The 72,089-nt window shown below is 43.7% G+C and overlaps 1 protein-coding gene across 1 annotated transcript; it reads left to right on the forward strand.

Annotated features, from left to right (window-relative positions):
* Positions 1 to 9,291: 9,291 nt before the first annotated feature.
* On the forward strand, positions 9,292 to 18,342 carry LOC138568734 (olfactory receptor 1468-like). The gene is made up of 2 exons (XM_069646518.1): positions 9,292 to 10,216; positions 18,320 to 18,342. Exons 1-2 carry the CDS (start codon positions 9,292 to 9,294, stop codon positions 18,340 to 18,342), a joined length of 948 nt encoding a protein of 315 aa, XP_069502619.1.
* Positions 18,343 to 72,089: the final 53,747 nt, after the last annotated feature.

Genomic DNA, 72,089 nt, shown 5'->3' on the forward strand with positions numbered 1-72,089 from the left:
CTGATGTTGTGTTCAACATTGGGAAGCCAATGTGAGATACAGTCACATTTGCGGTCACCTGTAATTAGGTGGGTTGCAGAATTGTGTGCTGCTTTCAGGGGGAAAGGTGTGCAGCTTCAGGCACAATAAGAATTACATGTTCCCCTCGATTTGTGTGTGAGATTACATGGGCTTAAATAACTTTGTGGAAGACATGCAAGGGAATCAAGGTTTTGATTTTGTGGTATGTGGCGTTCTGTAGGAGCTTCGGTTGAGCCTTCTTGGATATGTGCTTTTAGCAGGAAAAGGTGATGTCAACAATGAAGCCCAGGGATTTGGATGAGTTTGGTTACTGCAGGGTGACTCCTTCCAATGCATGTTGTACGGCCATTTTTGCAAGACTTGTTGTTTGGTGGGAGATCAATGAGAACAAATATGGGCTTGGTGGTGTCACATTTGAGGTATTAGTTTGACATCCTTGTTTTGAAGGTATCCAGGCATTTGAGGATGCAAGTGACATCCTGAGATCCACTGACTTCAAGGTACACCTTGGTATTTTCAGCATACTGGTGGATGGCTATTCTGGGGTTATGTTGTAGAGTTCCTGCAGGTTCCACATATAGCTTGAAGATGATTGGTGAGAGGATGGAACTTTGGGGGATGCCAAACTTGACTACTAGGATTTGATAGGATACAATTAAATCAATCTGTACGGCCTGGCGTCTGCTGGTAAGGTAGGATACAAACTATTTTCGGATGGTCCCAGAGAAGCCTATCCTGTCAGTGAGGTCAGGAGGAATGTTAGGTGAACCAATGTTTTGAAATCAGCTGAGAGTCCTACAAAGATTAGGAGACAGTCCCCTTTGTCAGTGCTTTGCAGCTCATTTGCCTTCCTGTTTTTCCACTCTTTTGTCCCTACTTCAGCAGGCTCCAGCCTCTTTTATTTTGCAGTTGGTTAGCTGGTGCAAGTGGATATAGGTCAATTATCCTCTGCCACATTCACCTGCTGATCACTGATAATCTGCTGATGCCTTCTTGTTTTGTAATCTGTTTCCCCCTAGTCAGGAAGCTAAAGCCTCTTTTCCTTTACGGATGGTCAACTGGTGCAAGTTTATCTACGTCATATGACCTCTTCCCCACCCACCTTTCAATCACTTGTAATGTTTTGGTGCCTTCTTTTGTTCCACTCGTTGGTCCCTACTTAAGCAGTCTTCCAGGCTGTTTTCCTTTGCAGTTGGTAAGCTGTTGAAAGTAGACCTAGGTCATGTGTTCCCTTCTCCACTCACCAATCAATCATTGCTAATATGTCAGTGCTCTCTTTCTTGCTGGTCTTCCAGCTTCTATCCTTTTGTGGTTGCTCTGCTGGTGCAAAATAATTTAGGTCATGTGTTTTCTGCCCCACACAACCTCTTAGCCCCACCCCTTCCTTTCCTTTCTTAACTAACATATGAAGAAAATGGCAACTCCTGTTTGGTCCTGTAAGGGCCTGGTAAGTGCAAAGGGCAAGTAATTCTGACCTTCGTACACCAGATAGAAATCACCACTTGTCTCCTCTTGCCACAATCCATTCCCTCCTCTCCAGGGATTTCATAGCCAAGCACCCAGGGTAGTTCCAGGCAATTGTTCAGGAAAGCCTCAACAATATCTTCTGTACATAACTATAGAATATGCATCCCCTATGTTGTTATGGTAAATACCCACTCAGCGGTGATACATGCCTCTGGCTTCACCAGTCTTATTACCAATCATGATCCTTAATGCCCATTTCATTACCAAAAGGTAGTGTACACCCTTCTACATCTTCAACGTCCTCCTCCTCCACTGCTAGAGTATCCAACATACTGACCACATGGTAAAAACTGGAAGTGGGGTGGCAGTCATCTGTAAGATTGACTATTCTTGCACTGTAATCCTGACCTTTCATATTCCTCCCATGTTGGTTCTGTTGGTATAATGCAGTGCACATATTTTAATTGTGCACTAATTTCAACAAAGACAGTGTGCACTAGTTTAAAATTACAACATGTGTTATGTGTGAGTTAGGATACAAATACTGATATGTGGCATTGAGGGTAAACTAAAGTTGATTTGGGGGCTTTGCATAGCATAGTGTAGTGTATCTTAACATGACTAACTACTAACCCTGCTAACAATACTAATATTCAACAATACAGACATTAGTAATCATACTGGAGTCAGAGTGGGTTTGAGTGGGCCACAGGCCATATTGAAGGATGAATGTGCATGAGCATTCACACTGCAATGTCAGTTTAAATGCAAAATTGAAAAATTGAACAGCAGTGTGGATCGCAAATGCTGGCATCATCACAATGAAAGAGCAGAATGTGTGCTGGAAAGAACAATGTCATTGTTCAAGCTGAAGAAAGCCAGGAAACAGAGAGAAAATATGTTTCACATTTCATCAGGGTTTGATGGCATGCTGAACAAGAGTGCTGCACAAAGGTCATTGTAGAAAAAAAACGAGAAGGCTGGAAAGATACCGGGAGGTTGTACAAAAACTGGGTGGTGATTGAGCAGAGTCATCATCAATGCCATCATGAAAGAATGCATGAGGATGGTTGGAGAAACATAAAGAATCAATAAGTATAATGTAAGTTGATGGGAGGGAGGTGAAGGAAAGAGAGCTAAAAAGATGAGGAAATGGTGGGTGAAAGAGGCTAGATACACAAAGAGCGAGAGCAGAGAAAGGGAAAAAAGAAGAAAAATGAATATTAAAGAGGTCTGATTGGGTGCTTGCTGGCTGTGCTGTGAGCTGTGAGGCAGCCGTCTGGACAGAGCATGGGCTCGCTGCAGAGGAGTGAGATGGGTGCTAGATGAGAACTCACTGTACTCCTGGAGGCAGACCGTGGGAGTGAGAGAGAACAGCCAAAAAGAAAAGGAGAGTGTTCGCCAGTGCAGGCAGAATTATCAGACACCAAGTTCTTGGTGAGCATAGGTGTAAAAAAAGTGAAGACATAATTAATACGGGCAACCTCATAGTGTAATAAGTGAAGTGTCAAATTAGAAATGAAAACTCATCAAAAAAAAAAATCTCTTCTGGTACCGGAGAACAAATGGGTATGCAAGTGCACAAGTAGTAAAATATATTGGAAAAGGGGCATTTGCAGCAGTGATTAATGTCTGTTAGTTTACTTGCAAGGCTCTGGACAAGAATGCATGTAGTTTGCCAAGTTTGTTAAGGAGTAGCTAGTTTCGAAGAAGGTGAAAGTGAAATCATGGTCTTGGGTGGGGGATGTTAAGGTGTTTATGCTAATACACAGTGAATATAGATGCACTGACAAATTATGAAAGCTGTGGTTGTTTTTTGAAAGCTGTGGTTATGTCTTTCATCCTGTTTCCGGTTCAGGTCGAAATTACTGAAAAAAAATGGTCGCATTGACCAAAAGTTCTAAAAATGCTACCACCAAAGATTAGAACACCAAAAGTTCGAACCTTTGGTGATAGCATTGTAAAACAAAAAAAACAGGGGCTGCGGGGGTGTCCCCCGCATTGCCCCGCTCACTATACTTCCTGGTATAATGAGCAGGGGTTGCGGAGGATACCCCTGCAGCCTTCTGTTTAAAAAAAAAAGAAAAGGAAAGGACCCTGCAGCGCCGGTTCGTGATCACGGAAGTGAAAGGGAACTGGCGCTGCAGGAACACAGCGTGATGATGAAGGTAAGTTGGGTTTGTTTATATTGGGGGTATGGGTGGGGGTGTGCTGAGGGTGTGGTTGGGGATGTGTAATGGGTGTGCTGTGTGTGTGTGTGTGTGTGAGAATGTATGTGTGTTCACATGAGAAAAGTGCAAACGTTTGGTAGTTCACACCTTTCTCATGCAAACGATTTGCCCGCATTACTTTCAGCTGCACGCAAATCACTTGGATTCCTGTTTCCCGCATGTGTTCAATGAAAATGCAATGCTCATATCTTTCCCTGCATGTTTGTCATTTTGGTTACCTGCATGAATATAAAGTGCCTGATGGCATAATTGCGGAAGCTGTGTGTGGTTTATTATTGTGTGACCTGGATATTTGACGATATTCAGAGTGGAAGTGTGGTGCATCCAGTATAGTCGATGTGAAAACTTAGCATGCCTAGCGTAGTGTAAATCTTGACATTTTGCTAGCCTATATCCCAAATAAACGCAAAGCAGTAAACAGCAGCCAATTAACTACTTCTTACACTGTAGCATTAAAACCTTAACAGGTTCCCAATTCAAACGACGACTTATTAACACACACCTTTTTTAGAGGCAACCTTAGGGTAGTGCTAGCTTCACTGAAGATCTTGCTAACCTCCTCAGCAACAGCCTCCTACTCTAATGGCACTCCTACTCCTACTCCTTTGAGACTTCAAATTCCCTGAGTCCCAACCAGAAAAACACCTATGTGACTTTCTCGTCTCCTGGACCGACTCTATAACCGTTAAACAGATTGCCCTTTTCTCTGTTCATGCCACCCACTTTACTCATATCCACTTCCACCCCACTCCTCTCATGCTCAAACAGGATCATCTATGCCACAATACCCTTCCTCATATACCAAACAAAGCTGTCCCAAAAAGAGCAGGCTTAACACCCTATGGTTGAGCAACGCTCCTTTAAGGCTTTCCTGCTGTACACACCAGAGGCCAATCTTTGCCCACCCAAGGGAATACCTCAACCCATCTGGATGCATACAACCACTTTCCCAAAGAACTAGTGGACACCCCACATGCTCATGAAGTCTAGTTGTGCCAAAATCAAATGATCCACACCCTGGTACAGATCAGAGCTTGCACCAACACACGGTGATTCAGACCCATTGAAAAGCGATGGCCTAACCACTGCAGCCCACAGGATCTCTCATCCCTTAAATCCATGCACAACCAACGCAGATGATCTCCAAGGCTATGTCGGCTTACTAAACTCCATCATTGAGGCACCTCTAACAGGAGCAAAGCCTTATCCAAAGTAGTCAAAAAATGCATTGCGCGCACCTGTACCTGGGATACAAGCTTCACAAGAGAAATGCAACATAATCATTAACTTCTTCATTAACAAAACTGATAAGATCAGAGGTCTCATCAAATCCTCAAAACCAGATAGAGCATCAATATGCAGCTCCACAACCCGGGCCCTGCCCTCCTGGACTAACTTTATCCTTCTCTCTCCTCAGGATCTCTCTGACACACCCATTTCCCTTCAGCCTACCCCTCACATGAATAATTTACACTGGGCCATGCACATTACTAACACAGTGCTTAATGCACTCCTCATTATTGTAAAGTCCTCCATCAGCGAAGGTGCATTCTCATATACTTTGAAGACAGGTCTCACATGGCCACTTCTCAAAACAATCTTGTGTGATCCGGAGGAGCTAGCCAACCACAGACCCGTCACACGCCTCCCGTTCATTGGGAATCTTATTGAGAAAGTAGTTGCCAAAATTAACCAGCTTGGATTACTTTATGATTACCTGTCCAGCTTCTACCAGAAATGCAGCACTGACACAACAACCATCCAGGTAGGAACCAACAAATTAGCAGTGATTGAGAGGTTGGTGGTGCACAGACAGGGGACCTGGAATCTCTTATACCAACTGACCAACTTAACATACACGTTCCTGGAAGACAGCTTACATAGGGGACATTTAGGGGCAAAGACAAAGGCATTGTCAGATTAGCTGTCATTGAAAAGGGGAGCACAGGTCACGTGATCTAGAGCCACCTCCACCATCTGAAAAACTGAATATCCAACTCCACAACCTGTGGCAGGATCATGTGCACTTGTTAAGATGTACGGCCAGGCCTCCTACTTAGCTCATTAGCATTCCTATTGTTTGCAGACTTCCTGGGCTTTCAGCAACCTGTCCAGCTCTTCTAAACCGCCTCCTATAGCGCGGATTGCCAGAAGCTATTAAAACCTAGATTGTGCACAGCATAGCAACAGTATTAACTATGGAATCAGCTGGGAGTTGGTACACACATAGTGCAGTGGCAGTAGTATAGTAGCTTGTGTTACAGTTACACATAAGCCTTGATAGTGCAGTTGTCATGAGAGGCCAGAGTGAATGATGAAACTAATTGGTGTTGAAAATGTTGTTGTATCATGTTAACATAGTTGTAGAGCTCATGTAAAATAGCAGTCATAAGGTGTGTAAGGTTGGTACATTGAGAGATAATATTTAAGAAAAGCAAAACATATAAATAGTATATAATGGTAGGAATCAATCTGTCTATAACCTCTAAGGCTAATATGTCTTCCTTTTGCCGATGGACCTCAAGTGGGTAGGTGAAATTGAATAGTGTGCAGAGTTTTGGGAATTTTGTTTTTCACTTTTCATCATAGGTTTATAGTTACCAATAAGTATGTGAACTCTCAAACATACATTTTTGCTATAACTGTGAAATAGCCAAATGTTTCCCTTTACACAGATGACCTTGAGGAAGGTGGTCCTAACTTCAGACTCACATTTATTATTTTGCCAATTAGTATCCCTTGTTGTGTTAGGATTGGGTGTGAGCCTATTTCAAAGAGTAGTGTGCTTGACTAATCAATTGAAGTGAGACCTGCTAGCATGAGGATGGATGTATATCGTTGGTGGCTAGAGTGTACATGACACCTGCTGAGTAAGGTAATGGTACCTTTGATCGTGTGTTTGTGTTTCTTCCCTATTTAGAAAGAGTGTAATATCCCTGGTGATTAGTGGTATTCAATACTTATTGAGGATGCTTGGATATCCTTGCTGTTGAATGTAAATATGTTTACTGTTGAGGATTGGAGTGGTATTATCCTCAGTAGCAAGTGGTGTTTGATGGAAGTTGAGGATGGTGCGGTTTATTAGGTGGCAAGCGTGTGTTTGATGCTCGTTGATTATGGTTGCATCCTCGGTGGCTAGCAGTGTTTGATTCCTCTTAAGGAAAATTCTTGTGTCCTGAGTTTGTGCTAGATACAGGATTTTCTTTATACTCTTTGTCACTCCATCTGTACCCGAAGAGCCTCAGGGATGGTTATTGCTGGATTCGTTCAGTATTATCTGGGCTTTCACTATGGCACATTACTTTTGTGGGCTATAAACCAGTCCAATCACACTAGTCCAGTGTACTGTGCGTCTCTGGGTTTGAGCTGTCAGTTTTTCGATATCCTCCTGCCAAGTTGTGGGTAGTTATGTGTGTGCATTTTGCATGCTTGGTTGGTTGTGTTTGAATACAATGCAATCCTGGTGAGCTAGCATTTGAAGGCATACACTAGTAGCACATCAGCCATTTTAGTTTGCCCAGGCACATTTTGAGTGTGAGGTGCATGGTTGTATAAACTGTGTGTGGGTATGAGTGCAGGGAGAGGTGTGACAACCTGCACAGTCTTCAATGCATGGTTGACTGGTGTGGGTGTGTGTGTGTGTGGTTGTGTGTGTATGTGAGTGTGATGAGAGAGCTACAGATTAGTCTCCTCCTTGCATGTCTGGAAAGCCTGTGTGTGCATATGTCTGTGAGGTAGGCATGAGTTTGTCATGCCATTAAAGCAGCCTGTGTGCTGTCAAGATTCCAGGTTTTTCAGTTTGAGCCAAATTAACTTGGGGCTGGGAGTTGTTGGGTGCTGGTCCTTCTTAGTTGTGTTCACATAATTCCATTCATTCCTCCACTTATTTAATTATCCATGACTGTATCATTCAATACTAAATCTGACATATAAGAGGTACTAGACTCCTCCCTCCTCAAATAGAATACAGGTGACATGATAGGCTGATCAATGGTTCCAGTATTGCAAACATCAGAAGGAAATTAGTACATATGGGGTGACATATATTTTTGGGGTCAGAAAGACTCAGGAAGTGAAGGGTGCCTAAAGTATTACACGCACATCATGAATATGTAAAAACGTAGTTCGGGAGCTGGAAAGAAAATGAGTTATGCTCAAAAGTAAATTGGTTTGCCGTTTGATAGCGAGGTTGAACAGATTGAGATATTTTCTAAGATGGATGCCAAATGCAAACTGGTGTCTTAAAAGCAGGTGTGCAAAGCCCTGAATCATTCTGATGTTGATTATTCTTTGGCAGCATTTCAATGTGACATAAGTACATCTGGTAGGGTATATTTTGAATTTCTTGCCAAGAAAAGCAGACATGATTGATAGCTAATCAGATAAGAGCATGGGAAAGCTACCAATTAGACAGAACAGCTGCTTACTTAGCAACAAATGAGATGAACTCATGAAGTTTCCCACAGTATGAGCTGCCATGTAAATCTGGCAGGATGTCGAGGGGCAGATAAAAACTGTTTCTTGGCAGGAGTTTAAAGATGTGTAATTATGTTTAGCTGAGAATGGAATGAGCTTATCAGTCTATTTGTCAGTCAGACAGAACTTGCCAGTAATGAACTAATGTGGCTTGGTGAGCAACAGGAAAGCCACCCAATCAAAAGGACAGGGAGGGCTTTTCTCTGACTATATCAGAGGGGAAGCCAGAATGTTGGGTTGCCCTGCTTCCACTGTCTTTTGAACCTGTATTAAAGATGACTGCGAACCTGTGCCTGGGTATCCGTTCCTTTGTTCTGGTTCCAATGCCAGAGTCCACAGATGTCCAAGCTGATGAAGTGCAGAAAGTCCCCCTTTACACTGAAATAACACTTCTCCTGGTACTGAGTGTGTACTTGTCCTTGCCCTACTTATTTGTGTAAATTAGGGTATCCCAGATTTACTTAATTTGTAAACTGATTAGATTATGGTCCCTTTCCACTCTTTGTTCTTTAGCCATGACATCCCCTAAAGGCAAATAATGGTTTCCTATTACGCAATAGACAATTTGTAGATTAAACAATTTGCCAAACAAATATAGGTTTTACCAGTGAATTACTGACTATCCTAAGTGTCCAACTACTCTTATTGTTGGACAAATGTTTGCCCATCTTGTATGGATTTTTTGTTGTGATTTTAGTGATCAGGATATTCCTAATTACATAGGCAATGATATAGATAATTTAGATAATGATCGTACATCCTTGCTACTGACTGGGGATGTTCTTTGGCCACTTTAGCATTAAAGAAGCCATAATTATCAACAAAGGGAGATCAGTTGACAATCATCTAAAGCATTACTAGACTCATCCAAAACTACATTATTCGGTGAGGCGTCCTGCTTTTTCACTATTCTGATTCTTCCCACCAGCAGAATACACGTGCAAGTGCACTTGACACAAGCATGCAGTGAAAATATTTGTGAATCACCCAATTTGTTTCTAACATGAGGGATATACTGTATGCATCAGTAGTGATTGAATATTTATTATGAGTCATATATATTTTTTTCTCTTATCTTCAGATTCAAATTACCCAAATGGACAAAGAGAATCAGACCACAGTGAGCGAATTCATCCTTTTAGGGCTCTCAGACCAGCCAGGGCACCAGCCATGGCTCTTCTCAGTCTTCTTCACTGCGTACATTACAACTCTCTTAGGAAATGCAACCATCATCTTCATTATCAGGGTAGAAAGTCGGTTGCACACCCCTATGTATTTTTTCCTTTGCAATTTGTCCTTTGTTGATATCTGTTTCACATCTGTCACTGTCCCAAAACTTCTGATCAACATGTTTTCGCAGAAGAAGAGTATCCAATTTATTGGTTGTGTGACTCAATTTTTTTTCTTTCTTTTAATTGGCAACATGGAGAGTTTCCTACTGAGTGTGATGGCCTATGATAGATATGTAGCCATCTGTAACCCTCTGCACTACACCACAGTGATGAGCTGGAACTTCTGCACTGGAATAGTTCTATTGGTGTGGCTGATATCTGCACTCCATTCGCTGATCCACAGCGTTATCGTTTCCAGCTTGTTGTACTGCAGATCCAACATCATACACCAATTTTTCTGTAACCTCCCATCGTTGCTACAGCTCTCCTGCTCAGACATCACCAAGTATCAGATTTTGATTTCAACAGAGGGGTCACTTGTAGTCATCGGTCCGTTCATTTTGATTGTAGTCTCTTACGCACTCATAGCCTTCACTTTGCTGAAGTTGCCGTCAGAGCAGGGAAGATGGAAAGCCTTCTCTACGTGTTTCTCCCATTTAGCTGTTGTGACCCTCTTCTACGGGACAGTCATCTTCCTAAACTTTCGGCCATCCTCAATAAACTCTGTGGATTACGATCGCGTTGTTAGTGTGCTGTTCACCATTGTGGCTCCCATGTTGAACCCTTTCATCTACAGCTTGAGGAATAAGGATGTGAAGGATGCCTTCAAGAAAGAACTCTGCAAGAAGACAAGGGGGTAAATGCTTAACCAATTAGCAAACTAAATGAATGTCTCAGAATTTAATAATATGCTATATGAAATATAGTAATAATTAATACAATCTCACCAACCTTCAGCTTCATTATTCATACATTTATCTTCAAAATCTTCTCACAGGTTCTGTGTGTGGTTCCACAAATTTGGGGTATGTAGACTATTTGAAAAGCAACATTACTGTGATGAAAGAGGTGGGTGTGTTGGAGAAAACACTACACAAACTATACCTGCCTCGTGTGTTGCAACATGCAATGGGTTGTACAAGTATAGCAGGGCTAGGTGTGGTTGCCAAACTTCGCTCTGTCCTGTCCACCCTGTGTGAATTCGAATGATTGAGCCTTAAACAATGAGACTACATATGTGAGGACTGCATATCACATGGCCATGTCAGCAATCACTACTATTGATTAATTACTAATAGATGCATACATGCACAAGATATACAGAAAGCACACCTTAAACCAATGTTAATACTTCTGAAAGCATTAGCATATGAATGATGCATTATATTTTTTCAAATGGCATTTAGCTATCAATAGCTTATTCAGAAAGATGTTTCCAAATGACAAAGACCATTGTTTGAAATATATGGAACAGTTTTGCCAACGTGCTGTAAAGGTTTACAAACATTAGTAAGAGTATAGTATTGTTTGTACTAAAGGACCAAAGATATATTGAATGTGTATTTGTTTTTAAAGTCGCCTCTCTAACCCTGTACCCGAACCTTCAGAAATCAGATATCTGCTATTTAGTTGCTGACGCTGTTTGGCCTCCTTTGTAGCTTTCCTTCTTCGTAAGAATGGTGCTAATTCAGACTTACAACGTATATCAGCTATTTCTGACACATTTTGTACAACCTAGCTATTGTTAGGGTCAAACCTGATGGGTATAACAGACACTTGTTTTATTCTGAATTCGATGCCATGACTTATAAGGTGTGTGTGTGTGACATGTGTCTATCTATTGACGAAAAGGCTACTACCCAAAAACACAAAACATAACAACCTAGATATTTTACTGTGTAACTGCAATCCCTGCAAAGCCAATGCTTTTTACTTTTAACTTGACATTAGATATGCAACCTTCAATGATGTTATGAGCGGTGTAACTGATGGCATCACTGATCGCTGAGGCCATCGCGTTTGACATTGATAATCATACATAAGACATTGCTATTGACAGTGAAGGAGTTATTACTGTACGTGTAAGGTTACTATGTTGAAAAGTGTTTCTATTATTTAATGCTGGGCTGCAGGTAGGTGTAGCATACGTGAGGTGCTTGAACTCAGCATGCACAATGTTTTGCCTGTTTAATGAGCAATGCATGGACACACACTTAATTTTGACTTATTTGGGTGGTGCTTGAAGTGATACCCAGAGAAAGGCAAAGTTATTGGTGTAGAGAGATGTGGTCTGAGGCATGCATTTGGAAGGTGTAGTTGTAGCAAGTCTTATGCGCTTGAACTCAGCATACAAAGCCATTTTTGTTTTTAATGCGCATGCATGTACACACACACACTTCTTTTTTGTTCTGGCTTTTTTAGGTGTTGGTTGAAGCGATACTCAAAAGAAAGGCAAAGTTATTGGTGTAGAGAGGAATGGCTTGAGGCATACATCTGAGTGGGCACATAAAGCGTCCTAAGTATCAGGCCCATGGACTACATCAGAATGTATCTACTAGATGTCTGGAATTTCAAAACTGGAGGATTCCAAGGACTTGTTCACAATAAGAGATGCAGAAGAGGCAAAGGAAAGGTGTGATTGGCCAAAAAACCTTGGAATTACCTTACAGAAACTTTCACAAACCTTGAACACTTCTGGAAAGATTTGAAGACGCATTTGTTCTTGAAAGGAAACACCACCTTTGTTGTTGTTGCTCTGTGCAAGCTGTTCCCGAACTTCTCCTGCAGGGAACTGAAAAAGTAGAGGGCTCAAAACTATGTTTGGAGGAAGGAAAGGGGTGGATTCACATCAGGGAAAGGACTGTGAAGTGGCCACGAAGACTAAATAGTTAGATGTTTTGTGGATGGCTGGGCAGAACATTTTGGTCTAACTGCAGGAATCACCCAGGATTACCTCTGGATTCCCATGGGAGAATCACAAGGCGAGATCGGAAAAAAGTGCAGCATGGGAAACAGTGGTGGAAAGGGGATAATATGGGGGGATCATGCGATTTACAAAGTTGGGAGACTCTGGGGGAAAACAAAAAGAAGGAGGGGTGCACATGGAGAAAGAATGGCAGCAGGTTTGGGGAAGTCTTTTTATTTTTTCACTATTTACCTATTACAGTGAGAATGAGCAAACGCTGCATTACCACAAGCGCAATAACTATGTCAATATAAGGTACATGGTGGTTGTTGATGTATTTCTGTGGTGAATGTGTGGGGTAAACTACCATGGGAATTAAAGAAGAGGGAAATAGTGGGAGCATGGGCCACTGGCCATGGATGCCATGACAGTGAAATCCGATTATTTACTAAGGAGGGGGCTATGACCAAAGATCCAGACCAGTGTGATTCCTTTATTCACTCATGGGGGGGAAGGGGTCATGACCTTATGCTAAATGTAGCAGAGTTGGTACGGGACATGGCCGAATGACTATGCCAGTGGTTCATGGAGAAGATATAGCATAACAAAACCCTTGAAGATCAGTGAAAACACCTTAGTTGACAGACAGGTAACATGACCCAATTTATCACAGCAAAAACCCTGACAATTCAACAGGTGAGGCCAGTGTTTACAGTCTGAACACAGAGTTAACCCCTTTGCTCTGCCCCTGAGCAAATACATGAACTCACAGAAGGGATTAACAATGAGATCAACAAGGACACATATGGATTTTGTTGTGATAAGTTGGATCATCTTAACCCATTCTCAACTAATGTATTTTCACTGAATACATATTTATTGTGTGTTTGTGTGTGTGTGTGTGTGTGTGTTATGTAATTCGTAGAAAAGGGACATATGGTATGGTTGCATTATAAAAACACATTTTAAATGATTTTTAAAAATGCATCACTGTCATTTCAAGACATGCATAACTCGTCTGCTGCCATCCCCTGCTCGTTGTGCTGATCCCTTTGGGAAATCTGGTCTTCAATGTATGTTTTACAGTTGTTATAACGTTTTTGTGTTTCCCATCACTGTCAAAGCACGGCATCATGGTCACCATTAGGTGATTGGCTGGTGGTGGCATTGAGGTGCCTTGGGCATCATGCACCATTGCAGGAGAGTTCTGGTGTCGTTGTTGTTTCAGATCCTGGATCACTCAGTAGAACAGTCCAAGTGAGATGTGTGCCATGCTGACAGAGGATCCTTTATAAGATGGTGGACAGTGCTCGCCTGCATTTGTTCCCAGATCAGTGGAGGGTCATTAACAGCCTCATAACTATATGTGAGTTGTCACAATGCTCCTGATACATTGTATCCATGTGTGTCGTTGCTCCACAGATTTCTTAAGTTCTGATACTTCAGCAACCTCGCTTCTCTATCCTCTTTGTTTGCTGCCACTGTCCCCCGCTACCTTCATATGTTTCTCCAGTCCATTCTCTTATTGTGTCTTTGTTCTTTCTTGCACAGCAGTTGTTTTGGTTGCCCTACCCTTCACTCCAGAGCCGCTCTGTCATCACCCTTTGCTCACCAGGCAGCCTGCCATTGTTCTTCACCTCAGTGTTGACATGACATCCTAATTTCTACCTTTTCTCCTGAAGGCGAAGGTGAGGCAGATCGGTGAACGTATCAGAAAGTACTTTCCCTGATGCTTGTACTGATCCACTTAATGTTTCTGCATTTGTAAGTCAGAGTTCGGGAGTGAGGCAGAAATAAAGTGCCTGCTTCACTTTCCTGATGAGCTTTACAAATGCGGGATTAATACAGGCATAGCTTTTCATGCTGGTGTTAAAGCAATGGATTCCGATGGTGTCAGCTTATAATTAACACCAGGAGAAAGAAAGCGGATGTGAACCCATTATAAAAGCTGCCTCCAAAGTACATTTTACAGGCAGCATTTACACTTCTCCACTATCGTGTTGTAAAAGTCAAGAGAAGAAGGGTTTGCCTCTATTTTACTCCTCAATTTTTGACCACCTAGTAGAAAGTAGGAAAATTACACAGAGAAGTCATTTTGCGCAAACGTGCTCATGGAGAGTATCACTTCTCTGCAATAAATGTGGAGTTTAACATGACTACAAAAACCTCAGACTCTATGGGCTTTCCCCACCGCTGAGGGGTTTTTCTCAGAGTGCACTACTCTTGTCTTGAAGAAGTGAGGATGCTTTGGCGAATGGTAGAACAATCTTTCTCAATAAAAAGGACTACCCCGATTCCCAGGAAAGGCATGGCCTTGATAATCATCGCATTCAATGTAAAATTGCCTCAACAAGTTTAGGTTAGTACTCTTTTGCAAGCTATCTGTGTTGTGTTATACGGGTAATCATGAGCAGTCAGCTTGGAATGGCCTTCGACGATGCCCAGAGCTCTCCAAATGCACCCACTGGAGGCCATGGCTAGTGGTGTTAGGCAGAATTACATGCAGTAGCCTCTGGGAACACTACACACAATTAGGAGTAACAGTGTAAGCACAATCTCACCTTTGGTATAAGTCAGTACTACACAGTTTTGTGGTAGCAGGGCTGAGCAGCCAGGCCTATCTCAAGAGGGATGTGAGCAGTACCAGATGTTAGACAAAGGACGTGCTTTCACAGTGGTTCAAACAAACACTTACTCAAGGTTTCTTGGTAAAAACAATATTAATTTATTTACACAGTTAGAAAACATTCCACTAGCAATAAGCAGCTCAATATCACACTATAACACACAACAGTACTAAACCAATATGTTTCTGAACAAGTTAGGCTCCCCAGAAGTGGGAGCAAAATGGAACTTCAGTAACTTTAAAAGGGAGTAATAAGACAAAGATTATAAGAATCCAACACAAATACTTTCTTAGGCAGGGCAAATAGTTACAGTTCACTACAAGAGGCAGTTCAATTCAATAGGCCTGGGCCAAAGTCAATCGATCAGTGTCTTGGATCGGATAGCACAGATCTGGTAGTAAAGCTAATGGCAAAACATTGGTTAAGGTGTGAGTGCCTTAAAGTCCACAAGCTGGTATCCTTCTCACTGGCTATCCGGTTTTCAACAGCACTCTGAAGAAAATTCGACCAGTATAGACATTGTTTCCAGGTGGCTTGCGAGTTGGTTGTTCCCACCAGCTCAAGGGAAGAAGTCGTCCTTGAAGGGGTTTCTCTGTCGATGGAGTTTCAGGTAATTCGGACTTGCAGCAGGGCTTCATCGGGCAAACCAACGGTCCAGGAGTTGCAGCAGTCGTCTTCCTTCGTCTTCGGTTCTTTCGTTCCAGTGGTCGACTCTGCCTTCCAAGTCCCAGAGACCTACTTTTAAACAGTTTGCTCCCAGTCATTCCAGCCTAGCTGCCACTCACCCAGCAGGGTGGCTGTCTTTACTGGATAGTCAGCCAGCCAATCATGCCATAGTGCATTCAGGGGTCCTAGGAGACTAAGCACAGTGAGTTTTGGGCACCTCCCTCATATTCTGTCCACCCCAGACACTCAGGCGCCAGAGGGGGATTCAGTGCTGAAGTCCGCCAAAGGCAAACAAACTAAGGGACCAAACCTGGAAGGACTTTTCCAAAAAGAAATGGCGGAAAAAGTTGATTGGAAACTGTTTTTACAGAGGGGGTTCAGGCGCCATCTTGAAAAAAATGGCTCAGGTTGATTTTAGCTACCGGAGCTTTTAAACGGATCGCGGTCGGGAAAATCATGGCAATACCACTGCCACCAGCCATTCTGAGAGGAAAGGATAGCATTTGAGTACTACAAGTACTTATCTAGGTATAGGGAATACTAGATATTCCCTCCAGCACTCTGCAGTAAGGCAGTGTGTGCTGTGTCTAGCAATTTTAAAAGACAGGCAAAGTCAATTTAACTTTACATTCAGTGGGAGACAGTAGTCAGTCCCAGAGACTGTATTTAAACCTTGGGAAGTCTGAATGACATCCCTGTGCCACTGCACTGAGAGTGCTGTGTGACACACAAGAAAAGATGATGCCTATGGAGTTGTCTAGAACTCCATATCTAAAGAACACAAAAGTAAAACACACATCAAAATACATGAAAGAGTTGGAAAAAAGGCTCACGCTCTTTCCAGGTACAAATTAAAGTCCTAAAAATCCAGCAAAGTTGCTGGGGGTCTCAAAAGGTAAGGGAAATTAGCACATTTATGAGAATTCTCCCTAACAAGTGGCCACTTTGTCCAACAACCATACCTGGTCACCTGCGGTGGGCAGTACCCATGGCCTGCCCCAAAGTCAGTTGTAATATTACTGGACATGGCCCGAACTGATAGCCAGTGGTTCCATTTACCCACAAAATGTCCATGCTCCTCCCCAGCAGAAAAACCTATAGTAGGAGGAAGTCATGGCCTGCAGATATGGCCAGTGGTCAATTTGGATTGGGCCTGGGCTTCAACTATGCCATGGGTACCCCAAGCATGCTGTATTGGGTGTGTTCCATTCCATGATCTGCAGCAATGATCACTGGTCGCTTCACTGTGGCATACACTTTTGCCATGTCTCAGGCCCTCCAAGCAACCCATAGTGGCATTGGCCATAGCCTGCGGCCATGGTCAGTGTTCATCTTATCTGTGGCATGGCCTTTGGCCATGTCCTGGGCTGCACAGACCTACTTCTGGTGGACACTCTACTTGGCCTATTGCCATGTCCAGTGGGGCGTTGCCCACTGAATTACTTTCAGCCATTCCCTAGGCCCTCCAAACCCATCCACAGTGGCCACTGCTTCCCTCTATTCCACCCACAGGACTACGCTGCCAGTTGTACTTTCAGCAGTGTCCTGCGCTTTGCCTATTCCTCAGGTTCCACAAAGTAACCCATAATATCTAGTGGCCATGCCTCAGGCACTCACCCCTTGAAATGGTAATTGATGAAAAGACACATTGCAGAATTGCACTTTGTGGGGGAACCTATCCATAAGAACCGTCCAACCAAAGTATTCCCACTGAATGCAAATGTTGTTTCAATTATAAACACCATCATACTAAGAGTCTCCAAGGGGCACTGCTATCAGGGTATGTTTTTTGTCATGCTCTGGGAACTCTTGGCTTCCTTATTGGGCACTGGCCATAGCCATTGGCCCAGCCCATCTATCACCTTGCCCAGAACATTGCTTTTTGTCCTCAAAACACTGATAGTGGACAGGATTATAGTCTGTGATCATGGACACATGATATTTTGTCAAGTTGCTTGGCATTCAGTCATCCCTTGGCCTCCTAAACTAACACACAATCAGCACTAGCCCACTGGTTCCCCACCCCAAAATCCCTTCAGGTCATGCTTTGTGGTCATTGAGTTAGGGGACAAGCCTAAGCCTTTTAAAGTGGCCACTGGCCCTGGCCTATAGCATTACCCCAAAAAGGGTCACTGGCCCGTTTCCAATGGATTGCCTTCATCTATGCCTCAGGTCCCACAATGTGCACCAGTCTGACTCCTGGCCCATGGCCATGGCCAGTGGCCCAGGTGCGTGGGACATAGCATCCTCCCAATGTGGCTGCTGGGCCTGGTCAATTGGCCAAAAACACCCATTTCTCGTCCCTGGGTCACAAGTTGCCACACAGCTCAGTGAGGTCTCCCAGCCTATGTATGTTGGGGGTAAGCAGGAATTTTACCCTGCAGTGCCATCCTCACAGAGCCTTTGTGATTCTCTGTCTTCCTTTTTTGTGGAAAAAGTATCCACTATTAGAGATAACATAAAAGCTGAAGCTGAGGCGTCTTTTATTGAAAATGTTCATTTTGATCCTCTCCCTCAATTAGGGATGTGGTCCACTTTTCCTCACTTCTCAGATGCTGATATTTTATCAGCTATCTAGCACCTCAAGTCTGCCACTCCAGCGGACGCCATACGCCTGGCTCTCTTAAAGGAACTATCTGGCGATATGATTGGTCACATCACGTCTGCGATGGTCAATCTTTCTTTTGCCACAGGCAATATCCCTCCCTCTCTGAAACATGCTTTGGTCATACCTCTGCTAAATAAAACCTCCTTAGATCCTCTTCTGCCTTGCATGATGAAAGTTATGGAAGCTCTTGTCTCCCTGCTGCTCTCCAGTTTCCTTGTATCTTCCTGCTACTTTGATGTATTTCAGTCTGGTTTCCGGCCGGGGTGCAGCACGGAATCGGTCCTGAACTCGGTGCTTGATGACCTAGCATGCCTGGTAGACCAGGGTGGTGTTGGAGCCGTCCTCCTTTTAGATCTATCAGTGTCTTTCGACATGGTTGATCACTCTAGCTTGATCGCCCGCCTGTCTGCCGCTGGGCTTTCTGGTCATGTTGTTGACTGGTTCACTACCTTTCTCGCCGATAGGTCCCAGTCGGTATCCATCCTGCCTTTTCGGGCCCCTCCTGTCTCCCTTGCTTGCGGGGTCCCGCAGGGATCGGCACTCTCCCCAATCCTGTTTAATATCTTTATTAGACTCCTTCTTCTCTGTAGTATGTATATATATTTCCCCACCACTGCGAGGTTTCACGAGAGTATTAGCTCTTGGAGACATCAGCAATGGAGCGTTCTGTTACAGAGAGAGCGAGAAGCCAACCTGTGTACAGAGAACACTGGGGATTCAAATGTTTGCTGAGTCGTTGGAGCTGCAGTCGGTGGGGCCTTACATTCCCTTATTACTTACTTTCATTTGTGTTCTGTAATACTAAATAAAGGTACATATATAAGTAATATATTAGCTTACTTCCTTACCTCGACCACTTCAAGTGGCGACAACGATAAATCCTGGCCCCACCGCCTCATCGAAGACAGCCCATCTCCGAGCGTTGCAGCGGCCCCTGCATATACGCGGCACCCGCCACTCAATTGAGGATCTCAGTTCCTCCTTTAAAAGAGGCACCATTCCGGCTTCCATCTGCCGCTCCGTTTCAACGTTGCAGCGGCCGCCAAAGAAGTAACTGTTCCTGCTTGTGGCTGCCCTGCGCCTGCACCTCTGCCCGAGGCCCTCATCTCCTCACTATGTGTGTTTTCCGGTCGAATATTACATTCGGATGTTTTTTTTCCTCACGTTGCCTTCACGCTGCCTTGATGTCGTGCTTACCGTAATACACAGCGTATCAGAGCAAGTTTACATGAATACTGTGTATAGCACGTGTAGATGAAACGGATGCAGATATAGCAACCAGAAAAAAAGGAAAAATACATAATATTAATTCAATAAGGACACTCACCTTATGCAGTTAATTTCCCTAACGCCTGTTCCACAGCCAAGCATGTGTTTATACAAGAATATCATATGGAGAGAGTAGAGAAATGACAAAACAAATGTTTACTTCAATTAAGGGTCACATTCATCTATCTTTAAGCACATTGAGCAGTTTTATAATTTTATCTTCACCAACATAAACCTGCAGAAGACCCACCATGTCTTTCACTGGTGTACCACCACCCATGTTTTTCCTGTCAGAGGTTGGCGAACCAGCGATTCCGTGGAAGAGACGGACCAAATCATTCGAGCAATATGCTGGTGTCATATGTGATCAGAACTGCAGCGTGGAGAAAAGGAAGTCTCTATTATTACACTGTCTGGGCCCGGCTGGGCAGGAGAAGTTCAAAGATTTACCAGAGTTACCCCCTGATGAGGATGCTAACCTAAATGAATATGAACGTTCAGTAAAGAAAATGAGCAAGCATTATGAAAAGACGATAAGTACAATTCCGGAGCACCAAATTTGGGAAGAGAATTCAAGAAGAAGGCAAAAGTGTGGAACAATACATTACTAGTTTAAGAACATTGGCTAAAACATGCAATTTTAATGCCCAGTTGGATGAAAGATTGAGGGATCAATTAATGTTAGAGTGCAAAAGCAGTAAAGTAAGAGAAAGATTATGGGCTGAAGATGATCCCAACCTGGACACTGTTCTACGTGTAGCCAAAGTAGTTGAGCACACTGAAAGATGCGTTAAGAATTGGAAAGCAGACTACAGACAACTGAAATCAAGCATTAGGTCTCAAAGGATAAGATCACAGTACCCAACACCAACAAAAATAACGAATCTATAGCTCAAATAGCTGAAATTACAAGTAGAAGATGCAAGCCAGAGAAATATGGAAGATCGCTTTGGAATGAAGATAGAAGAAAAAAGTTAACTTCTAGAGCAATTAGTAATGACGTGAGAAAGAAAAGTCCACACGGCCGAAGAGATGACTCTAAGAAAATGAACACGGGTAGGTGTTTCAGATGTGATGGCACAGATCATTGGGCGGATAACCTGGAGTGCCCTGCTCTCAAAATTATTTGTGGGAATACAAAATACGTCTACGAACTGAATAGGGAACGATAACTACAATGATGAAGACGGGGTAGAATGTGTATTCGTCATAACGGACAAAGAAAATGAAAACGAAATGGAAAGTCCTAAAGCCACAGTGTGTGTCGATGGAATCAACATGAACATGATGATTGATTCCGGAGCTAAATATACTCTTGTGCCACAGACTCTGTGGAACAGGCAGAAACATGAATATTTACATGAGCCAGACATGAGACCCAGAGCCTATGGAGGAGCTAAAATAGATGTCAGTGGGTGGTTCTGGGGCACGCTTAAGTTCAAGGAAAGGAAAGCGAATGGCAAAATATACATTACCAACGCAGGAAGAACGCCTTTGTTGAGTTGGACCCATCAGAGCAAACTCAAGGTGAAATTAGATGCTGCATCCAGTGAATCAGTTTATTCAATTGAAAATTATACTATGAAATCTCAAGAGACCAATAGGACCACTAATATTGATGAAGTAATGAAAGGTGTTTTCAGAAATGAAATTGGGTGTCTTCGTGGATTTGCCCATTAAATCAAGATGAAGCCTTATCATACTCCTGAGGCACAAAGGATTTGCAACATTCCACTTTCCATGAGAGAAGAGGTGAGGAAGAGATTAAAATGCTAGAAAACCAGGGAATTATTGAAAGGATAGATGCTAGCGAGTGGGTTTCGCCGTTAGTTGTCCTCAGAATAAAATCTGGAAAGCTGAGAATATGTGTGGACATGAGAGAACTCAATAAGTGTGTAGTCCGAGATATTTTTCCACTCTTGACCTAACTTCAGCATATCACCAAATGAAATTACATAAGAATTCTAAGAAATTGACAGCATTTATTACACCAGATGGATTGTACCAATACAAGAGACTAACTTTCGGGTTGATATCGGCTGCCTCAGTCTTTCAAAGGATCATGCACAAACATTTTGAAAGTGATCAAAGCATCATCTGTTTTCAAGATGATATTTTGGTGCATGCAATTGATTAGAAAGTACATGACCAGAGGTTACAACATGTTTACAAGAAATTATATAAGGCAGGCATGACTCTCAGTAGATACAAATGTAATATGGACCGTAGTGAAATCGAATATCTTGGGCATACAATAACTGCTGAAGGCATACGACTGAAGAAACAGTTGGCTAATGCTATAATAGACATGCCGAGACTCAAGTTGAAGGAAGAGGTAAGCACTTTTATTGGGATGGCGGAATACTATTCGAAATTCATAAGAGATTTCGGTCTCCATACTATTACACTCCATGAAGATTTAAAGAAGAAAACCTTTGAGTGGAATGAAGAATGCGAAGAGGAATTTGAAATGATCAAATTAGAATTGAGTAGAGCACCACCATTAAAGAATTTTAGAAGTTGCAGGAAGACTATCATTACAACAGATGCTAGCAATCTAGGCATTAGAGCTGCCCAGGAAGTTGGTGGAAAAGAACTTCTGATTGCTTTTGCATCGAGATTGCTAAAAGGTGTAAATAAATTGTATGCTGCTATAGAGAAAGAGATATTGGCCATCAAGTGGGCGACAGAAAAATTTAGGAATTTCATTTGGGGAGTGGAGGTGGAAATCCGCACCGACCATAAACCGTTAATACATTTCATCATGAATAAAAGTTTAGATAATGTTTCCAACTGCATAAAAAGATGGGTTATACTTTTACAAGAGTACAATTGCACAGTACGATATGTACCAGGGATAAGAAATTTTGCTGCTGATTGCCTATCACGTCTCACCAATAATTCTGAGATGGATGAGGAAAATTAGACTAATTTGCAAGTTGTCCTAAATATAGAGACACTATCCATATCTAAGACAGAATGGGAAGAGGCAGACAGACAAGATGCCCCTATGATGATTTTGAAACAAATTGTCCAAAGTAAAGAATCTGTGAAGAAAACTAAATTTGAAGAACATAGTCCCATGGATTATTGGAGAGTTGCAGATGAACTCAGTGTGGAAAATGACAGAGTCATGAAAGGTGACCGAATGATTCTGCCTGCAAGTTTACAACAAAGAATTGTCGAACTGGGTCACGAGGGTCATCAAGGAATAGTAAAGACAAAACAAAGAATATGTGATGACTTTTGGTGCCCAGCATGTGATCTACAGATCGAGAGAGTCATCAGAGAATGTATCCTTTGCAACGAAAGTGACAGGGCATGTCTGAATGTGAAATACCCTATGGTGGTGACAAAGATCCCGGGAAGAGTTTGGGATGAAATAGGCATAGACATACTAGGTCCTATTTATTGTAATGGCAAACAACAATTTTGTTTTGTAGTCATTTACCTTTTGACCAGGTGGGTGGAGGTTTTGATTAAACCTTGTATGCATGCAAAAACAATTATTTTATGTCAGAGATATGTGCAAGGGAAGGTTTTCCAAGGAATATTGTAACAGACAATGGTGTCCAGAATTCTATTGTACACAAAAGGAGTGCCATATATCATCTGCAGACGAATGGGGTAGTTGAGAGGTTCAACATAACACTCAAGGATGCCATTCGGTGGGCTTGGGCTAATGGACTTAACTGGGAAGAAGCAGTGAAGAAGAAAAGTATTGCTCACCGTTTTACGCCGCATTGTACAACAGGTCTGTCTCCATTTGAGTTAAGTAGAGGTCGTAGGGCAAACAATAAGTTGACCCATCTTGGATGGAGAGAGTGACTGTTGTGAGAAAGGATTTTGGAGAAGTATGTGAGAACATTAGAAACACTCAGTTAAGAAAATAAGCAAGCTCACAACAGTTTTTGGAAAGAAAAAAAGAGAGAGAAGCTCCAAGAGTAGGGGGTTTGGTAAGAATTAAACTTCCCCCTGTACTGAAGGATGGACCATGCAAGTGTTCCAAACCGGTAGTTGTAGTTGAGGTTTTTAAACATGCTGTAAAAGTAGAGGATGGAAGGGTTTGGAACATGGAGAGGGTGTTTGTGATGAAGCCATATAGAAGTGGAGTACCTGAGTGTGTGTACAAGGATCAGGAAGGTGCGAGTGGTGGTGAGAGCATGGAAAAGAATGGGAGGTATGTCAAAGGGGTTGGTGAGAGCATGGAGAAGAATGGGATGTATGTCAAAGGAATGATAAATAGAAATGTACTATCAAAATTTTCCTTGCCAAAACCTAAATCAGATCTTTCACACGTGTCAAGAATAGGAAGGATCATCCGCAGACCAGACCACATGAAAGATTTTGTGTGAGAATACAGGAGATGTAGAAGAATCCTGAAGTAGACTTTTGGCGAACAGTAGGAGGCTAGGGAATGGAGATGTGTAATATGTATATATCTTTTCCCCACCACTGCGAGGCTTCACTAGGGTATTAGCTTGTGGAGACATCAGCAATGGAGCGTTCTGTTACAGAGAGAGCGAGACGCAAACCTGTGTACAGAGAACACTGGGGATTCAAATGTTTGCTAAGTCGTTGGAGCTTCAATCACTGGGGCCTTACATTCCCTTATTACTTACTTTCATTTGTGTTCTGTAATACTAAATAAAGGTAGATATTTAAGTAATATATTAGCTTCCTTCATTACCTCGACCACTTCATTCTCGAAGGCTATGGCGATTGCTTTTATTCATATGCAAATGATACACACATTCTAGTCTGGTTAGACTTGACTCAGACCAAGACTGCTGCAAGACTGAGGAAAAGCCTGGAAGAATTGGGTAGCTGGATGTCATCTAACTGGCTTAAGCTCAATGCTAGTAAAACAGAGGTCTTGGTTGTTGGGACTACTCACTTGCCCTTCGCCCACACATGCTGTCGGTAAAAAACCTGGGGGTAAACATTTCGTCTTCTTTGACTATGGAGGCGCACGGGTGGCGGCAGCTTGTAAGACTGGTCATTTTAAACTCTGGGTCTTGCAGAAGGTCCTTCCTTTTATCCCTACAGCCTGTCAAGCCCCGGTGGTGGCTGCACTAGTATTAAGGGGTCTGGACTACTGTAACTCGCTCTACTTGGTGCAACCTTGCTACCTCATTAAGCGGCTACTACTAAATGTTGCGGCAAGATCTATCCTTCGCCCTCCTTTTGGTACTCAGTTGTCCCCCTTCTGAGGCAACTGCGTTGGCTCCCTGTGGAGGCCCGTGTTATGTTTAAATCTATGTGAGTAGTTCAGCGGGCCTTCTGTGGCATCGGTGCAGAATATCTGCAAGCCAAATGTGTGAATTACTCTCCCACTCGGCTCCTTAGGTCTCAATCAGCTCTTCTTATTGCCATACCTCGGTTTTGGCTGGCCCGGTCAGGTGGGCGTACCTTTTCTATTGTGGCCGCCATCGCCTGGAATAAACTCCAGCTTACATTGCGGCGTAATGTTGACCATCTCGGATTCTGGCGTAAACTGAAAACGCTACTATTCTAAACTCTTCTTTCTGTTTCTCTCTGCCTTCTGCCCCCAGCACCAGGATGCCTTCGGAGAACGCGCGCTTTACACATTCTTATAACATAACATAACATAACATAACAATGTCTGTGAAAGCAATGACAGATATTTGGAAACATTTTGTGAGCCACAAACCAATAAGATTTATTATTTTTCAATTATCCAATTTGGTTTCCCCTTACCACAATTCACATACTTTTGTGGATCTGGGAACAGCACTTGGCCAATCAAGACCCTAGAAATGGCTGCAAACAGTTTGGGTTAGTTGTATCAATGATATGATACAGTAACGGCAACACACGATCTGTATTTTGCGGTTATGAAGCATGATTTTGTGAATTTTAAATGGACTGTAGTAGAACAAAGAGAGGGGGGCTCAAATGGGAATGGGGAAGGGCCCCGGTGAATGGGGAATAACCACCCCCACCAACCTTGGAATGGGGCGGTAATAGCTCCATTCACCAGGGTGGAGTTGGTAAGGATTTGGAGGCAGCCTAAACTCCGAATGTAAACTATCTTCATGATTGATCCTGACAGGTACTCAACGAATATATAAGAGACAACTGTATTACAATATTACAATATACATGCAAAACAACCATAAAACTACGCAACATATGAGAAAAACTGTAGGTAAGCAGCATGAGAAAAGCTGGACCTTTGAGTTAATAAGACATAGAAGTTGTTCTTTCTATACATATAATTCTCTCAAAGACTAAACAGATGAACAGTAAACAGATAAACAGACATGTGTCCTTTCTCCCAATTCTATGTCCCTGCAGTCAAACGGGATTCCTGCTTGATACAGAAGATGAACCTTGAAGAAGTCGCAGGAAATAAATCAGGACTGAGAACGCCTACCATTTGCATTTAAATAAAGGGTAGGGTAAAGTAGGAGTGAAGTATCGAAGCACCCTTAATTTGAAGAAGCATGCAGCTGCTAATAGTTGTTTTATTGGTATTACCCAAATTGATATTTTACAAACGATTGTATGGTTAATCTGGCCGAATTCAGCCAGTACCATTCAATCATTTGTAAACGATCAGTTTGGGTAATCACTACTAAACATGGGGAGTTGGCATGTGAGGGTGACCCCTGCTCCCCATTTTTGGTAGTTATGGATTTTGGGAGTAGCAGGGTTGTCCCCCGCTTCTGGAGGTTTAGAGGTGGGGGACGGGAAAAAAAAGCGGACCCTGCAGCGTCAGATCCGACCTGCGTAGGAGGGATGGATCTTATGCTGCAGGGATAGAAGATGAGTGGACAGCGAAAAGGTAAGTAGGGGTGAGTGGGGGGTGTACCAGGGTGAGTGGGGTGTTTTAATTTGGGCAAATTTGGCCACGGCAACATTGGCTTTGTGGCCGAATTGACCACAGTCAATTCGTCCGCAAAAATTTGTGCCACGGCCAAACCGTATACCTCCGTTTTATTATATGATCATGCAGTATTCTGTTAGAGGCAATATTTAGAAGTATGAGAAACATCTTTCACCTTAAAATAAAATCAATAATCCTGTCTACTAAACACGCAGGCAGCTACTGAATGCAATGTAGCGATAATAAGACAGAACTGAAACATGTGGAGTTTAAAGGATGAATAACAATCAGGCATTGATTTCAGTGATGTTTGGGTAAGAATTGTGAGAACAATCCATATACAGATTTATTATAATGGAATGTTGGCTAAGCTAAATGAAAGTAAGTAGTAGAAGGAGCCCCCGTTTGTCTAATGTTAAATTTTGACAGGTGGACACGCCCCCTATTTCCAGTCTTAGTCCCTCCCGCTTTTGATGTGCGTTGATATAAACCTAATATACATTTGTTAATAAAATGGTATAAACAATGTTCGATATTGATTTTATATCAAATGTATATTTTTATAAGATGTGTGTATACATTCTATATTAGTTTGGAAATAAATGAATATAACTTTTATATAAAATCTATATAAAGAGGGGATCAGCAGGTGACAGTGTTGCTTGGTTGAGTGCCGAGAGCAAAGTGAGGTCTGAAGACAGGGATTGTGAATCTGATAAGCCTTCCAAAGTTTTTGATAGCAATTTTATTGAACCCCAAAATTTGTTATAAACATTTTATATGTTTTAAGATTCCCAAGAATATCTGATAGAAATTTGATCTAAAGGGTCAGTCCTAAGGCTATGATGGTGTAGCGGAGTGGCTTACAACCCAGATATATAGCTGCTGTGGTAGGCCTGGGAAACAAGGGCACTCTTTCTGCTTTCCAGGGGCTATTCAGGAAATGACAATTATGAACAGCTTCAGTTACGACAAGGGGAAAACACCCTCTGGAATTCCCAGGGGTTATGACGATAGTCATATTTCTGGTTGCTTAGCGGTGTATGATGGGATGGAAGACGCCCGATGGGATGACAATAATGTAGTTTTGGAGCAATCGGCCATGGCCTATGTGGGCTCCGAAGGCAGGGACTGTGAACCTAGGGTTTTGCATTTGGCGATGATTCCGGAAACTGATCTAGCCCCCTGGGGACTTGATGAAAAACAGTGTCTTGTGTGCAGGGGTGAGGAGCACCATACTCTACCAGAGACTATCAATAGTTTGCTGCTCAAACCAACTTTCAAACCTTGTGGATCCTGACAATTGCCTATGTATGGAATGTGTTTCGCTAATGGAGACTGGTAGCGTTAAAGACAATTTTATTATTTATTGTGCCTGTTATTCATAATTAATTGGAAGCCCGGAGGATAACAGTCTATGTAAGGAATTTATCCCGCTAATGGAGACCGATACGGACCCGCCGGACCTCTCCTGCATTGATATTCTGGCCATACAAGGGTTTACGACCATAATGACTGGGGCGTGTTTAATTCAGCACTTTTATAGACGGTTGTAACGCTCACCTGATTCTTGCAGAGGCGCCGGTCTTGACTGGGCGACTACCGTATCTTCAAAGGTGATGTGTAGCACCCGGTTGGCTCTTTGGGCTGGACCTCTGTGCACTGTATGCCTGACTTCAAGAGCAAGATGTCTTAGGTAAGTGAATGCCGAGCTCTCCATCTGCCTCGGGGCAGGGTGCTGTAACCAGTTTCTTCACTGGATCGGTAGCGCAGGCCTCTTGACTTCAGAGGACTGCTGTCCGTCGTTTACTGCACGAACGGTAAGTTTCGAGTAATTCTATTGTCTTTAAAGTCTTTAGCAATGATGTCTCTTGTTTTGCAGGTTCCGGCGAAGGCGGATGACGGGCTGAAGTGAGTTGAAGATGGAGTCCGTATGATGAATAGAAGCGCCTGGAAGCACGTAAGTAAGCGCTTGTTGCCTGCTTCACGATGCGCTCTAACTGTCTTTTATTTTGCAGGTACGAGTTCGGAGCGGCTGCAGGGTGCCGGAATACCCACTGGGGTTGATGTGGAAAGGAGTAATGGCACGTGAGTATTAAAGTTCCCCAATGTCTTTAAACGCACCTTGTTTTGTCTTTCAGATGCAGGATGCAGCGCCGAAGACCTCCGGAGCGTGCGAAGAGTCGGTAAGCTTTTGTCTTCCAGATGCCGGAATGCAGTGTGAAGACCTCCGGAGCGCACGAAGAGTAGGTAAGCCTTTGTCTTTCAGATGCCGGAATGCTAACCTGTTCTTTCTTGTCTTTATAGGTGTTGCTGAAGACTGGATTCAGGATGGTAAGCCTTTTTCCTTAGGCCCAGGATCCGATGCAGAAGACACGATGAGCGTTCTGCTGCAGAGGATGCAGAATAACGCAAAGCAAGATTCATCCACCGGGTGTGGTTTAAATAGCCTCCTGTAGTGCTTAGGTGTCTCCTTCCACAGCCACGCCTAGGTAAGAAAAGAGTTCCTGCTTTCCAGAAGAGTTCCAGTGTTCTGAATCTAGGGAGTGGCTCCTGCCCCACCCAACAGGAAAAGTAGTTCCAAACAGAAGAGGATCAGAGGCTCAGCTGGCAGGCAAGTAAGCAGCATGGTCTGCTGCAGGTAAGTCCACCCAAGCATTATGAGCCCGGCGCTTCCAGCGCTGGGACTGGGCACATTTATGAGCCTGGTGCCACTGGCGCCAGGACTGGGTCCAAAAGGTCCCAATTGGGACTGGTTGGCCCTCGGAACCTGGGTTATGGATCTGCTTCCAAGGGAGTCGGGAAAATCCTGACCTTTTGGAAGCAGAGATCATGACAGTACCCCCCCTCAAGGCCCCTCCCAAACCGGGCTTCTCCAGGGGTTTTGGCTTGTCAGGAAATGTTCGGTGAAATCTTTTGATTAGGCGAGGAGCGTGGACATATTCAGCAGGTTCCCAGGATCTCTCTTGGGGGCCGTAGCCTTTCCAGTCAATTAGGTAAAATAGTTTAGATTTGGAGATCTTGGAGTCCAGAATGCTTTTGACTTCAAACTCGAGTTCTCCATCAACTAGGATGGGTTTTGGAGATTTAGTTAGTCGGGTTTGAGGTTGCACGGGTTTTAATAGAGAGACGTGGAAGACCGGATGTATCTTCATGTGAGGGGGCAAGTCCAACTTGACCGCTACTGGGTTTACTATGGTAGTGATGGAATAGGGACCAAGGTATCTTGGGTTGAATGTGCGTGGCCCTTTTAGAGGTAGATATTTGGTGGATAACCAGACTTGGTCCCCTACTTGATATTGAGGGGCTTCCTTCCGATGTTGATCTGCTCCTTTCTTGTATTGTTCTTTAGCCCTTTGAAGGTGAGAAACAGCTTCCTTAAAGGCTTGGGTGATTGTAGAATGCAGGTAGTCTACTGCTGGTGTTTCAAGATCTTGGAGGGGATCCAACTCCGAGGTTCGATGGTGACTGCCGTACAAAAGAAAAAACGGTGTTTTCCCAGTTCCCGAATGGACAGAGTTATTGTAGGCATATTCGGCTATCCAAAGGATGTCTTTCCAAGTTTTTTCAGTTTGTTGCAGCATGCAGCGTAAATACTGTTCCAGAGTTTGATTGGTCCTCTCGGTTTGTCCGTCGGTCTGAGGGTGGTGACTGGTCGATAGTCTCACATCAATTTGAGCCGACCGACAGCAACTTCGCCAAAAATGAGAAATAAATTGACTACCTCGATCCGAAATTAGAACCGAAGGAAAACCGTGTAGTCGGACGATGTTTTCGAGGAATTCTCGGGCCAGAGTTGCTGCTGTTGGCAAGCCTTTGAGCGGAATGAAATGCGCCATCTTGGAGAATAAGTCCACGATTACTAGAATCGTATTGTATCCGGAGCATGGAGGTAGATCGGTAATGAAGTCCATAGAAAGCGTATGCCAAGGGCGAGGTGGGATGTCAATAGGGCGTAAGAGGCCTGCTGGTCTTTCCTTTTGACTCTTGTTTTGGGCGCATACTCCACAAGACATTATAAAGTCTCTGATATCTTTTTTCCAAGACGGCCACCAGAAGTAGCGCTTGATCTTTTCTGAGGTCTTGGCCATACCGGGATGACCTTCCATTAAAGAATCGTGATAACAGGAGATTACTTTCTTCTGTAAATCTGTGCTGGGTAGGTATAATCGTTCTTGGAAATACAATAAGTTGTCCTTTACTGCAAAGTCCTTTCCCTGCAGATGCCAATTCTGTATGTCTGCTGGAGTTACAAGTTGCCTGGCTTTATCCTTAACTTCCTCTATGGATTCTGTGGAGATTACACCCAGAATTCTTTGTTCGGGAATGATTGGTACAGGTTTAGGGTTGATCAAGTGTTCTTCCACTCCCATCCGAGAAAGGGCATCGGCTTTACCGTTCATTGTACCAGGTCGATAGGTAATTATGAAGTCAAACTCGGCAAAGAATAATGCCCAACGGAGTTGTCTAGAGGATTGGGCTTTTGCGGTTTTCAAATATTGCAGGTTTCGGTGATCCGTAATCACAGTAACGGTGTGTCGGGCCCCCAGCAGATAATGCCGCCAAGCCTTAAAGGCAGACTTGATAGCCAGAAGTTCCTTGTCAGTAATCGTGTAATTGATTTCAGGAGGCGAGAATTTGCGGGACCAAAATGCCACGGGATGCAACTGATTGGTTACCGGGTCCTTTTGTGATAGAACTGCCCCCATGGCAAGGCTTGAAGCATCAGTTTCCACGATGTAGGGGAGTTCGGGGCGAGGGTGTTTTAAGATTGGTGCAGAGATACATTTAGTCTTCAAATCCTGGAAAGCTTGTTCCGCCTCGGTAGACCATTCAAAACGTTTGTTTTTCTTTAACAAGGCAGTGATGGGCTGGACTATTCGAGAGAATTCGGGGATAAACCTGCGGTAAAAGTTAGCGAAGCCTAACATGCTTTGCACACCTTTTACGGAGGATGGTGATGGCCATTTGAGAACTGCATCGACCTTCTTTGAATCCATACGTACTCCGCCAGGTGATAATATGAATCCCAAGAATTCAACTTCAGTCACGTTGAAAACACATTTTTCCAACTTAGCGAAAAGTTTGTGTTGACGCAATCTTTCGAGGACCATTTTCACGTGTTTCCGATGTTCAGATTCCGATGAAGAATAAACGAGGATGTCGTCAATGTAAACAACAACACACACATCTATGAGCTCTCTGAGGACATCGTTCATAAAATATTGAAAGGCGGCCGGGGCATTGCAAAGTCCGAAGGGCATGACCTGATATTCAAATAGCCCATACTTGGTGCGGAAGGCAGTCTTCCATTCATCGCCCTCTTTTACTCGTACCAAGTGGTAAGCTCCTCTAAAATCCAGCTTTGTATATATGCATGCTTTTCTGACTTGGTCCAGGAGTTCAGGGATCAAAGGTAACGGATATCTATTCTTAACGGTGATCTGGTTCAGGGAGCGATAATCGATACAAGTTCTAAGGTCTCCTTCCTTTTTTGGAACGAAGAACAAAGCTGAAGAAGCAGGGGACTTGGAAGGACGAATAAACCCATTCGCCAGGTATTGATCCAGGTATTGTCGAAGGTGAAGGTTCTCAGGCTCGGTGAGAGCATAAATTCTACTACAAGGAGGAGTAGATCCAGGTAGCAGGTCTATCTGGCAGTCATAAGACCTATGAGGAGGTAGAGTGTTAGCCTGATCCTTCCGGAAAACATCTTGGTATTCAAGGTATTCGGGAGGTAACTGGGGAGTCTCTGAAGAAATTGCTGCCAGTGCAACACCAGGTGGAAGGTGACAAGTAGAGACACATTCTGGAAACTGGACCGTTCTTGCTCGCCAATCGATCAGAGGATTGTGTTTCTCTAACCAAGGTATTCCTAGAATAATCTGAAACTGAGGGGCCTTGATCACATCGAACACGATCTTCTCATGGTGTCCATCTTGACTTACTAGCGTCACCTCTTGAGTGGTATGCGTTACTGGCCCGGAGGCTATCTCCGTACCATCCACTGTAGTAATGACGTCCTTTACAGCCTTGGGACAAAGAGTTAGATTCATCCTCAAAACCATTTCATGATCCACATAATTGCCGATGGCACCGCTGTCGACGTAAGCTTCAATTGCATGTAATCGATCCGGATTATCAGGGCTAATGAGGACCATAGGTATCACGAAATGCGAGGTCACGGAACTGGTTTTCACGCTCGGCAAGAGGACCTCTATTCTTGTCGGGCGAGGTCGTTTCCCTGCTCAGAGTTTGTAACTTTGGTAACTGCAGCTCCTACTGCCTTCTTGGCAGGTTTCACCGGACAGTCTCGAAGAAAGTGCCCTGAGTTTCCGCAATATAGGCATAATTGCAACTGTTTTCTCCTTTCCCGCTCCTTTTGTGTTAGAGGACCTTTCAGACCCCCAATTTGCATGGGTTCCCCGGAGTCTACTCCTTTGGAAGGAGTTGGCGGTTTGGAAAATACTCGAGCATCAAACTTGGAACGGTCGGCCTTCCTGTTCTGCAGTCTATGATCTATTTGAACGACCAAGTCTATATAATCCGAACAGTCTTGTGGGGGATTCACTACTTGGGCTAAAACGTCTTTGAGCTCTCCACGTAGACCTCTGTAAAACAGCGTAATCCTTTTGTCCTCAGGCCATTGAGTTTCCACTATTAGTCTATTGAAAGATGCAATATAAGCCAAAAGGTCTTGATTACCGTGTCGCAACGAAAGAAGCTCATTGTCCAAGGCCTGCCCCTGTGAATGTCTTGCGAACAGTTTTTCCATACTAAGCTGAAAGGCTTGAAAATCATGGAGAACCGGATCATCTTGATTAACTAGAGGGATCGACCAGTCTGCCGCATTGCCACTAAGGTACGAAAGTACAAAAGCTACTTTAGCTTGATCAGTTGGAAAGGCTGCTGGCCGGCATAAGAAGTGCAACCGGCACTGATTGATAAATACTGCAAACCTCTTTGGGTCACCAGAAAATCGTTCGGGCGGAGCCAGAGGTACATTCCCAGGTAGGTTGATCTGCACTGGATTCATAGAGGATGTTGAAGGAAGATTTGCCCCTGATGCGGGTAACGGGGTTTGTCCGGCTTGTGACTGTAGCAATTGTCTAGCAAGACTGTCTGTTCTCTCCTTGGAAATAATTAGTTCCCTTCTTAGAGCATTCGTTTCCTGACGAGCTGCATGCACTTCTGCCCTTAGTTCCCCAAGTAACCGGGCTAGGTGGTCAGTATCCGAGGTTTCCATAGCGCCTGGGCGAGAGTTTTGCGGTTGGCTTTGCGTTCTGTAACGCTCACCTGATTCTCCCAGAGGCGCCGGTCTTGACTGGGCGACTACCGTATCTTCAAAGGTGATGTGTAGCACCCGGTTGGCTCTTTGGGCTGGACCTCTGTGCACTGTATGCCTGACTTCAAGAGCAAGATGTCTTAGGTAAGTGAATGTCGAGCTCTCCATCTGCCTCGGGGCAGGGTGCTGTAACCAGTTTCTTCACTGGATCGGTAGCGCAGGCCTCTTGACTTCAGAGGACTGCTGTCCGTCGTTTACTGCACGAACTGTAAGTTTCGAGTAATTCTATTGTCTTTAAAGTCTTTAGAAATGATGTCTCTTGTTTTGCAGGTTCCGGCGAAGGCGGATGACGGGCTGAAGTGAGTTGAAGATGGAGTCCGTATGATGAATAGAAGCGCCTGGAAGCACGTAAGTAAGCGCTTGTTGCCTGCTTCACGATGCGCTCTAACTGTCTTTTATTTTGCAGGTACGAGTTCGGAGCGGCTGCAGGGTGCCGGAATACTCACTGGGGTTGATGTGGAAAGGAGTAATGGCACGTGAGTATTAAAGTTCCCCAATGTCTTTAAACGCACCTTGCGAAGAGTCCGTAAGCTTTTGTCTTCCAGATGCCGGAATGCAGTGTGAAGACCTCCGGAGCGCACGAAGAGTAGGTAAGCCTTTGTCTTTCAGATGCCGGAATGCTAACCTGTTCTTTCTTGTCTTTATAGGTGTTGCTGAAGACTGGATTCAGGATGGTAAGCCTTTTTCCTTAGGCCCAGGATCCGATGCAGAAGACACGATGAGCGTTCTGCTGCAGAGGATGCAGAATAACGCAAAGCAAGATTCATCCACCGGGTGTGGTTTAAATAGCCTCCTGTAGTGCTTAGGTGTCTCCTTCCACAGCCACGCCTAGGTAAGAAAAGAGTTCCTGCTTTCCAGAAGAGTTCCAGTGTTCTGAATCTAGGGAGTGGCTCCTGCCCCACCCAACAGGAAAAGTAGTTCCAAACAGAAGAGGATCAGAGGCTCAGCTGGCAGGCAAGTAAGCAGCATGGTCTGCTGCAGGTAAGTCCACCCAAGCATTATGAGCCCGGCGCTTCCAGCGCTGGGACTGGGCACATTTATGAGCCTGGTGCCACTGGCGCCAGGACTGGGTCCAAAAGGTCCCAATTGGGACTGGTTGGCCCTCGGAACCTGGGTTATGGATCTGCTTCCAAGGGAGTCGGGAAAATCCTGACCTTTTGGAAGCAGAGATCATGACAACGGTGCTACAGAGATAAAATGTATGACCCCTAGCAGGATAGTCAAAATTGTTTGGAAGTATATTAGGCGGATAATTTGCTACCTAAAATATGTTACGTGTTGAGACCTAAATGTCTAGGAGATTTGTTGTGCTTGACGTAGCCACTGACACAGATAAGGGTTGGCGTAGGGACAGCACAATCCGTGTCTAAAACTTTATGGGGTATGGAATCAGCAAATAACCACATTTTGAAAATGAAGCAGTTTAGAAGATTGCGTCTGATGGCTGTTAGAAACATCAATGAGAAAACAGTTCCTAAGTGGGCAGGATAAAGGATATCTAATTGAACGTCTAATAAGATGTTGACATGTTTGCTTATCGAGGTGGTGACGTGCAATGTATCTGTGCAGTAATTGTATGTACTACAGAACCTATAACAGGATTGATTGTTCTAGTATTTTAATGCAAAGACATTTTGAATAAAATACATGTTTTAAATGGTAATACAAATCTGGTGTTTATAAAAGCTTTTTGCGTCTTTATGTTGAGTGGTTATGGGTGAACATGTCGGGCCTGAAACTGTCAGAAATATATTATGATGAAGGAGGTGTTGGTAGTGATGTTTGCGTCGAAAGCCTGTTCCGTAAACTGCAAACCAATGGTGAGAAGATGTCACAGGGAGCGATCAAGACGTGGCTTTCAGCGGAGGAGGCCTACAAACTACGCAAGTCCCGAAAACATTATAAACGGTGAATGACTGTGGTATCTAACTTCGACCAACAATGGCACAAGCAGATATTATGGATTTGAGCCAGTCTGCGAAGACAACAACGGTTTCCGCTACATTCTCGCTACCATCAACGTTCTATCAAATGCACATATGATGATGCTTTAAAGAACAAGACGGGTCAAAGTGTGGTGACAGCTTTTAAAGGCATATTGAACAAAGGGTGAGTCCCTGCTAAACTACAGATGGAAACTGGTAAAGAGATTTTAAATACACAGCTACAGAGTCTTCTAAAGAAACATGGGGTGCAGCACTTTGTAGCGCACTCTGAAGTTAAAACCTCTATTGTAGAACGTTTTATACAAACTTTTAAAACACGGCTCTGGCAATTTGTCACATCTAAAAACATCCATAGATATGTTGAGCTGTTACCCGATTTCATAAATGTGTATAACAACACGTATCATAGATCTATTAACACCACCCCCGCTGATGTAACACCGCAGAATTCCATAGAGTTCTGAAAAAATCTGTGCAGTGAAAGACTTTTTAAAAAGACGACACATATGTCCTTTAAAAAGGGGAATCATATGTGGATCTCAAAACACAAGGCCGTCCTTACAAAGGGCTATGAGCTTAACTCCAGCGATGAGATCTTTATCATAGATGGAGTGACTCAAAGGGAGGGTCGCTATATATACACACTAATTAATCATTCAGGTGAGGGTGTTCAAGGTGTTTTTTACAGGGAGGAGATACAGAAAGTCAGTAAAGACAAACCGTGAGTTTATAAAATCGAAAAAAGTCATAAAGAGTAAAGGTTGTGTAGCAAGGAAACAGTATCTAGTCAAATGGCTAGGGTTGCCTGACAAATTCAACAGTTGGGTGCCCGCCAGATCCTTAGGGCCATGGGGGTGTAAAAGGGTGGTATGGAGTCTGCACCTTTCTATATTTGTGCTCCCCAGTATTAGGGAGAATTCTCCAGAATGGCTAATTTCCCTTACCTACTGAGTCCCTCAGCAGCTTTGCTGGATTTCATAACTATGGACCCCGGGGCATTACCTGAGTCGGTAATGCCCCCGCCGCTCGGGTCATATTGCTTAAGTACAGGCTTGTACCAAAGGTGAATTTGTACTGCCACTTGTAGTCCTAATTGTGTATAGTGATTACACCTTGTTCTGCTATTACCTTGTATCAACTAACCACAAGGCTAAATATCACTAAATAGCAATATTAATCATGTCCGATATGGAACGCTACAGTCAGGAGACCCTCCTTAGTTACACTGTGGATTATCTAAAAAATCTGTGTAGAGAAAGGAATCTCTCTGTTAAAGGCAATACATCTGAATTGATTGAAAAGTTGTTAGAGAAACAAAGTTTAGAGAGTGTGTCTGAAATACCTAACTCCCCAGCAAATGTGGAAAATAATGAGGATGATAATGTGTCTATTAATGATGAGTTAGAGGAAGTAAATGTGTCTTCTAATGTAGGCCTCACTGCTCCCTTCCCTGCTCAACAACCTCAACCTTTGTCCACTGGGACCTCATCAGGTCCTACACTCAGTCCTGAATTCATTGCTCTAGAAAAGATCAGGCTTGAACTGGAATTCAAATGTTTAAATGCTCAAACTGAACAAAAACACCAATAACTTAATCTCAGAGAAATGGAGTTGAATCATGAAATAGAAATGAAAAGGTTATCTCTTGAAAATGCTTCTCTCCCAGAGTCTGCTAGGTCTTCCAGTCCTGAGACCCTGTATGCCTAAAGAAATTGTGGGTATGTATGAGTTTAAGCTTGATATTTTGGATTGGTTGGCAATGTTTGAATATAACCATGGGATTCAAGACATTACAGGGAATCAGTTGCTTCCATGGCCCTTCTCTAGAATACCCACTGTTGCATCTGATGTTGTGATGGAGTTGGGGGAGGTGGATAGGATGGATTGTGAGTGTGTGAAGCTAGCTTTAATTGCTAGATTTGGGAAGACCCCTTCCCAGTACAATATGAGGTTTAGGACCCTCAAAAAGCATGATGGTACCCTTGGGCTACCTGGCTATGTGACTGTTTGAAAAACTTAGATGGTTGGGTTAAGGGTTACAGAGTGAACACTTATGAAGGTATGAGAAATCTTGTTATGTTGGAGTCAATTTATGATGCCTGTTCCCCTGAGCTCAGACAGCACTTGGCTGATTCTAAGGAGATAGATCCAAAGAAGTTCGCAAAGACTGCTGACTTCTGGGTTGCCAACAGGGCTACTCACAAGGATTATGGGGCAACTCAGAAGAAGGATGAGGGAAGGCAGCCAAAGAAAGATAACAAAGAGAATGCTAATGCCTCCCCTTCAGAAGAGGCCCCAAACATAACCAGTGTAAGCCACATGGGAAACCAAATAGGGCTAATTAATCCTCTGGTGTCCAACCAGAGGGAGGTCAGCAGAAGCCTCATTCCAGAGAGCATTTGGAAAATGCTATGTTTGTGGGTCAACTGACCATATCAAAGGAGATCCCAGGTGCAAAGGTAAACCTGCAGGGATCAGCACTGACTCCTTAGCCTTTTCTCCAGAGGAAGGAGTACAAATGGCGAGTGCCCACTTTGAGCTATTTGCTGAAACACCGTTGGGTCTTCAGGCAACTGTATCCTTAGAGTCAATGGGTCTGGGTAAGGAACAGAATATGTATGTGTACAACTCCATTCCAGAAAACTCTAGAGGGTATTATATGGACGGTGTTCTTGTCAATGCAAGGATACTCCTGCCAGCAGAGACACTGGGGCCAGCAGAACAGTAGTGGATGAAAGCTTTTTCAGGCCTGAGGATGTTGCTAAGGCACCCAAAGGTCCCACAACATTCTCTGGAGGCCCTGTCCAATGGGTCCAATTCTACCAGCTCTCATTCAGTGTAACAATATGACAATGAGGATTCCTGTCAGTGTCCAGAATGAGGTGCCTGGGAGTGTCCTGTTGGGGAATTATCTAAAAAATCTAGGAGTAGTATCTAGTACCCCCAGGCCTCCCAGTAAGGAAAAACAGAACCAAACCAAATTGGCTAGAGAGGCAACGTTAAGCGACCACTCTGAGTCTGTGGCAACCCCTACAGAGAACCCCACTGCAAGCCCTGGTGTTAGTAAATTGACCTCTAACCGAGGAACATCTGAGGCTAGTATGATAGGGAAATGGGAGCCCCAACCAAGCTCCATCATTTCCCATCCAATTGTAAAGTCTTTCACTCCCCCTGCTTCCGGGGAAGAGGTGGATAGACAAATTGGACCCCTCTCTAGGCCTGTGAGAACTGGTAATTCTCCAAGTTGGTGGAAAACCAGGAAAATAGGTCTAAGGCTAAACCCCTTGAGACTGGTGGAACTTCTATTGAAGACTCCACTGAAAATCCTAGTATTAGAAGAGAAACTTCTAAAAAAGGTAAGATCAGATCTCAGTGGAAGTGGCAGCATGTACCTTGCTTGACCACATCCCCTCCAACCAAGATACCTGAGACCCAACCTGCTCTTGTGAGAGAGGTGGTGAGGAACCCTGGAGGCCCCTCTAAAGCTAAGGGATTTCTTCCTAAGGACCCCTTGGAAAAGCCTATCATAGGTTCAGAGGTTGTTACAACTTCTGAGGGACTGTTAGTTCAGATCCCCTATCCATTAAAAAAGAATGATGTACCTCAACAAGTTTGTAGGTCATATAGTCTACAAATAAAGAATGTCACCACCAAAATGCTGATGGTCTCTCTAGGATGTTTTAACCAAGGTAGAGATTCGTCCAGGAGTGAATTAATTCCTCCTGTCCCTTAGTCTGGGGTGGGGAGGCGAGTGTTAGGCGAATTCTCCAGAATGGCTAATTTCCCTTGCCTACTGAGTCCCATAGCAGCTTTGCTGGATTTCTAGGATTTATCTTTTCACATGGTAAGAGTGTAAACCTTTTCTTCCCATTCTTTCATGTGTTTTCCTGTATGTGTTTTAATTTTTTTTTTGTTCATAGACTGTGGAGCCTCACCTACTCCACAGGTATCATCTTTTTAATGTGTGTTACACAGCACCTTCAGTGCAGTGACACTGGGTTATCTTTTAGTCTTCCCAACTCAGACTTCATTTTCTGGGGCTGACTACTGTCCACTAGAACATGTCAAGTTGCCATTGATTTTATTAGGCTCTTTTAAATCCACAGACTCAGTACAAACCATCTTACATGGAGTACTGGAAAGGGTTAATTCTTATCCCTTTTTGTCTGTTTCTCTTAGAGCCTTGTTTCACTCCCTTTCCATTAAGACTTGACTGGTGGCAGTGGTAATTACCCTATTTTTACTACCGTGGTTATCTTAAATAACCCTGGTATTGTTTTAGGCTATCTTGGTAGCCTCAAACTTAAACCCGCTTGACCATATTTTTTTTAATATTGTTCCGGCTGGGTTTAGTCGCCATTTCATTTTGGAAAAGTTTTTCTCGTGTTCGTCTCTATGCGCCAAACCAGGTTTGGTTCCTTTGTTCACCTTCTTTTCGCAGGCTTCTACGCAGAAGTCCTCCTTTGGCGCCTGAAAGTCTGGGTAGGCAGGATGTGAGGGAGGGGTTTTAGGAACCCTGCTATGGGTTCCCTTGGTAACCCAAGTCACACTCCTGTTTGATTGGCTAGCTGACTGTGCAGGCGGGACAGCCACCCTGCTGTGTGATTGACAGTCAGGCTGTGTGAACAGTGACGTCATTTCACCAAAATGCCAGGGGTAGCAGAAGTGACATCACATGACCCTTGACCCCCTGATGACATCACAGAAAGTGATGTCATTTGACTCCTCCCCGAAGTGATATAGTGGGGAGCGATGGAACACGACCTTTCACCAGTTGACAAAACAGGAAGTGGCATCACATAGCATTGTACGCTACAAAAAATATGGTTACGATATCACTATAATGTTATGTACATTTCATACAAGAATGGATCGCCATATGTATCATAGATCAGTGTGTATAGGCCCATGTTATCAAATTACCGTAAATGCTAGCAGACGTCCATGATCAAATGATAATGATGTGTTATTATATAGCACTTACGCTTAAGCGCTTTATAGAGAAAAAATATACACCCAATATCACCCAACCTGTGTTGGTACTCATTTATCGACCTCAGAAGGATGAAAGGCTGAGTTGAGGCATTTAAGAACAGACTAAATGAGTGACTCACACTCTGAAGTGTGCCCAAAATAAACCTTTAATGAGTCTAGCAATTATTGTATAGAATTCCAGAAAGACACATTATTTGGTATTTCTGTTCTTTCTTATTTAGGGTAAGTGCTGAAAGTGTTAGACTTGTGGCACTCCTGTTCTTATTTTTCTTATTTTTTTAAGGGGCCTAAACAAGAACGCCAGCCACTCCAGAAGTAAAGAGCCACATGGTGCTGGCCACAGCCCAGGAACTTGAATTAAAACAAATATATATATATATTTTTTTTAAAGTTGTTTTTGTAGAGGTCGCAAGGGAGACCACAGAGGTCGCAAGGGAGACCTCAGAGGTCACAGTTGCGACCTCTGGCGACCCCTAAATGACGTCCCTGTGTGTGAATGGGGGAAAACTGCATAAAAAGCGGTCTCTTAGTCTGGAAAGGCAGAGTCTTCACTGGAACGAGAGAACCAAAGAGGAGCTGACAGAAGAGGACCCCTACAATGACTGAACCGCCCGGTGAAGCCCTGCTGCAGGTCCGAATATTCAGACTCCAATGACAGAGAAGATCCTCCAGGAATCTTCTTCCCTTGAGCTGGTCGGACCAACCAGTTCACCCAAACTCCAAGCCAGGCCACCTGGCCGAATTTGCTGTACCGAGCTACAGTGAACCAGATAGCCAGGAAAGTCGGACCCTGCTTGGGTTTTAAGGAGTGCACCTTTTATTCGTCGCTTTGCTCTGCTGCTGGTTTCTTCCCTGGGCAGTGCAGAACCCTCCAGTCTTCCTACTTTGTGTCAGTCTGACAGTCGCTTCAGGAACCGTGAGCCTGCAAGATCTGCCAGGAATGTGCGCCTCAGCTACAGCTTCTTCTCCATTTAGGGTACTGTTCAACATCCGGTTGTTTGTTTCGTCCAGCCGCTGTGAAGGTGTGTGAAACCTTTCGCCAATACAAGGGCTTGCCCTTCTCCATTCTTTAAACTAACTTTTCTGCCAACCAACTACGTTCTGAACTCTTGGCAAAGACTTAACCGCAAACTACCCTGAACTGTGTGATCTTGAGCAAAAGACGTTTGTCCTATTGACTTTGGCCCTAAGCCTTTTTAATTTGATTTCCTCACTGTAGTTCCCTTTTCTATATTGCCCTGCATACTTACTTGTTGGTGTTACTCAATTTCTGCCTAACTTTGTCTTTCCCTCCCTTTTTAATAATTGGTATGCCATTTTGCTCTTACTTCATTTGTTGAGCTTAACTTGTCCAAAACCTATTGGGAGGGGTGTGGTGTATTAAGAGTGTGATTTTTGAACTGCTTTACTTTAGTTAAATGTTTTATAACTGATGAGTAAATACATATATATTCTTTTACTCAAAAACCTTGAGTCAGTGTTTGCCTGGATCATAGTAATTGCTGTCCTTTGTGTAACTATTGATACTGCTCACTTGCTCTTGAGATAAGTCTGGCTGGTCAGCCATTGCTACCACTTTTACTGTGTAGTACAGGATTGTACCAAAGGTGAATTTGTGCTGCCACTTGTAGTCCTAATTGTGTGTAGTGTTCCCAAAGGGTACTGCATATAATTCTGCCTAACACCCAGCATCACTTCAGTTGAAACATTCCCAGGGAACAAAATATCCAACTTTACTGTGAAGCTGACCAAACCCATACATTTGCAAGGGCAATTGATGGTGGTGCTCAATAACAGTTTCTACATTGAAGTATTGCCTCTGGTCCCTCTACCGCCTCTAGCTCACATAGAGTTCTTTGTATCATGGTCGACTGACATGAATCTGGATTTGAACGACACGCTGCTGCTTTAAACCTTTAAAATAAAAAAGGCGGATGCGACTGACATTGCGGGTACAGCACGAGTAGACACGATCGCCTACCCGACAGCCACTATGTTCAACCAGGTGGACATGACGTGGCTGATCAAATGATAATGCAGATATGTATGCCTACCGGGCCTATATAGAGAGCCTATTAAATTATGGCCACAATGTCCTGGATAAACAGCTCTCAGCAAGCCTCTTTTATCGCAACAATGCAGGGCATTTTGACAACACCGCTCTGGACTGTGATGACAAGGGTTTCACAAAGAGATCCCTTACTCCAGAATCAGTAGAATGTTCGATTTGTTAGGCTGTCTACGTGCTGAGCTTTTCTTCCAGGATAAACTATTGATCAATGTTGTTGACCTTAAAGTGACGGTGGGAAGGGCGCTGCGCTGGCTCTGCTTGGTGGGGGGATTTTTATAATTTTCACAAATCCTGCTTGAACTATGGGGAAGCCACGCCCCGCATATAAATCTCCTAACCTGACATGGAGCGGTGAAGCCCGCAGCGGTGGGAAGGGCGTGGTGTTGGCGCCACTTGGTGTGAGGATTTTTATAATTTCCACCAATCCTGCTTGAACTTTGGGGAAGCCACGCTCCCCGCATACACAATTTCCTAACCCTACTCAGAGCAGTGAAGCCCACGGCAGTGGGAAGGGTGCAGTGTTGGCACTGCTTTGTGCTCACGCCGGGGGTGGTGCAAGTGGTGGTGCTCACTACACGACTATTCCAGAGAGGTACAGCAGAGGCAACCCTCGCCAGAAGCAGACCAACAAATCCTCCAACTCTACTATCGCCAGGATTTTCGCAATTAAGATCAAGGGAAGTAAGACAGATACCTTTCATTTTTATACCAACTGTTGAGCCGTTGAGCACCATGAGTATATTGAGTCGCTTCTTTTTGGTAGCTCTTGAACTTTGTTGGTAAAGGTGAAAGGATTGTGAAACGGCCTAAATGAAATTAGCAGGCCCAAGGAGCGTAAGGTTAGGGGAGCAGGAGGGGCAGTCGGACTATAGGAGCCCCTTTCGCCAATCGGGCGTGCCTCACCCCCGAAGCCTGTATAAATGGCTATATGCTCAGGGATGGCCTAATTAACTTCTGCCAAGTGGCTTTGCTAGCGGATAAAATACAGAAACACTTTTTGGCCTGCCTGAACTGTGATAGCAGCACTTCTGCCATTGGCTGTAATTCATTTTAGAACATTGCTGAATTTTACCAGGAAGGTCAACAAAGTGTGATTATATCACTGCCATAACCAGACTATATTAATTGGAGCAATAACTTTGTGCCAACACATTTTTTTTTCTCTTTCTTTTTTCTTATTCTGCATCGTGTATTGTGTACTGTGTATTATATTTTAAGTTTCAACTTATAATTGTAGCACTGCACGAATAAGTACTTTTTGGGTCCTAGTATTCTAGCATTTGCACTTATATTTACACACGGATAATATTGATAATAGGGAAATAGCCGACAAACCCCACACCCACAAGAAAATAGGAAAAAGGAAAGCAGAAGTCAGAGACCCGGGCCCCCTCCAGCCCCCAGGGCCACGAAAAATAACTTTCGAAAATATTGCAACCGATAAAGGATGTACATGTATTAAACTCTTAGATCAAAGTCCTCCTGCTTGACCAGGATTGTATAGAATGCATAGATGTTAAAGAGCAAGAAGGTGAGAAAGAGAAAATGGCTGAGATCCCTCCTCAGGGGACAGTGGATGCTGCAGTGGCTGTTGCAGCTGAACATAGGGCACTGAGTTTAAATTGTGTGGCTGTATGCAAAGATCTGGATTTTATTGATATTTGTGATCCAGACACAAATCATAAGACACAGCCCCTGGTTAAGGGATCTAGATTTATGGCTAAAATAGATAGGTTAGCCCCCTTTGAGGTGGTACAGGTGCCAGGGCAGGAAGGGGGGGGACTATATTTTTCCCAGTCAAAAAAAATGCTACAGTGCCTAAAGTAAATGAAGTCGATATTATTGAAATCCATTGTTAAGACAATTGCTTGTCTAATTTGTCACAAGGAATAAATACAGATGTCCCTGCCAAAGGAGTCAAAGTACAGTCGGTGATCAAGTGCGACCCCCTAACTGAATGTGGCAGGGAAAATACCAAGGATTTAGATGTATAGAAGGTAGCTCCATCAATAGTATTGTCAGACCGCTATGGGGCTTTGGCAATACCAGCTCTTTTTCCTTTACCCAAGGCCCCCCTGGTTAACCCACCCAAACCTATTAATGAAGCGAGAGCTAAAAGAGGCTGCATAATGGAGGGAGGCTGTAAAAGGTTAGCAATATCCAAGAGGGGGAAGCCAGTGGCACTAAAGAAGCAGAGGACTGTAGGTTGTGTTAAGTCCAATACAGTTGGTTTACAGACAGAGGACCTAAGTAAGATAGAGAGTGCAATGGACACCCCAGAGTATATTACTCTGGGTATAACAGTGACAGACCTAATTAAGGTAGTAGAAGAGACTATCATTACCAAAATAGGAGAATGGATGATAGAGGTAACAGTGGCAATGAAAGAGATTAAAAGTAAGCTGGTCAACTTGAGAGTTGTAGAAATTGCTAATACAGGAGGAGACACAACAGCCGCCTGTATTACGGAGAGACCTCAAATTCAAAATAAAGATCTTGAAGTGAGAGATTTGAGTGGGTTGTCCACTGCAGGTCATACCAACCCGTGGAATGGAAGGAATTATAAAATCTCAAGTGGCACTAGAAATATGGAATGTGCTCAGAAAAGAATGCAAGTAGATTGGGCTCCTCCTCTATCAGGCCCACATTCATTAGCCTTGGGCAGACATCCAAATGGGGAACCATTGAGGAATGATCCAATCTTCCCAGTATGGGCCCAAAAGAGGATTGACTCAAACATTTTTGGGTCCAATGAGGAATGGCCTAAACTTAGTTGAGAGAAAATTAATAAGAAACAGCCCAAATCCAACTTGGAAAGACCAGTGTCCCGTGATTATGTTATGTTAAAGGTACTTATATAGCACACCGTCACCAAAGGAATTGGTCTCCAGGTGCTCTGGTGGATCTGTAAACAGGAAGGAGGGCGGGTAGGGTTAGTCGGTGGAGACGGAGTAGGAGAGTGGGAGAGGTGGTGTGCTATTGGCGGCTTCAGCTCGGTATACACAGAGTGCTGGGCTTTGGTGCAAGTGTCCGATTGGGCGAGACCTCGTGTGCTGTAGGTGCTGTTTATGTGTTGTTGATGCAGTGTGGTAAAGTGTGTGCAGATTGCTTGGAGAGAAATGGTTGTGTGAGTTTTATGTGGGTTGAGTATGCAGAGATTTGAAGGTTGGGTTAGTGGGGGTCTGTATCCTGATTCAGATACTTCTGGTTCCGTTTGAGCTGTATCCGATAGGTGGGGTTGTTGCTGATTCCTTATAGGCCATCTCGCTATGGTGTGTGATGGTGCAGCACGGATGCAGCTGTATCCTAGTGAGTATTGTATGGAGTGATAGGTATGTCTGAACCTTTCCTTCGGGTTGACCAATATTCCCCATAAGGATTAGGGAAAGTTTGCCGACCAGGAAGGACTAAAGACTAAGTATATATATTGGATCCGCACACTAAAGGGTGCCTGTCGCTTACTAGAGGTGATACAGTGTTTTGTAAGAGGGGCAGAACCAGAACGACTATTTTGATTTTATCCGGGTGTTCCTTAGATCATGGGCACAAGTCGAGGGCCTCCTAAGTATATATTGTAGGGCAGTGATTGAGAGAAACACAACAGTAGTGTTAAGATCGCTAGAGTTTTTCCAACATCTAGAGGTGAGTGAGAATACTGAGAACAGGGGACATGAGTCCTTGGGAGCAATGGTAAACCACCAAGAGCTATTAAGGAATAAGAATCTGGAGAAGACACACACAACACTGCAAGCCAGGTAATTAGGTGACTTAGAGGATATGGATTGACTGGGGCTGGGGGGAAGTTGTTAGGATAAAATTGAAGGCTGCTTCTCCTTAGTGTCCTGGAACGTTGCTGGTTTGAACAGACTCATGAGTGACATGAATTGGTGTGCTTGTATAAGAACGTTTAGCTTAATAATGTTACAGGAGAAATGGTTTACTGAGCCAATTTTTCTTCAAGGATACCAAACATCTTTTGTCCCCATCACAAAAGGGACTAGGGGTAGACCCAGTGGCTGCCTGATAATTTGGGAGGATGTTAATCTGGGTTGGAGGGTGGAGATCTAAAAACTGGGTTTGTTGGACTTACAATGGCTCTCCATTTTTATTGGGGATAATGACCAGTTAGATATGTTCTATATCTATAATGGGCCATCGTCTAAAACAGGAATGGAAACCCTGTTCTGTTTGAGAGATTCTTTGAGCACCATCCAAGTAGGTAAAAGGGCAAACAGTATGATATTTGTAGCAGCTGATTTTCGTCTCCTACTAGAATCAGTGGGTCTATTGGAAGGTCTTTGGGAGGACCAGGATACAGCATGGGATATAACTGATGTATTAGTTTCACCACAGTGAGAATACATCGATTGGCAGCTGATTCAGCTTGTGTGCTATATAATTCAAATAAGAGCGTGCAATGGGCGATTTCATAAAGACCAGCCTGCTAAAGTGACCTTTAAGGGCCCGAATGTATCATCTCTTCTTGGCTATATCTGTGTATCAAGTGCTGCTTGGTCGCGTATACTCGAGTTTGAGGTCCTGACAAGAATTGAGAGCGACCATTACCCCTTGTGTGTACGATTTAGGGGCCTAGCCCAAGGAGTGTTAGATCCAGAGGTGTATTAAATGACCAAATCATAGCTATTTGTGGCCATGCGTGTAAAACAGTTACGTGGGCAAAAGTGTTGGATCAGAAGGGTAAGCCATCGCGCTACAGTTCAATCTTCCCAAACCTACAATCCATTTGTAACATAGAGTCTAGTGATAGATGTATATTGGAAGCATTAGAGGGTTTAAAGTAACATTTTCTCCCCCACATACCAGCTCACAAGGGTACAATTCGTAAGAAAACTTTAATTAAGAACAAGTGGTATGATGCTTCGGATTGTGGGGAGGCAAAAATATAATGTTAGCTTGTATCGAGCCAAAGGTGAATATAGAGAAAAGTAGGTTAAAGAGGGCACGTCTATAATCCAAAAAAATAGTAACTACTAATGAAAAGTAGTCTAAATGGGAATGTATGGCTGAGGCTCTACAAAATAAGAATTGTGTACTCTTCTGGCAATTAATAACTCTAAAAGATCTAAAAGGTGACCAGACAATAGACTGTTGTACTATTATCTGTCTTCCAAAAGCAAGAGATGTACGAGTGCTTGTCACTTTTGATTGCAGGGAACAAAATGAGTCACGTAATTGCAATGGTCACATTTTTAGTGTCCTTGTTTGACACATGAGGACATATAAGTAACCTTTCATTTTCTCCTTCGTTTTTATATTTCCTTTATGTGATCTGATTTGTATGGAACATTCAACACAAGAGTTCTTAACATGCAAAATGAACATTTCTAAGATGTGGCTTTCTTCTTTTTCTTTTTTTCTAAAAATTGTTTCAATTAGATGCAAATAAAAAAATAATAGACTGATGTAAAGGCCCAGCAGAGTAAAGATGCCATTTCAAAAGTTTGTATACCAAAATGGATGACAATGTGTCTACTGTAACAGTTTTTAACCAGGCTGTCTTGGAAACTAGTGACAGGCTGTGTATAACTATACAAGATGCGATAAAAAGCAATTGCATCCCAAAAGAGTGGTAAGGCAGCAGGGCCTCACCTTATCGCGGCAACCTGTTTAAAGATGAGGTGGCTATTTGGTCTCCGGTTTTGTGCAGGGTATTCAATGCGTGATAAGAGTTGACAGAATACATGCATCATGGGGCAAAGCGATGATAACACCCTTTTACAAAAAAAGGGGAAGGGATAACCCAGCTAATAACCGCCCGATATCCCTCCTAGACAGTACAGGTAAACTGTTTGGAAAAAACATTGTAAGCTACCTACAAGAGTGGGTTGATAACAATAATATTCTAAGCGAGCTTCAAGGCGATTTTAGAAGGAATAGAGGAACCACAGATCACTGTTTTTCAATGCTAATCCAAAAATACACTGTACTGATCAAAATGAAACTATATACAGCCTTCCTCGATCTGAGGACAGAATTTAATTCGGTATCTAGGGAAACATTATGGAATATATTAATTACTCGTGAAGTACCGGTTCACTTGATCAAGATCATTAGGCTCCTCTATTCCACAGTTCACTATGGACTAGGAGGCGAGAACACCACAGCCATACAGCCTTTGAAGTTGTAGAGGGTGTGAGACAGGGTTGTTCACTGCCCCCCCTATTGTTCAATCTTTGCACCCCAGAAAGAATAGATAAACTATTAAAAGATTGTCATGATTGTCTGAAATTGTCTATTGACAAGTATCCAGCGTTATTTTATTCTGATGACGTGGTTTTAGTGGCAACATCCCCGCAAGGTCTAGAAAAGTCCCTGGCAATCTTCATGACTAAATGCAAAAAGTTAGACCTGAATCTAAATATTGGAAAATCAAAGATATTGGTGTTCAAGCCCAGGTTCTCAATATCCATAACCTAAAAGTGAATGGAAAGCAACTTGAGTGTGTTAAAAACTGTGACTATCTTGGGGTAAGATTTCAAGAACCAGATCGGTGGGTAGCCCAGGTAAAAGGGTCTGTTTCTAAATTAGAAAAATGCGGTGGTTCGATCCAGGTTTTTCATGTGAGTCATGGCCAAGGGGCAATTTCGCCTGCACTAGATTTGTATTCAAAGCAGGCTGTCCCAGCTATATGGAGCAGAATTGTGGGGCTATGCAAATCTGGTAAAAATTGCCTCTATTGCCCAAGAGCACTCCCTCTGCATTGTTACTCATTGAGCTAGAAATGATCCAAAGCGTTGATTAGCACTGCCCTTTTCTAGCTAAAATTGCAGAACCAGGAGGGGTTAGAGAAATATAGAGACACTTTAAACCACTTAATGTCTTTAAATGGAGGGGAATCCATAGAATGGGTCTGCCATGTAAAAAAGACCCTTTTGCAAATAGGGGGTAGTAACCTTTGGGAAAATCACCAAAATCAGCTGTTGGACACTAGGAAAGCCTTAAGGGTTGAGGCGGTGCAAAGAGCAAAGGATTGCCTGGGTGTGGATGCCTCTAGGCCCAAACTATGCCCTTCCTATCTTAAAGTTATGGCTCAAGGAAGTAAACCATACCAAGACTTTATCTCCCCGCACTATGAAAATTCTTTAAACATGAGAGTGAGATTGGGGATACTGCCATTGGCTACTTTCACATGCACTTGGAAAGAGGTGAATTCTGATAAATGCCAGTTGTGCAGGAAGGCCGCTGAATCATTGTCACATTTTATGCTTTTATGCGAAACAACAGAACTAAGTTATTTATACTTAAGGCTGATACTCACGGAAACAGGGGTAAGAAATATAAGAACAGCAATGCTGTTTCTAAAAAAATGTTCCTTGCCTCATGTCGTTTTTGTGGTTGCTAGGGATACGCATAGATCATGGCTGTTAAGGAAGAAGCTGTTGGGAATGGGGTAGCTAAAAAAATAGGGTCAGAGGCTGCAAGATTTGCTCTCCTCTGAGCCAAGAACCTATATGTTGATTGATATATAGACATGAAATGTATATTGTTAAATAGGTCATTTGTATGAGAAGAGAAAAGTTTATTGATAAAGACCTGTCAATTTTGTCTAGAATTTTCCTTTTTTATACCTTCCTGTTTTTATCACTCTATTTTTACTGTCTATTGTATGCGTGGATTTTTGTATCACTCCACTTTTACTGTGTATTGTATTTGTTGACTTAAAGATTTTAAGTCGAATAAAACATTTTTGACTGACTTACTTAAAGTGAAACTATCCAGAAACACGGAAGCTTTCTGTCTTATGAATAGAAACTAGTCATCATATTGGCTGGTTTATTCATCAAACGTGTAAGCGTCACGGCGACTACCACATGCAAAGGTGCTGCAGATATCTAACGTGAAGTATTCTGTGGAGAAAGTCACCCCTTAAAGTCTTCAGCATTCTTACTGGATCCGGAGCACCAGTTAAGACAACTTGACTGCTTCCAAAAATAATCATCATGCGTACTGTTGAAACAGTATCAATGATAGGCGCATATGATCAAAATCCCTTTGAATTCAAACACTGTAACATGAACTTTGTGCTGCTGCTTAAGGACGGTGTCCTGATCCCTGCCAAAGCATATAATCCTAACTTTGGAGTTCCAAACACAATCAGGGAATACATGGACCTGGTGGCTGTCACGGGAACACATGCCTGATGCACCAGCTCAATCACACGCTACGAGTACGCTCTTGTCTATACCCTACAGGAGTGGAAACCTATGCGCTGAAGTGTGGAGAGTTTTCGATGGAGTTCTCGAGATCAATACACAGAGAAACATACTGTTCGATACTTAATGGATACACTACAGATAAAAACAAATGTGTGTAAGCATAGACATGCTCGGAAAACTTTTCACTGTGTGTATGACATCGATACATGCCTGAAGCGCCTACCCACGAATCGTGTGGTTAGCCTGGTGGTGAACACGATCCGCAGACCCGTGGTGGAACACATTGAGGTTGGAGGGGGATGTGCTAACAATGTTTGATAGTTTGGTGCAGTATGTGAAAAGCCTTGCAAAGTATTTACATTATACCACTGTGCTGGTGCAAGACTGTAAAGCCATGACCTGTGACCAGCACTGTATATACTTTATCAGTCAAATGTCTGAATGGAGATTGCTGTCGGCTGTTTTGAAAATGTATTCAAGCAATCACATTCAAAAGAATCAAATGGTAACCGGTTTCATTAAAAAGACGTTACATAATATGTATAGATGTCACAAAATGTTCACAGTGTGTCAAAAATGTAAATGCTGCTTGACTAGCCAATGATACAGATATATACTCTTGTTTTTTATTCATCAAGCGTTGTGTGTCATTATACACAATAAATAATACAACGTAATAAAGAACAGTCGGTTTTATGATTTTGAAAACATTTCTTGGTAAAAAAATAAAAAGGAAATACTTCATACAGAAAGAATGAAAGTTATACCACAGACATGCCTCTACAGCAAAGAAGAAATGTATACATTCAGACAATGATGGGGCGCTCAGTAATCGGATAACCATATAGGGGGCATGCATCTCTGATACGACCTAGACTGTTCAGTGGTATGGCTGATGGGGGCATTGTAGTGAACTTGTATGCCCTTTTAAATGAGGTAGAGCTCTATAGGGTGGATGGGGATGCAGAAGTTGCTCATACATCAATGATAAGGCCGACTCTGGAAGTTAGCAAATAGTTTGCTGTTTTATTAACAATTATCTAAAACAGGGAGTACAACGTACATCAATGGACGTCTCACAGCATATCTCTCAGTGAATTACATAAAAATACAGTTATATAGTAAGAAAACCTAAGTAGGATTGTGGTAGGAAAACGGGGAACATCCAGGTATACCGTCTATGGGGGATGGAATTGTGATTGGGGTCTCTACTGACAACTATGCCCGCCCCTAGTGCAAGTCATTGTCAGTGTCATAAAAAACACAGCATTTCATAGGGTCTCAAACTATAGGGCTCTTTGATACGTGGCCCTCTTCAATTGGTTGGCATGCTTGTACACTTTTCTGGAATATTCCACTTGCTAGAAACCCACTAGCTGATACCCCAGGTGCTGGAGGGTTCGACTTGTCCATGCCTCCCCACCAAAGTAGCCCAACATCCATCTTCAATCAAGCTGTCTGCCATAAGAAAAGTCTTTGAACTTGGCCTTGCAAGCATCACTGTTCCTGGTACTAGAAGGAGTGTGAAAATGCTTTTATCTTCAGGTCTCGGTGTAGTTTGACCAAAGTCTATTTCCATCTAGACCATGTGACAGGAGACTGTATTTTGAGCTCCTTATTCCTATTTAACACTATTAAAGCGAATAAAATGAATGGGCGCTCATTACATCTTTGCTGGTCAGGAAACATTGGTGCTGGTAAGCTACTGGCACTGTTGTTTCCAGACCGGCAAAGTACAAGACTGGTATGCAGATGCCCTCCCACCTGGCAGGTCTGACTTGCCGGGCGGACCGGCACCCGCCCACAGACTTTCACAGAAGCAACGGCACCATTATTAATGGTGCCTGTGCTTCTGTGTTCCCCATTTGCATTGAGTCCTATGGGACTCAATGGGAATGGGGAACAACATGTTACCGGCGCCTGACTTACCGGCCGCTGGGTTTGTAATTCCCCAGTGTTACCAGCAGGTCAAGTGTTGATAACTATTTACGGGTCCGGAGGCCACCTGCCAGTTTTACCGGCACGGTTGTAGCCGGCCCCGTACTGAGGGCCATTGTCTTTCCATTGCACTTTAACAGGAGTTTGTCTCGGCTCTCACATTCATTGTATCTTTCCATGATAGATAACCTGATTCTTTGCTTCCTTAACCCTTAAAACTGGGCCAGACAAGCCTTCTCAATTCTTCCTCCATCGTCAGCCGTCCTTATTGTACTGCGCCACACTTTCAGCCCTTCTGCTCATGGGATGCCAGTTTGCTAAAATATGATGTGGAACATCCAGATTCTACACATATATATATATATATATATATTGGTGGCGCCACCTGCAGTCTAATCACTACGTATAGCCAGCCTTCATGAATACTTAGTCTACTTGCCTTACTGCATCTGTACAATTATAAAACGGCATGCATTTTCTTTAGTGCTTTTTCCACATGCAATCTTCACTGTGCACGTAAAGGGTCACTCGATTCTTTTCTTCGTCAACAATTCTATATGGTCTATTCACCATCTCTCTTGTCATCTCTTCTTGGTGTGTCACCTTGTTTCATGTGACGTCACCAGTCTATCTTCCATCTGTCTTTACACATTCTTCAGAGATCTCACTCAAGAGACTGTCAGATCTTCGTGGATACATAAATAATGGTTTTCTCAATGGATACCTTGTCCCAAAGACTTTTTGTGTTATGTGCATCATTACAGGTGTCGTGTTTGTCACTATTTCTGATGCCCAACATGTAGGCAAGATAGGGACGGGACTTCTAGTAGAGGCATGTGGCTCCTCCTCTACACTTCTCCCTCTGATTGATTCTTCAACCACTCCCTCATCAGTCTTCACATCTAGACATCCTCTTCTGAAGTAGTGTTTCTTCGGAGTCCATATTTTCACGATTCCTTTCAAAGATCCTGATGATTTTACATGGTCATCGACACTTCAGGTCATGTGGCTACATTGTCCATTGGGGCTACAGTAAGCCCATCTTCCCACATACTTCTTGTGGTTTCTTGAATACAGGAACTTTTTTCCCTCGGGTGCATGGATGCTGGCTTCTATATATTTTCTGATTTCTTCATCTGTTAACTCCTTGGGTCCAAATCCTGATTCAACATCGATCATGATCGTGATTCCTACTGCTTTCTTTTTTGTCTTCTTGCACTGTGTAATTATTATCCTGATCACACAGGCCCTCATTACAACCCAGGCGTTAAGGGGTTAACAGCGCCGTAAAAGGTGGCGGTGCCGTTAAACCCTTAACGCCTGATTACGAGGTCCCTTTGCGGGTGGCACTTTAAGGCCCGCAAAGGGACCTTGGTGCTAAGTACGGTGCAGCAATTTACTTAGCGCCTTCCCCATTCCCATTGAGCCCTATGCAGCAAAAATGGGAATGGGGAAGGGCCATGGCGGCATGGGGAATTACCGCACCACCAACCTCGGAATGGGGTGGTAATTCCCCATTCCGCCATGGCGGATTCGGTAAGTTACCGGCATGGACCATGGTGCTATTAGCACCATGGTCCAACGCCTGGGTCGTAATGAGGGCCACAGAGTCCAAACATGATCATCACTAATAATGCGCCAAGCAACTTGAAGATATTCGCCATCCATTGTGGAACCCATGAGAAGATCGATGCAAACCAGCAATCATCTGCAATATCTTCTACTTCATCTTCCATCTTGATGTGCAGGTTCATCAGCAAAGTTATGGCCTATGTCAAGGTCCTATTCTTGACATTGTGAGAAGGTATGAATGTGCAACCTGATTCCCCAATATTGGCAGAACCACCTCCATCCATCATTGTAATTATGTACAGGACATATCTATTCTGCAGAGTCATTACTCGTATGGCACTCAGCTCTTCCTTGATAGCATTGCATCCCTTTATGGTAGTGTTGATTGTCTGTATGTGCTGCCATCTGGTTATTTGTAACCATTTTGCATTTACCGCTGTCTGGTTCCCTGGCATGAAGATAATCGTGAATACTGCAAAAGTCTGATTGAACAACCTGTGTTCATATGGAATAGCATTGAAAGTTTCTATCGATTTGATTGAAAAGTAATTCTCCCTCTTTGTGCAATTGAGAAATCCAACTGATCCCCTCTTCCTCATATGTGCATCAGCTTTTGGAAACTCTACAATGGGGGGAAGCATAAGAACACTTGTCTTATGAATAGGCAACCCTAAACAAACAGCTGGAGCAATAAAGTAAACAGTGTGTGCCAAACAAACCAGGAAAAAATTATAAATGCTGTGCATGCATATACTATACACCAATACATGAATCCCCACCATTTACGATACTCCACACATTTTTGCGTTTGCTCACTTTCCAACACTGTGCCATGCTCAGTATTCCTCATTGTGCGTGTGTACTGCATTAAGGAAGGAAAAAAAAACGTTTTAATCAGGCAACTCTGTTAGATGGTCAGGTAACTGGAGGATCTGTTTAATTATTGCCATAAGCAGCCTCCTGATTGCAGGGCCATTTTTAGGATCATGCAGAAAAACAAGTATATTAGTACTGCACCCAACAAGAGCAGGATAAGCTCGCAAAATAAAAACATAAACAGCGAGAAGGAGTGTATGGACATCGACATCAGATATGACCATTAGTGTAACAAAACAGAAACTCAGTGAGGAATGAATCTTGATACAGTTCACGTTTCCATTCGTCGAATTCGAACTCCAGATTTGACATATTTTGCAGAATGTCAACCCTTTCTAAAGTTCAAATTCAAAAGATTCCTGTGACTTGAGAATTATGTTTGCACTCCTGCTAAAATATCTATAAAGAGTGTCTGATGTGAGCCACAGTCCAAATGCATACTTGCATTTATTTAATCAGCAACCTTAAGGTTCTTCCCGCTCATCATCGATCGAGTCTGCGCATGCTGAACTTCTTCTATTTGACTTTCTTCCAAATCGATAGTCGGGGGGGGTGTCAGCCTGGCCTGTATACGGTTTAATGTCACCAAAGTGTATTCATGTACGTCTTCCTTGAACTTTTACTGCTTATGGAGTAATGTCCTCCACAATGTATGGTCCTCCTGTGAATCATGGCTCATGCCACTTTTGAGTGGAGCTGAGTATTAAAATTGCATCTCCAGAGTATAGTCTAGGGATAGGTAGTAATGTCGAAAGTCTGGTTGCTGAATGGTCTTCATCTGTGTTCTGAGACCTTGCCTTTGAGTTGATCTGAAATGACAGAGATACTAGCGGTCATACATGTCAAGTAAGCATGTAACTCATTTCCTAAAATTTCTGCAGTCTTCTGGGCATCACTTCTGCTCCTTAATGGAGAAGACAAGGGTGTTCTCATTCGCCTCCCTGTCACTAGCTCATGGGGTGTGAGGTGGTGGTCCATCCCAGGCTGATTTCTTAATGCATATAATGCTGGGGGTAGGTGTCATGATGCCTGCCCCCGGGAAACCAGACCAGGCCCAGCAGCCCCGGAAGCAGGCATCACGCCATTTGGAGCATGCCCAAAAGCCCCAGTTAGGGGCTGTTTGGGTGCAGTCCTGGCGCCTTTGGCGCCAGGCTCATAAGGACAAAGTCAGTCCTGGTGCCATAGGCGCCAGGCTCATTAATGATAACTTACCTAAAGCAGACCATGCTGCTTACTCACCTGATTCAGACCATGCTGCATGAAGACTTAAGCCAAATGAAGCTTAGGAGGGACTATTTTAATGCAGGGACTATTTTCTTACCTGGGTGGGGCAGTGGAAGAATACTTACCTGGGACTTCTTCCAAAGCTATTTAAGCCACGCCAGGACAGCCACACGTGCTTCGCGTTATTCTGCAGTAGCAGCGTAACGCAATCTTCAGCCATGCCCGTCTACACTCCGGAGCTCCTGAACCCTGCAAGGAAAGCAGAAGAAAGGTTAGAGCAAGAGTTTTATTCATACTCACCTGAATCCTGCATCTTCCCGACTTGGACCTGGAAGAAATAATCCATTAGACGCTCTTGCCGCGCCTCCTGCAACGCCGCGCTGAACTCACCTGTTGCCATTTTCAGCATTCCATCACGCGCATCTTCAGTTTGCGGCCACTCTTCATCACCTATGGATATAATAACAATAAGGTGAGCAACAGAGAGTTATCTAAGACAACAAAGGCAAATATTAAGAATTACTTGAGATCACCAAGGATACTCACCTAATCTCGGGTCGGCGAAACCTCCTCCGCATCTCCGCCGCATCCCGGCCCCTATGGGGAAACATTCCGCTACAGACTTACCCGGTTGCGGTTAACGTTTCAAAACACGGATCTTCCTCCGAATGGATGCCTGAAAAGGAAAAGACCACAAGTTAGAGCAAGCTTCCCTCTTTATTCCAAAACAGCTTTTATAAACACTTAACTGCGCATCTCTGGTTGCCACGTGAACTCTTTCCAGATCCATAAGGGCAACCTAGGGGAATTGGACAGAGTGAATTCCAGACGTTTTGAACTCTTTATAACTATCACCTCTACGGAGTCAACACCGTCTGCAACTCGCCAACTTCCCACACCAGTGAGGCAACTGGTCATCTATGCGCCCTTGCACTTGAAGCAGGATGGAGAGTTCATCTTTCCAGATTATCAGGTGAGAATCTAAAGGAGTCCCAAAGTAATTCATGGGGAGAAGGTGGGGTTAAGCTTAAACCTCACAGGTGGTTAATTCCCCCTTTCTGCATTACAGAAGAGTGTTCATACGAGCCACACAGACCAAGCTGGGTGGCCCCGTCCACTCCGTCATCTCGGCGCTCCGTGTATCACTGGAAGAAGTAACATCAGGCCGGTTCAGATCAACGCCCCCGTGGACACCAGGTGAGTGTACCAGAACACGAAGCCTACCCACAACAAGCCTCCTGGGCGTTATGGAGACCTCAGAGACGGATCAATTAGCCCAATTATTAGGGGAGCTAAGGGCTGAAGTGCATGCCGCCCGCCAGGAAACTAATGCCCTTAGGAGGGAGCTGACAGTTTCGAAAGAACGAACGGATGATCTAGCCAGACAGTTATTGCAAAACCAGGCTGGGCAAACGCCACTGCCTGGCCTCGGGGCAGGTCCAGCTCCTGTGTCATCGAGCAACCCTGTTCAAATACACTTACCAGGGGCTGTTCCATTAGCTCCACCCGAACGTTTTACCGGAGACCCAAAAAGGTTTGCCGTATTCATGAATCAGTGCCGCTTACACTTCTTATGCAGACCTGCAGCCTTTCCGAATGATCAAGCCAAGGTAGCCTTTGTGCTGTCATACCTCAGCGGCAGCGCAGCAGACTGGTCCATTCCTCTAGTTAATCAAGATGACCCCATTCTTCGGGATTTCCAGGGATTTCAAACAAGCATGGAAAGACTATTTGCTCGACACTCCCAGGGTCAGGCCCTGGATAACAAACTCTTATCCCTACGACAGGGGAAGCAGGATCTTCTTTCCTACATTGCAACCTTTAACAGATTAATAGTGGAAACTGAATGGCCAGAAGTAAAAAGAATCACATTGTTCCATCGAGGGCTTCGAGGAGAACTCAAAGATGTCTTGGCCTAGATCGTGAACCCGCCTCAAGATTGTACCGAATATATAAATTTGGTGGTCCAACTTGATTATAGACTTCAAAATAGGAAGGCTGATAAAGCCAGGTTTGAAAACAGAGTCTTGGTCAGGACTCATATCAGCCCCAAGGGGGGGGGAGACTTCAGAACCCATGCAGATCGGAGGGGTGAGAGGACCCTTAACTCAGAAAGAAAGAGATAGAAGGCGACAAATGCAGCTATGCCTATATTGCGGGAATTCCGGTCATTTTTTGCTGAACTGCCCCATAAAACCGCCCAAAAAGGTGGTGGGGGCTGCGGATAAAAACTCTGACTCGGGAAACGATCCCGCCCGACAAGCGTAGAGGTCCGCTTGTCGAGCTCGAAGAAGGACACTCAGACCTTGCATTTCACCATTCCAATGATCCTCGTAGATCCGGAACAGCCATCTCGGATGCACGCGGTAAAAGCGTACGTAGATAGAGGAGCCATAGGAAACTACGTGGACAGTGAACTGGCTTCCAGGATGAACCTGCCTCTCGCCCAGAAATCCACTCTAGATGTCATTACCACAGTTGATGGAACGGAAATTGCCTCAGGCCCCGTAACTCCCTCCACCACAGAAATGACATTGCTGGTGCAGAATGGGCACCGATAGACTTTGGTGTTTGATTTAATCAAGGCTCCGCAGTTTCAAGTAATACTGGGGATACCTTGGTTGGAAAAACATAATCCTAGTATCGATTGGCGAGAGAAGAGAATTACCTTCCCAGAATGTGCGCACACCTGTTACCCAAGAAAATTTCAGAACATGGTCCTGGCTTCAGTAACTCCAGCTACCATACAACTACCTACAGAGTATCTAGAGTTTCAAGACGTCTTCCAAAAAGAACAGGCAAATACCCTGCCCCCACACAGATCATATGACTGTCAAATAGACCTCATACCAAGCGCACAACCTCCCTGCAGCAGGATCTATGCCCTTACGGAGCCCGAAAATCTTCATTTACGTCAATACCTGGACCAATACCTTGCTAACGGTTTTATTCGCCCATCTAAATCCCCAGCATCTTCCGCTTTGTTATTCGTGCCAAAAAAGGAAGGCGACCTCAGAACGTGCATAGACTATCGCGCACTGAACCAAATAACCATTAAGAATCGGTATCCGTTGCCTTTAATTCCGGAATTACTTGACCAAGTAAAAGAAGCCCGCATATATACTAAACTAGACCTCCGGGGGCGTATCGTTTGGTACGTGTCAAAGAAGGCGACGAGTGGAAAACTGCTTTTCGCACAAAGTATGGATTATTTGAGTACCAAGTGATGCCTTTTGGATTATGCAACGCGCCGGCAGACTTCCAGTTCTTCATGAACGATGTCCTCAGAGAACTTATCGATGTTTGTGTCGTCGTTTATATTGATGACATCTTAGTATACTCCTCATCAGAATCTGATCATATCAAGCACGTCCGAGCAGTGTTAGAAAAGATACACAAGTACAAACTATATGCCAAATTGGAGAAACGCGTTTTCCACACCACTGAAGTGGAATTTCTAGGATTCATTTTAACCCCGGGAGGAATCAGGATGGATACACAAAAAGTGGACGCAATTCTCAAATGGCCTTCGCCAAGCTCTGTCAAAGGGGTACAGAGCATGCTTGGTTTTGCCAACTTCTACCGCAGGTTTATTCCAGACTTTTCGCAGATTGTTCATCCCATCACAGCACTCTTGAGAAAAAACAAACGCTTTATATGGACAGATGAAGCTGAAAGCGCCTTTCAAGAATTAAAGGCCAAATTCACATCTGCACCGATCCTAAGACACCCACGTCCTGAACTCCCGTACATAGTGGTGACTGATGCATCCAGTTTAGCAATGGGAGCCGTCCTTTCTCAAAAAGATCCCGAAACAAACCAGATTCACCCAGTGGCCTTTTGGCTCCTGAATGAAACTATGCCATTACTGATAAGGAGCTGTTAGCTATCAAGTCCGCCTTCAAAGCTTGGCGACACTATCTACTCGGAGCCAGGCACACCATCACGGTTATCACCGATCATCGAAATTTACAATATCTAAAAACAGCCAAATCCCAGTCTTCACGTCAACTCTGTTGGGCATTTTTTTTTGCCGAATTTGATTTTGTAATAACTTATTGGCCTGGTTGTAAAAATGGTAAAGCGGACGCCTTATCCCGAATAGGGATGGGAGAGACTGAAGTGACCCTGGAACCTGTACCCATAATCCCTGACCAGAGAATTCTTGGTATAACTTCAGTACAGACACTGGAAGACATTCAAGGGATTGTCCGGCAGCTCTTTGATCCTCAAGCCTTACAAGCCTTACAAGATTGGGCCAAGAAAGGCCCAGATTTCTGCATCACCAATGAACTGCCATATTACCGAGGACGTCTATTTCTGCCACAAAAAGAACTACAAGAACTAGTCATCTCTCATTATCACGATACGTTACTAGAGGGACACCCCGGTATTACAAAGACCGAAGCTAAAATCAAGAAACAATTCTGGTGGCCCACCTGGCGAAAAGATATTAAGTCTTTTGTCCTATCTTGTAGCATCTGCGCACAAAACAAAAGTCAAAAAAGAAAACCAGCTGGGCTATTACAGCCTATGGACATCCCACCGATTCCTTGGCACACCTTGTCATTAGACTTTATCACGGATCTACCCCCTGTAACGGTTTCAATACCATCCTAGTAATAGTGGACCTTTTTTCTAAAATGGCCCACTTTATTCCCTTAAAAGGGATACCCTCAGCCTCAACCCTGGCCAAGGAATTCCTTGAAAACATTGTTCGTCTACACGGTTTTCCATCTGTGTTAATTTCAGACCGAGGAAGTCAATTCATCTCACATTTCTGGAAAAAATGCTGCCAACTGGCACAAATAGATGTCAGGCTTTCCACTAGCCACCACCCCCAGACCGACGGCCAAACAGAGAGAACTAATCAGACTCTCGAACAATATTTACGTTGTATGCTACATCAGTCTGAAGGCAATTGGAAGGACACCCTATGGATCGCTGAATATGCGTACAATAATTCAGTACACTCAGGAATTGGGCACAGTCCCTTTTTTACCATAGACGGACATCATCCTCGAACCTCGGATTTGGATTCACCCCAGCATTTAGAGATGCCCGCAGTAGATCATCTTCACACAGTCATTACTCAAACCTTCAAGGAAGCAACAGAACATTTACGAAAAGCCAAGGAAAAATACAAGAAAAACGCTGATCAGCTTAGAAGAGAAGCACCACACTACCAGATAGGGGACCAAGTGAGGTTATCTACTAAGCACATTCCTCTCAAAGGAAAACTGACCTTTAATCCCAGGTATTTGGGGCCTTATTCCATCAAGGCCATTATTAACCCGGTGGCTGTCGAGTTGGAACTATCTGCTCATATGCAAATCCATCCCGTCTTCCACGTGTCTCTTTTGAAACCAGTGCAACCGGGAACTAGGCTAACCAACCCACCTAAACCTATCCTCATAGACGGAGAACCCGAATACGAAATCAAGAATATTTTGGACTCAAAAAGAGTAAGATCTAAACTCTTTTACCTAATTGACTGGAAAGATTATGGTCCGCAGGAAAGGTCTTGGGAACCTAGTGACCACGTGCATGCACCTTGTTTGGTGAAGAGGTTCCACCGGGAATTTCCAGACAAACCATGGCCAAGGAGAGGAACGACTTTGGGAGGGGCCTTGAGGGGGAGTGCTGTCATAATGCCTGCCCCCGGGAAACCAGACCAGGCACAGCAGCCCCGGAAGCAGGCATCACACCATTTGGAGCATGCCCAAAAGCCCCAGTTAGAGGCTGTTTGGGTGCAGTCCTGACGCCTTTGTCGCCAGGCTCATAAGGACAAAGTCAGTCCTGGCGCCATAGGCGCCAGGCTCATCAATGATAACTTACCTAAAGCAGACCATGCTGCTTACTCACCTGATGCAGACCATGCTGCTTCAAATGAGGCTTAGGAGGGACTATTTTAATGCAGGGACTATTTTCTTACCTGGGTGGGGCATTGGAAGAATACTTACCTGGGACTTCCTCCAAAGCTATTTAAGCCACGCCCGGACAGCCACACGTGCTTCGCGTTATTCTGCAGTAGCAGCGTAACGCTCACCGTGCCTTCAGCAGCTTCCAGTCTTCAGCCACGCCCGTCTACACTCCGGAGCTCCTGAACCCTGCAAGGAAAGCAGAAGGAAAGGTTAGAGCAAGAGTTTTATTCATACTCACCTGAATCCTGCATCTTCCCGACTTGGACCTGGAAGAAAGAATCCATTAGACGCTCTTGCCGCGCCTCCTGCAACGCCGCGCTGAACTCACCTGTTGCCATTTTCAGCATTCCATCATGCGCATCTTCTGTTCGCGGCCGCTCTTCATCACCTATGGACATAATAACAATAAGGTGAGCAACAGAGAGTTATCTAAGACAACAAAGGCAAATATTAAGACTTACTTGAGATCACCAGGGATACTCACCTAATCTCGGGTCGGCGCAACCTCCTCCGCATCTCCGCCGCACCCCGGCCCCTATAGGGAAACATTCCGCTACAGACTTACCCGGTTGCGGTAAATGCTTCAATCCACAGGTCTTCCTCCGAATGGATGCCTGAAAAGGAAAAGACCACAAGTTAGAGCAAGCTTCCCTCTTTATTCCGAAACAGCTTTTATAAACACTTACCTGCGCATCTCTGGTTGCCACGTGAACTCTTTCCAGATTCATAAGGGGAATTGGACAGAGTGAATTCCAGACGTTTTGAACTCTTTATAACTATCACCTCTACGGAGTCAACACCGTCTGCAACTCGCCAACTTCCCACACCAGTGAGGCAACTGGTCATCTACGCCCCCCTGCACTTGAAGCAGGATGGAGAGTTCATCTTTCCAGATTATCAGGTGAGAATCTAAAGGAGTCCCAAAGTAATTCATGGGGAGAAGGTGGGGTTAAGCTTAAACCTCACAGGTGGTTAATTCCCCCTTTCTGCATTACAGAAGAGTATTCATACGAGCCACACAGACCAAGCTGGGTGGCCCGATCCACTCCGTCATCTCGGCGCTCCGTGTATCACTGGAAAAAGTAACATCAGGCCGGTTCAGATCAACGCCCCCGTGGACACCAGGTGAGCGTAACAGTAGGCAATAAAGCCATCCCTTCTTCAGTGACAATTTAAGTTTAGCAATTCTCTCTTTGGGAAGACCATTGAGTCTCTCACATATCCTGTTACCTTGCGGGTGATGAGCAGAAGAAAACTTGTGCTTAAAGTTCAGTAATAGACTTTTCTATTCAAATAATTCTTTAACAAAATGGGGACCATTGTCGGGTATCAGCACCTCACATACTCCCTATCTTGAAAGACTTCCCGTAGTAAAAACTTTGCTGCGCAAGTGGCATCAGAGTGTGTACATGGACCTGCTTCAATCCATCTTGAAAAGGGACACACCACCACTATCATATACATATATCCACTACATACTTGCAGCATCTCAACATAGTCAATATGTAAATGCTGAAAAGGACCATTTGGTCAAGGAATCACTCCTCTGATTGTTCGCAGTGTGTGCCGAGCAGTAAACTTTTGACATACGGTGCAATTTACTACATAAAATGCAACGTGTTCTAACAGGTTGTGTACAAACCAGTCCTCCGCAATAGCTGTTGCAAGGCTTTCCCTAGTTACATGCACAAGGTAGTGCAGCTGTTCAAACGCTACCTTTCATAATGCTGCTGGCATCACTGGCTTTCCAGTGCTGTCCTGTCACCATAATGCTTCCGTGGGGGATAAAGAGCAACCCCTTTGTTTCCACAATTCCTGGTTTGCTGTGGTACACTGCATTGAACTTCCATCAACTGTGTTTTTTTTAACTGATTAAACCTTTCTCGCATTACCATAGTCATAGTCAACCCGTTTTTTTTTAAAATGGGAGTATCAAAACTCGAGATATCTGAAGAATTTGGAACCCTTTTGGCCTCTTCATCTGCGGCTTCATTTCCATGTGTAATAAAGTCAGTTATCTTAGTATGTGCTGCGCAGTTAGTTATTGCAATGGGTGCTGGGAGCTATAGAGCCTTAATAAGCCTGTCAAATAATTCTGCATACTGCACTGTAGATCTGTCCGCCCAGAGGTAGCCCCTCCTTTTCTAATGTGCTAGCCCTGCTTGCGTGGTTGACATCACATAGGCGGAGTCACTATACATCATCACTTCCTGCCCTTCAAATTTCTCGAGCATGACAATAAGCGCCATCAATTCTGCTGATTGTACCGAAAAATTAGATGGCAGCCTTATGCTTGCCTTAACTTCAAATTCACAGTTTTCTCTATGTCTCACTACAGCTGAACCAGAATGCCTTTCCCCATCAATTTGATCAATTTTGGATGACCCATCAATAAAGAGAATCTCCCCTCCTGACCACGCAATAAGAATAGTCTTTGAACATAGCCTTGCAAGTATCACTGCTCCTGGGAATAGAAAGGAGTGTGGGCATGCTCTTTTCTTCAATTCTCGGTGTAGTTTCCCCAAATTCTATTTCCATCTAGAACATGTGACAGGAGACCATATTTTGAGCTCCTTCTTCGTATTTAATACTGTTATAGCGAATAAAACTTGGCACTCATTGGGCCTCATTACAACCTAGGCGGTAGGGGGTTAACCCCCTACCGCCTCATTATGAGGTCTGCTCGCGGGTCGCACTAAGGATGCCTGGTAAAACTAGGCATCCTTAGCGGGTCCCGCGAGCAGACCAGGATGCTAACAACAAGCACGTCATTAACGGGCCCATTGTTAGCATCTTCCCCATTCCCATTGAGCCTTATGGGGGCTCAAATGGGACTGGGGATGTACTGGGTCTGGGTTCCTTGAATGGGGAAATACCGGGCCCTCCAAGGTCAGACTGGACCGGTATTTCCCCATTCAAGGAACCCGGACCGGTACCTGGTATGGGGGTAGCCAGGCCGCTAAAAGCGCCATGTCTACCTCCATACTCGTAATGAGGCCCATTGTCTTTCCGTCGCACCTTAACAGGAGCTTATCTTGACTCTCACATTCATTGTATCGTTCCATGATAGATAACCAGATTCTTGGCTGCCTCAACCCTTGACACTGAGCCAGACAAGCCTTCTCGATTCTTCCTCCATCGTCAGCCGTCCTTATTATGCTGCACCACACTTTCTGCTTTTCTGCTTAAGGGATCCCAGTTTGCTTTTACGATGTGTAACATCCACATATATATATATATATATATATATGTTGGAAGCACTATCTGCAGTCTATTCACTACGTATAGCTAGCCTTCATGAATTCACACGTAAAGGTTCACTTGATTCTTTACTTTGACATTACATTCGATATCGTCTCTTCACCTTCTCTCTTGTCATCTCTTCTTGGCGTGTCACCTGGCTTCATGTGACCTCAGTCTCCTCTTCCATCCGTCTTTACATGTTCATCAGGGATCTCTCTCAAGGGACTGTCAGCTCTTTGTGGATACATAAAGAATGGTTTTCTCAATGGATACATTGTCTCAAAGGCTTTTCGTGTTATGGGCATCATTACAGGTGTTGTGTTTGTCACTATTTCCGATTCCCAACATATAAGCAAGACAGGGGTGGGACTTCCGTTAGAGGCATTTGGCTCCTCCTCTACACTAGATTTGTGAGCGGGTGGGTAAAGATTCCTTAAACCAGCTGGTATTCCACCCCTCACCAGGACTGAGGGAACAGGTTCTGCCCACATGGCGATCTTAGAGGGCTGTGTGGTTGACGAGGAGTAACAGGGGCACCAGTTTTAGCCGCTCTGGAAGCCGTCGAAAGGCAACATCACGCACAGCGGATGTCGGGATATTTAAATCAGAGAACACCTGCATGAACTTGTTCCCGCCAAGGGGGGCATTTATTATAGATGTGGGGTGTTAGTTCGGAACTCCCCATACTAGATTGTGCAGGTTCAAACCCCTTACAACCCTGCCTCTGTAAATAAATTTGCCCATATTGGTCCAGCTGGCCACATCCATTGCAAGTTCCATTTTATGATACGATGTGATAAGATATGATAGTTTATTTATATAGCGCCTATACACAATGTGTTTCAAAGCGCTTCAAGGCAAGGGAGGGAACAAGGGAAAATACAACAACATTCTTACAGGCCATGGACAGTAAGGATCTGAAATTAACTATCGTACTCAGCCTGACAACATTTCAGATAGTGCAAGTGCTAAGACATAGATAAGGAAGGGAGGGAGAGAGTGGGAAGGAAATGGAAACAGACAGGTGATGTAGCAATAGCTCTGCGTTAGGTTTATAGCATTGGATAAGGGTCTTCAACACATCAGCCTCAACCGGATCAGGCCCTGGTGGGGCCTTCACACCGTTAGATTCCTTGGGTGGCATGTCTAAAGTTAGTTTGTTTCTCGCTGCATCAGCGTGCAAGTATTTATGAAGACTATCCATATATAAGGCCACTTTACCATGGACGGGTTAATCAGGTCTGTTTGAAACATCCTTCATTTCTGACACAAGACTCATGTTGGCAACCTTAAATATATCCCAATCTGGCAAGGGTGTGGGGGTCTTCAGAATTTCTAACTGCTGGTTGTTCACCAAATGCATGTTATGGGTGTGCTCCATCACTGACCCCCGAGCAAGCTGGTGATTAACGGTAGGGCTATGACTATCAAACACCCTATAAATCAGCCATCCTGCAAATTGCTTTTCTTTTAGCCCTTATATTTGCTTATTGACTAGCTTCTTGATGACCTTCTTTTTCTTTTTTTAACACACTTATGTGACAGTGTATTCGGGCCACGTGTCATTTTTTAAGTGTACTGAGCAATCTTCAAAATAGCGGCCCCCAGATTGTCAGAGGCCGCGGCTAGAATGGCCTTGCATTGTTGAGGGGTGGCGTATGCAAGCATTTTGAGCAACTCGATGTTTCTTCATTTGCATGCCGACTTAGTGAATGCACAACTGGCGACTGATGCTATAATGCAATTAATGTTGTTTTTTAGATGTCTTGCCATGAATATATGGGTGCACAAACTATAATCCTCTAGAGTGGTTTATATCAACCCAGAAATATACGAATGGCTTACTGGTCACGTCATCAAAAACCTCCAGAAATAAACATGTGTTTTGGACTGATACATCTGGCAGGCTATCTCGGCTAGCAGTTGTCTATCCCAAGGGATTTTAAATAACAATATATAACTAGCATTTAGCATTATAGATCTGTTGCTCTTGCCCTTGTTAACCATGTTCTGCATGATGTACCAAATGTTTCCATTGCGGTGCTGCGAGTATTGAGTAAATTCTTTTTCTAGCTCAGTGTTCTGGCCCCTCTTGTCTACCAAATCGTCCACGATGAAGATATTCACCATGCTTGGCGCAAGTAAACAATCGTCATTGAGACTGTCGGGCATACCATCTAACAAACCAAATCTGTTTAAACTGCTAATAAAAAACTCTTTCCGCAGCTGGAAGGCCCTGCCAGCCCACACGTGAATGGATGTCCATAATGAAAAATACTTAAGAGCTAAACAAACCATGTACGTGCAAGCGCCCCAGGTGAGGTTAAATCTCAGCCGGTGGTTAGCCTTTCATCCTTCTTGGAGGTGGTTAAACAAACACGCTGTATCTGGGCATTTATATTCAGCGCTTAAGCATCACGTGAAAACCTACAAATGAAATGCATGGTCTTCTCTAGCATACCTAGAAGCAGCAAATAAAAACATGTGACAGTTTTTGCATATTTTCTTCAACAATGTCACATTATAGACTATACAAAACACACAGCCATTGTATATTGTACACAACATACCTTTAGATATAATAATGAATCATCCAACATACTGCTGCCCACCCCCGAGGTGCCATCAGGACAATACTTCTCACAAAAAAACTGTAGCGGCCAACAGCATATCCTGTGGTGGCGGTTGTTGGGGTCAAAGTCACTACCAACAGCACCCCATGATTGGTTCCCTGACAGTTTTGGCACTGCTCCAGCTGTATGTCCTCTGATAATGACAAATCAATAACTGCTGTTTTAGGCTCTTGGGCTTGCAAATAGTGAAGGCATCCAAAATCACTGCCACTTGTCATGTATTTTTATGCCGTCAGTTGTGAGACAGCCTTAAAGTGCCCCCAAAGCCATTCTGAAACTGATGGTGGACCCCCATCATCCTTTGGATCTTGCTGGCCTCAGAAACAGATGGGATATGTTACGTTAGATGAATCAATCACCATAAATCCAATGGCTGCCGGTTGTCGTGTATACCTCCAAGTGATTCCAAAGCAAAGGGCGCCATCACCCTTGATATGACTTGTGCTTGCCGATAGCAATGCAGTCCAACAACCCTGCTGTCTTCAAGAGACATTTCCACAGCACCAGTTGCTGAAGCCCGTTTAAGTACCCCAAAAGCAATTCTCCGTTGTTGGCAACCCCAGACATTTTTGGCTTGAAGACCCCTGAAATACATCTCCCTCCAATGGGGCATTGCACAAATCTTTGTTACGCACACCCATCTTTGATGATTGTAAGCTCCTTCAGTCCTATATATGGGCCACCCTAGTTCCATGACTTTGGCGTATGTTGATTGTGAGAGGCCCCAATCCACATACATAGGTAACCCTAGATCCAAGAATCCAATGGCTGCAACTTGTTGGTTGCCACAATCTACATCCAGAGATGCTGCCGGCTGTGCCATCTGTTTGTTGGAAGACATGGCGCTTCTAAATAGAAATTACATGGTATTACATTTTTTACACAAAAACAGTCCTCCATCAATGTATGGCACAATAACAAACATCTCAAGCCCGGTGTAACACCTCAATGAATGTCCCCCTAAAATCAATCTGTCATGCTGGCAGTTTGTACAAAATAAATCTCTGCTTTACCACTTGCGCAACATGTATGATCTCTGGCACATACTCAGATACTAACTTCACATTGCACACATTGTCAAGATTACATAAAACACTGCAAAAGTAAGAACTGTATTTTAAATTGCACACAATTAACAAAGCACTGCTGTAAAAGATCTAAAGATGTGTGGCAACTCTCTGTGCTTCCCTTGCAGACAGAACATAGACACATTTTGTTTTTTACCACTCTGAATGCAGAATAAAGGGCCTACTTGGAAGCAGAAAATTAATCCAGCATAATCTAAAACATGTACTGGCAGAGAAGCCAACGTTTACACATCCCCAAACATATCAAGTAAGATGTAGCACCCTGGCACTTGCCACCCTTCACAATGGCATCAACTCTAGTAATGTGTCCCAATAAATCACAGCTATACCATGTGCGCAACATGTGTGATCTTTGGCAAAAACTCAAATACTAGTGTCAGATTGCATGCTAATAATATTTCATCAAATGTATCGGTGCTGTGAAGCTAAAACACTGCTTTGTGCGCATAAAAATATGCTGTACCACAAAAAGACAAGTGCCCCAAATTTGCAGTCAGGGTTTATTTGATGTTTAATTTCATGTTTGGAACTGCTATAAGGGTGGGATCCAAGCTTTAATATTGAAATGTCTGATTGATTGTGTGCGTTTCTGATTGATTGTATGAGTGTCTGATTGATTGTGTCTGATTGATTGTATTTGTGTATGATTGTGTGAGTGTCTGATTGAATGTCTGAGTATCTGATTGATTGTGTCAGTGTCGGATTGATTGTGTGAGTGTCTGTTTGTGTGATGAATCGTGCAAGTGTCTGATTGAGTGTATGAATGGCTGATTGATTGTGTGAGTGTCTGATTGATTGTGTGATTGCCTGATTGATTTTATGAGTGTCTAATTGAATGCATGAGTGTCTCATGTCACCAGAGTATATTCATGTACATCTTCCTTGAACTTTTACTGCTGATGGAGTAATGTCCTCCACAATGTATGGTCCTCCTGTGAATCATGGATCATGCCACTTTTGAGTGGAGCTGAGTATTAAAATTGCATCTCCAGAGTATAGTCTAGGTATAGGCAGCAATGTCGAAGGTCTGGTTGCTGAATGGTCTTCAACTGTGTTCTGAGACCGACCCCCCTTGTGTTTCAGTTGATCTGAAATGACAGAGATACTAGCGGTCATACATGTCAAGTAAGCATGTAACTCATTTCCTAACATTCTGCACTCTTCTGGGAATCACTTCTGCTCCTTGATGGAGGAGACAAGGGTGTTCTCATTTGCCTCCCTGTCAATAACTCATGGGGTGTGAGGTGGTGGTCTATCCCAGGCTGATTTCTTAATGCATATAATGCTGGGGGTAGGCAATAAAGCCATCCCTTCTTCAGTGACAATTTAAGTTTAGCAATTCTCTCTTTGAGAAGACCATTGAGTCTCTCACATATCTTGTTCACTTGCGGGTGATGAGCAGAAGAAAACTTGTGCTTAAAGTTTAGTAATAGACTTTTCTATTCAAATACTTTGTTAACAAAATGGGGACCATTGTCGGGTATCAGCACCTCACATACTCCCCATCTTGAAAGACTTGTTGCAGTAAAAACTTTGCTGCGCAAGTGGCATCAGAGTCTGTACATGGACCTGCTTCAATCCATCTCGAAAAAGGGACACACCACCACTATCATATACATATATCCACTACATACTTGCAGCATATCAACATAGTCAATATGTAAATGCTGAAAAGGACCATTTGGTCAAGGAGTCACTCCTCTGATTGTTCGCGGTGTGTGCCGAGCAGTAAACTTTTAACATACGGTGCAATTTACTACATAAAATGAAACATGTTCTAACAGGTTGGGTACGAACCAGTCCTCCGCAATAGCTGCTGCAAGGCTTTCCCTTGTTACATGCACAAGGTAGTGCAGCTGTTCAAACGTTACCTTTCATAATGCTACTGGCATCATTGGCTTTCCAGTGCTGTCCTGTCACCATAATGCTTCTTTGGGGGATAAAGAGCAACCCTTTTGTTTCCACAATTCCTGGTCTTCCTGTGGTGCACTGCCTTGAACTTCCATCAACTGTGTTTTTGGTAAATGATTAAACCCTTCTCGCATTACCACAGTCATAGTCAACCCCTTTTTTTAAAAATAGGAGTATCAAAACTCGAGATATCTGAAGAATGTGGAACCCTTTTGGCCTCTTCATCTGCGGCTTCATTTCCATGTGTAATAAAGTCAGTTATCTTAGTATGTGATGCACATTTAATTATTGCAATGGGTGCTGGGAGCTATAGAGCCTTAATAGGTTTGTCAAATAATGCTGCATACTGCACTGGAGGCCTGTCCGCTCAGAGGTAGCCCCTCCTTTTCTAATGTGCTAGCCCTGCATGCATGGATGACATCAGATAGGCGGAGTCACTATACACCATCACTTCCGGGCCTTCAAATTTCTCGAGCGTTATAATAAGTGCCACCAATTCTGCTGCTTGTGTAGAAAAATTAGATGGCAGCCTTATGCTTGCCACAACTTCTAATTCACAGTTTTCTCTATGTCTCACTACAGCTGAACCAGAATGCCTTTCCCCATCAATTTGATCATTTTTGGATGACCCATCAATAAAGAGAATCACCCCTCCTGACAACGCAATCAGAACAGTCTTTGAACATAGCCTTGCAAGTATCACTGCTCCTGGGAATAGAAGGGAGTGTGAGCATGCTCTTATCTTCAATTCACGGTGTAGTTTGCCCAAATTCTATTTCCATCTAGAACATGTGACAGGAGACCATATTTTGAGCTCCTTCTTTGTATTTAATACTGTTAAAGCGAACAAA

The sequence above is a fragment of the Ambystoma mexicanum genome, chromosome 2q, assembly GCF_040938575.1.
Source record: "Ambystoma mexicanum isolate Mex_15411 chromosome 2q, UKY_AmexF1_1, whole genome shotgun sequence".
Classification (NCBI taxonomy): domain Eukaryota; kingdom Metazoa; phylum Chordata; class Amphibia; order Caudata; family Ambystomatidae; genus Ambystoma; species Ambystoma mexicanum.

Bases quoted from the DNA above. Each gene is read 5' to 3' on its own strand.
- LOC138568734 (XM_069646518.1), top strand. From the start codon at position 9,292: ATGGACAAAGAGAATCAGACCACAGTGAGCGAATTCATCCTTTTAGGG. The intron at 10,217-18,319 runs CAAGGGGGTAAA...TAAAACCTCCTT, and splicing joins GAAAGAACTCTGCAAGAAGA to AGATCCTCTTCTGCCTTGCA.